The 72,089-nt window shown below is 41.4% G+C and overlaps 1 protein-coding gene across 1 annotated transcript; it reads left to right on the top strand.

Annotated features, from left to right (window-relative positions):
- The first annotated feature begins 2,462 nt into the window (after positions 1–2,462).
- On the top strand, positions 2,463–54,723 carry LOC108899926 (polypeptide N-acetylgalactosaminyltransferase 10-like). Its single transcript, XM_018700668.2, is given in 15 exon segments — positions 2,463–3,246; positions 17,545–17,644; positions 19,373–19,511; positions 23,182–23,348; positions 39,453–39,638; positions 40,738–40,921; positions 44,094–44,211; positions 48,738–48,845; positions 51,050–51,271; positions 52,326–52,376; positions 52,378–52,443; positions 52,838–52,987; positions 53,660–53,892; positions 54,034–54,196; positions 54,304–54,723. Coding segments are annotated over 13 exon segments (1,815 nt in total). The 5' UTR covers positions 2,463–3,087; the 3' UTR covers positions 53,825–53,892; positions 54,034–54,196; positions 54,304–54,723.
- The last annotated feature ends 17,366 nt before the right edge of the window (positions 54,724–72,089 follow it).

The raw sequence follows: 72,089 nt of genomic DNA on the forward strand, positions 1-72,089 counted from the left end.
TACTTGCTTGAAGTTATATCCTTGTATTAATGATGAAATTTCTCCTTTTAATTGGTTTGGAGTACTATAAAGTGGTCGCCTGGGGCAGAGGGGCCGTGAGAGAATTTCCTGTCTAGATTGTTTGATGGAAATTTCAGGAATGATAGCTGCTTGACAGGTTTTCGCTCTCACACTCCATAAAGTTGTAATTATGCTCTAGGAAGCATGTGTAGGAGGATTGTTTATTACTTTTGCAAACATGTATGTTTTATTCTTATATTTTTCGAGACTATTTTAGCCTCGAAAGGGGGGAAATATGTAGTGTCTGACGTTCCATATATGGTTTTTACTCTTTTGCAATGCCTGAAGCTCCATGTATGTCTTTCTATTCTTTGGGTTCATGTTTAGGTTAGTAGCCATGAACATATACATATAAGGAACAGGGATAGGGTCTTTCCTCCCTTCTCTCTGTCTCTTGGAAAAAGTGAGGTCATTGAGTGAGAGCCCAATGTCTTGCTGTAAATCGTAAAGACGACTAACATATATATATACTGGTGTTCAGAGCTGTTAGGGAGAGAGATCCATATTGGCTCGGATCCTCTCACAGGCTACTGCAGTGCTTGTCCGATGCTGAACTACTTTGTAATAAACTTCTATATACAAGTAAGTCAGTGTCAGCGGAGATCTTCTCTTCATCATCTTCACATCGACATCATCATCTAATATACCACAATGCTTTATTCAGTTCAACACACAAAATACTCAATCTGTTCAACTTTTTCTTTTCAGTTTGCACATACCAGTCCACCAGCTTTCAGGCTGTGCAGATCTAAGCACATACAGCATTACAAACTGTTGTACAGATGCTTGTGTGTAGTTTTTGGTTCAGGTGTTTGAGCACGTAGACGAGGGGAAGCGGTCCACTGAAACCCAGACTGGTTAAAGAACATTTCCCTGCCTCCAACCTGGTTTTCATTTGGAATCATATTTAGCAAAGGCTCTCATTCAGATTCTAGTCAAGCACCAGTTGTGTTAATTAATTGAAAAGAAGTGAGGACCAGTGACAGTGCACTTTATAATGCAGTGACTCTATTGACTGTTTCTGTCTTCAAGTGTAGCCTTGAAAAAAGAGGAGAGGGGCTGAAACTTTAAAGGATGATTCTGGAAAGTTGGGCTTTTGAGGCTCTCTGAGTCCTGATAACGTTACATTTGGGGCAACTTGCTGGTTGACCCACGTTCATTACACTGTCACGCTCTCTTCTTCCATTATAATTTCAGTAGGCCCCCTCAGTGTTTTACGTGTTGTTGCTTCTCTTACCTTATGGACAGCTGAGCAGTTTTCCAGCCGCTCTTCATCTTTTCTTCAGTCAGTTTTGGTGGAGGGGTGAAACAAACGTCTCCAGGAGGACAAGTCAACCTTCACTTCATGTAGATACACTACCGGAACTCCTACAATCCGTGGATCATCATTTCCCTCAGCAGCAGAAGTTTTCCCTCTCAGCTCTGTTTACTCCTGTCCGGATGAATATGATCAACCACCACAGTGACTCCTCCTCATAACAGTCCACGGTGTGATCCACTCTTACACTGAACCTTTTCCTCCTCGTTTTTTTCACAGGACAGTAGCTACAGCTGCAGAGAAAGTTAGCCTCACGCGTATAAACAAACCGGGCACGCGCGGATGAATATCCCGGAACCAGGGCCTGCAAGTTCCCCGGATAACGCATACAGCGTAGCGTCTCTTCCTGGTGGCTACAGCCGGTCACTGTCAGTCAGACTCAGAAACCGACGTGATGATTGATTGTGGTTACATTTTGTCATCGCGTGGTGACTTCTCGGATGGTAATGTACGGAAATGACACCATGCTTTGGTCCACATGTACCGCTGCCTACAACTGTCCAAGCAGAGAGGACCAGTGGAACAGACAGTCAGAAACCAGGAGACTCAAACTGGTAATGTTGGTCTACAACAGTGTAGAGCCTGAATATTTACTGATGTTTACTACTTGTTCGTCCCTTTACTTGATGGATATCTCTACATACCTGAGCTTTCTAACAGGGCGGGGCAGCGGGGCAGCGGGGGCAGTTTTTCAGTTATGTAAGAGCTGAATTCAAACGCGGGATCGTCTCTACTCTCCCGCCAAATCTTCTTTCAAAATGATGAACTGCATCAAGCTGCTGTAGAGACGACCAGAAACCCGCAGGAGGACAGGTGTTCTACCCTTCAAAACAAAAGCAGCAATTCTGTTTGCAAGAAAAGGAGAACATGAAGTGTAAACATGAAGCCAAGGAATCATTATATTAACTGTGGACTGACTCTAGCAAGTGAATACTCACTAATAGTGCAAGGGATTTTCTGGTGTCACAGTTTCAGCCTATACAATGTGACATGCAAACACGTACTAAAACAGACAAGACCGCAGAAGATCATGTCTGAAAAACAGAGCCGAAGAGTGAGAATGGGAGCTTGTTGTGTTGTGTTCACACTGTATAATTTGATGGATTAGCTGAATTCCCATTTAACAGAATGAATTTAGGAACAATTATACTGCAGCTTTGGATTTAAATATATCTTTTACAGGCAGTAGATATTTTCTACATTTTTACACATTGATAATCAGGGACATTTTAGTTCTTTTCACGTCTGAAATATACTACTCTTGTCTTTTATGAATTGATGTTTGGTGGTCAGGACTCTACCTTTTCTGCTTCTCTGAAAAAATGAACATTTGCTCCTGTGATTTCTCATGTCAGTTATATAATAACTGTATGGCCTGATAAACACCTGTGGACTGCGATAACAGCTAACATTTAATTGTGATTCTGGGATGTACAATCTCAAATGAGTTACAGTTACTGGCAATGATGAATTCTCATTCACTGAAAATAGAATGGCGCTTTCTTCCAACTGTACTTGAGAATAATCAAAGCAACTTGTGAGGTGTTTTATTTTGAAGGTCGCGACCGGACGTCGCGTATGTTTGGATATTCCAATCAGCTTTAATGCCGCCCCCACCTCAGAGTGAAAGTTGTCTCCTCCTGGAGAATCAGTGATTCGGGACTCGCCAGTTTCCACCGCCGCTGCTTCGCACGCTTTCTCCCGGAGAGATGAGGCGGAAAGAGAAGAGGCTGCTGCAGTTCGCCGGGCTGCTCATAGCGGCTCTTCTTTTCCTCCCCAACGTCGGGCTGTGGTCTTTGTACAGGGACCGAGTGTTCGACAACTCGCCCGACACGGTGGACGGTCCGGGCGGCATACCCCCGATACAGGTGAGGGAAGCTCAGTTATAAAGCTCCTCGTGTCTTGTCTGTCCAGCTGGGGTCCCGGGACTTTCAGGGAATCCTGAGAAAACATAAGTACTCCGTCTTTGTCCTTACTGTCTCCTAGTTTTTTCTCAACTCTTTGCACAATCTGAAACAAAGAGCATACCTAAGCGACTTCATGAACGACAGTAATCCTCGCAGAAATCAGTGCAGACCGGTAGAGACTGCCTGTCAGGCAGAGTCTTCCACACGCAGACTGGGGTGCAGAGTCAGGACCATGGAGAGTCCTGGTTCAGAACCACGGAGAGCGCAAAGACTGACTTGGTTTTGTAAAACTGCAGAGATGAAGCATGAACATGTGCCGTCGACATAGTTTCATATTTTATGAGGTGACTGTGTGTCTGGTGCATTAGATGTAGAGCAGTAACACATTCTGAAGTTTGGCTTTCAGATCATCTCAGTCATTTGTGGTGGTACTTTTTTGCTGCTGGTTGTATCCAGCAATATCATTTCTGATTCCTCTTTATGATGTAGATGTCATGTAGTGACCCTGCTTTAATTGATGTTACAGCCTTTCAGCATCTGGTTTGTAGCTGCCACTGGTTATTGGCATAAGTGTTTAATGTAAGGATAGACTGAACATTGTAGTCTATGTAATATGCAGGATAATGAGAAGCAGCCACCGCAGGACATCGGCTCATGAAGTGAAGGCAAACTCTGAGGAAGCTGCAACCAGCAAATACTTGTGTAATACTGACTGTGACTAGAAATGATTTTATGATCAACTAGCCAGTCTACAGCAAACGAAGTCGTGAAGTATTCTGTGTCTTTGTCACTGGTATTTACAGCAGCATCTCCCTACAGCAGCAACATTCTTTGAAACCACCTATGGTTAATCAGTTGAAAACTTCAGGATCACTGACATCCCACAGCTGCTGTCAGTGTTTCATTTTTACTGTATGTGTGAGTAGAAAAGCCGCCCTGAGCTCCAAATCTGATTCTCAATCAAAGCATGAAACAACCATTTTCCCACTTTCAATGAGCTCGGAGTGATAAAGATTTCAATTTGTCTGAGGGATTAAATACAGATTCAACAGCCGAAGGTAAAACTACTACTATTAAAGGCAGATGATTTAGTATGAGTTAGGTGGAAGTTCGTGCATTAAATGTATGTGTTGTTATTACACTCAAATGGTGATCCACCGTCACAGACGTGACGGACAGCAGCAGGTTCCCCATCATGACCTTTCTCTGAAAAGATGAGATCAAGTGATTCGAATTGAAGGTCTACGAACTGACTGGCTGAGTTTTCTGACGAGTATTTCTTTTCCTTATGTTCACTGTATAAAACATAGACTCTGTTGGATCCATCCATTTATGTTGTTGTGTGAAAACAGTCCTCACTAATGTGTGAGAATCAGTTACACTTATGATTAGTTTTAATTGATTTTTATTCCATTTTCCAAAGTGAGAGTCCCTAAGAATCTCTTCATGGCACAGTGTTATATTTTGTAGATAATTAAAGTAGGTTGCTGCTGTAAAGCAACTCTCAGGTGTCTTTTTGATTTCATTTAATAAATTGCACTTAATGTCCCTAAAGATTTCAGCAACAACATAAAGGCTAATTGTATAATGTATCTTTATTACTGACTTGGTTTGAAGCTGTGTCTCAGATCATATTTATCCTGGTTCTGTGCTTTCAAGGATCACCACGGTTCGATTAAGAAAGAAAGTGAAAACAACATAAGCCTGAAGTTATATTTGACCTTGGTGAGTTGTTAAATTTGGCTCGTGGTTCTTGTTTTTTTAGACAGATGACTGATGTCTCAGGATCATCCTGGTGAGTTGTCACACATACTTTATGAGCAGGTATTCAAAGGTGTAATAGTGACTGAGCTGATGCTGTTATAGAGGAAGAAGTTGACGTGGACGGGGGAGTAAAGAAAATGTCAGACTTTTACATGAAAGACTGCTGTTCACTCACAGTCAGAGCTGATTTCTTTTAACCACGACTATGGTCATCAGAGATGTCCTCCTAACAGAGACATCAGAGACTTGTTGGAGAGTTGGTTTACACTGGACTTTTTAAAATCAGTCTCATTTCTTGCTGTGTTGCTTTGCCTCTGGACAGCTTCATCTTTTTTATAGCACTGTAATAGTGACTCCTAGAAATTCAGCTTATATGCAACTGGACGGCAACAGCGACTCTGCTTTGTAATCCTTGACTGGATTACACTGAGAGGGAATAAATGAGGTGCAACATTTCTTAACAGCAGCACAGTTGCCAGGAGGTGGCATCCACAGTCCCATCTATGATAATCTGACTTTTATTCATGGAGAAGTTACAATATTTGAGACTTTCCTCTAAGTCCCATTTTGATGGGAGTAAAGGAGGAATTAAGGTAATTTACCCACTGACCTGTTCATCCCAGCATTTTGTTCTTGTTTATATCACAGTCAGTGCTCGTGCAGCAGAAGGTCACGATGGAAAAAATGTCCATATTTATGACTGGCACTCACATCAGAGACAAATCAGAGTTTTATGATTTAGGGTTGATTGTGTGAAAGTTTAAAAAATATTGTATATGATCGTCATACCTATTAATCTATCATCTCATTACCCTGAACAACAGCTTTTGGCTGATGTTCTGTTTGTTTGTGTTGAGTTTTCAGACCCAGAAGGTGTTGTGAAGTAAGAAACTGGTGTTTTACTCCCACATGACATTAACACACCGTTATTATATGAAGGGTCTCTCAGCATGCGTTGGGTGAAAAGCAGTGAAACACACTGAACAGGCTGCCAGGCTGTCATCAGTCAGCATTAACACTTGTCCCATTTCAGTGTCTGATAGAACACAGGACCTGTTTTTAAACTGCCTGTACGCATTCATCTTTTGTTCTGTTTCCTTCTTGTAAACTTTTATTATTGAAAGACAAATGGAACAAAGGACAAATGAGGAAAAGGGAACAATATGTAGTGCTCCCTGTGGGCTGTTATGGCTTCACTGGAGTAGATAAAAATCAATACCCTAATCCTATTCAGCCTTTCCCCACATAAGTCTTGTTAGAGACATTTGTAGCAGATATTTTCTTCCCCTTGTTGGTTTGTGTCTGTTTCACTTGTAGAAGACACAGTGCTTAAACCATCAGAATAAGATTAGGGTGGATTACATACAGACAGTATGAGCTGCAGTCTCATTCATGCTCAGTCTCTCCCACTGATGTTGTTAGATAAAATAGAATATAAATGAATAGCATTCATACATGTTTTTTAAAGAATTTATTTACCCAGGGAGGAAGACTTTCTTCAGCAGCATCCCTGTTTACATTTATTTGACTGCACTTTTTCCACAAATAGATTTCTGCTGTTTGCCCCGGAGCATTTTACTTCCAGGAATTTGCAGTTTGCAGTTCTTTCTACTGAGTACTGATTATAGATCTATTGACTGAACTGTAAGCACTATTCCTTTTACTGTCCCATCAGATCAGACCAGTCACTAAACAAACACTAGATAGACACGTTGAAGGGATGTTAGCCACCGGTGAGTGATACGATTCCTCTCTCCAAGCTTCTTAAAGTCCTTCCTCCAGGCCAAGGATGAGTGGATGAATAATTAGCTGAATAAAAAGCACTCATTGTTGAGCCTGTTGACGTTCAAGCCACGTGATCCTGAACCAGGTGTTTTCTAATGTCTGTGGCCATTAATGGTTGAAGGATTCAGCCCAGACAGATCTGAGCAGCAGCACTTTATGTGTGTTTATTGTGTGACTGAGACCTAAGTCTCCAATTCATTATTAGACTGTAAATGTTTGGTATTTCAGAAATGAAGAAGCAAAAAGCTGGTTTTGCTCCTTTTCTGTTTAAAGATAAATTGGCCTTGGGGGCTGTGTGCACACCAGTGTGGCTAAATGCCTTTCAGCAGCACACTGACAGTTCTTTGTGTTAAACCAATTGATTTGCTCCTCTTAACCATATTGAGAATTGATCGCTGTAGTGGAGGGATGGTGCCACCTGTCTCAACACCACACAGCGTGAGTCAGGCCCAGAAGAGTAAGTCTTTTTTTTTAAAATGGACAGTATGGAGGGGTGCTGGGAGGAGGACTGGGGAGCCAGTGAAAGCCACATCTGTCCTTTAGTGGCCCCATGCTGAACTGTAAGCAGTATTTCTTTTACTGTCCCATCAGATCAGACCAATCACTACACAAACACTCGATAGACACGTTCAGAAGCAACAAGCAGAGACAAGTCAGTGATCTGTGGTCTGAATTCTGCTGACAGAGTCATTCACACAGAGAGAGAAAGAAGACTGCAGGGCTGCTGCTGCTGCTGCTGCTGCTGCCGCCGGTCATGTGACTCCATCTGTAGCTCCAAAACAAAGACAAAGAGATACAGTCTGTAGTTGCCTTCATCACTTTCACAGGGCTCTGCATCTCGACTCAGAGTATCAGCATTTCTCATATGAGTAGTTTCTGATCTTCTGCCTCTGTTGTTGAGTTTTGGTTTGGTTATGGTTAGAAAAAAAAGCATCTGCATCAGGCCTCCTGCTGATCCAGCCATCAGCCACAACCTCCTTTAGAAGTTTGTGCAGTGGTGCAATGTGATGCTACTTCCACCTTTGCTAACTAGATAGATTAGAAAGAGATCATTTGTTGGGAAAACATAAACACAAGTTGATTTAAGCTTATGACAAATGCTGTTGTTTTTGTGGTGAGGACAGGGCCTCATGACTGTAATGATTCTTTTCAACTCTTCACCTCCTTTTAATTGCATCTAATTAACCATAACAGATCCAAACACGACAGAAAAACTTAAATGGCAGTTGTTAATGAGGAAAATCAATCTCTTAATAATTATATAATTGAAAATAGGCAAAACCTTGCAATTAACACATAAATTGACTCAGATGCAGGTCTCCATCTTTTAATGAATATGTGCTTAACGGTTCTTTTGATGTTTGAAACACCTCAGAAGTGAATTTATCATTCACACATCATGGCAAAGCTTTTTTTTTCTCCAGTTGACCGAGTTTGTTCCCTTGATAACAAAAATAAACACAAATGGTCAAAGAAACAGCCTATTTTTATAACTTGTGTAAGATGGATGTTTTTGAGTGCTTAATGTCCGAGTGTAGCAAAGAAAAACAATCATATAAAAGACAACAAATAAAAAAAGTAAATGTGGTGATATGAAGCATGAAGACAGCTGTAATTACATACAATATGTATACCAATGAATGAATGAATTAATAAGAATACTCACATTTCACTTTGTGGCAAACTATGCAAAGAAAGGTACATGAAACAGTCAAATGAATCCCTCTGCTGATGAAGCTCATGTGATGAGCAAAAGCTCCAGAACAGCTTCTAAACAGACCTGGAGGTGACCCTGTGTTCTTAGCATTACATTAATAACAGTATAGGACTACACTTTATACACAGAGTTGAAAATGCTACATTTTTTTGTCACAATGGAGGTAAAATGGCTCCTGATTTTCTCAGCTTCATGTAAAAGCTCAGTGTACCTCTGAAGCCCGGAGCTGGTTTGTGCAGGCTGTTTATTGCAGAGCAGTGAGTCTGGGGCTGATAGCGGCTCCTGTCTGTCAGCTTTGCCTTTAGCCACGATGGGACAGGAAGCTGCTTTTTGTACTGGTGCCACCACAGCTCAGCACTTACTTGCCACCATACAGTATTTCTCTTCTGTTGCTCCCCTGGTTTCCTCTCCCTTAGACATGAAAATAAGGAGCTTATTTGAACAGCTCAGATGGGTTTGGGCTGTGATTGCAGCAGCTCTAACACAGCTGTAAATTACCAGTGAGGCACCCAGCAGGTCCATCACACCACGCTTTGAGCTCTTCCTTTGTTGGCAAGTCAAAATGCTTACAAAAGGTTTTCTTTCTCTCATAGCATTTATTCACCCAGATTACAAAGATGTATAACTTACACCCAGTCATGTCTGTTTTAAGTTCTGTGATGTGGACATTGCTGCACAATCACATTGACTTCTCCTCCTCACATTAAAGAGGAGTGAAGTTTGCCATCGCTGCACCTGAGACACTTGAGAGAACCTTGACCAAAAAAAAAAAGCAAACAAACAAACAAATATCCTGTAGCACTGAGTTTGATCACGGTGTTTCATGGTGATCACAATGGGAAGGAAGGAAGCTTTGAAACATTCGGGTCAGCCTCATTTTTTGTATTTAACAGGCTTTTAAACACAAAGCTAATTCTCTGTTTGCAGTGGCGTCTGCATATGTATCACAGAGTTCAGTAGCAGTAATATGAGTTTAAAATCCGATATCTGCATGTTTCCCAGCTGTATCCGTCAACAGTTTTCATTAATATCCTTTAGCTGTTTGGGAGACTGTAGTCGGCTGTTACTGGGTGATAGCAGGATTGCTTTTAGCTGGAGGTGTGTTTGTGTACAGTTGTGCAGTTTGCCTTCCTTAGTGTGTGTTACTGAGGTCTTTTTATTTTTGTACTTATACAACTGAAAGTGTATCTATCCTGTTAGCGTGTTCCTCGTAGTGTGTGTATGTGCAGATCAGAGCTGCAAACTGAGGAAGTGGTGCAGAGAGAGGGCGAATTTCCACTATGTCATCAAAAATACTGTATGTTGACACACTAGCATTACACCTGAACATGTCATTTGAAAATCACAGGCATTTTTCTGTCTCTCCACAAGATTTTGGAACCTGGCTGCTGACATTTGTTCTTTTTGAGCCACAGCAGCATTAGTGAGCTGAGTCTCTAATGCAGGGTGATAAGGCCTGGCTTACAGTTGGTATTCCAATTCATCCCAAAGGTAGATGGACCTGGCTTTGTGCACAGGGGTAGAGCTCTCCTGAGCTACTAGTGTTGACTGATACATTCTGACAATGTATAAAATGTACAGCATTTCTATGTATAAGACCTCCCTTTATCTATTTCTGAATTGACTTGATAACAGAACTTTGTCCTTGTTCACCTTCTCTTTTTTATGACTGTTTAACAGTTTGTCTACTTATGTGTCACAAATTGAATAGAAAATGTAAATAAGGTCATGGTGTTAAAATGAAATGTTGAATGTTGTAAACACCCTGGTATATGCTTTTCATTGCTCTCAGTGCAGTTAGGGGGAAAAAAAGCAAAAAACAACCACAATGAAAAAAACACCCACACTCTTTGTTTGCCCCTGTCTTCCCTCCTCATCTTTACTTTGGTTTAATGGTTAAAATCAGAAAAGAGCGTGAGCCTTCACCTGAGTTCATCCTCCCCGCCTGTTTCATGAAAACAGCAAGTGGTCTAAACATTTTGTAAGATGTTCATATCGTAGTCCATCAATATCGGGGGCAGAGAGTCTGAGAGCGCAGGAGTTAGAGGATTCCAGGAGTCCTGGCCTCTCTCTGGTCCTCTGGCTGCTCTCTCTGTCTCAGCGGGGGTCTGGATAATGACTCCTTTTGGGAGATAATGGACCGTGCCGTGGCCTCGCTGAGCTCCCCTTTGAGGGGAGTTTGGAGTGCCTCGCTGCAGGGGCCTTCGCCTGGAGGTCGTCTGCCTCAAGCTCATGTCTGACTCGGACAGGATGGAGAGCGGACGCCTAGAGGGATTTGCACCAGAACAGGGCTGCTCAGCCTGAAAGAGAATTTGCACATGCTATTTCACAGCTTCCCTGACACAGAGGAAAGTTGAAACTGGCTCCCTCTCTGTTTTTTGATTGTGTCTCTCACAACTTCAGTGGGATGATAATGCTGCCCTGTGTCTGCTGAATGTGTTTGTAGATTGTTGGCTTCCATGTTAGCTCCTTGAACGTCCTGTCTGCACAGCAATGAAGCTGATACCAGTATTATGACTTTCAAATGGATAATCTTATTCATTTCTTCACACTAAGGCAGGAGTAGGCCAGTTAGTGCACAGCAAAAGTTTTGTGCTCTTAGAAGTGGGAGCAGGGGGTTTGTGAGCCTCCAGCACAGATTGACTCGTCAGTGACATGGCTGAAGGTGGAGGAGGAGGAGGAGCAGGGGGTGAGGTAGAACAGGAAAGGTAATTATGTCTCCGGGGGTCGAGGTAGATCTGTCTGTGATCTGAGAGAACAGGAAGGGGAAGAAAAAAAGAACAGAGGAAAGCTTCCTCCTCTCACTCTGAGCTACTGCCGACTCTCAGCAGGAGGAGAGGAAACAGAAAAGGGAAGTATTGACCCAAGGTGGTCTGATTCATCCTGCTCAGGGAATGAATGGGAAGCTCTGTTCTTGTCAGACTTGCCGCTCTGCCGGTAATACCAACTTTTCTTCCATGCCAAATAATGGCAGTCCAATCTTTGTTCTGCACAGCAGATCTGAGAGCAGTCTGCTCGTTTTGGGAAGACCAGACATGAGCCCGTTACAAGAGTCCACACTGCCAGAGATCAGGGCTGAATCTTGTCTGGACATGAGACATCTTGCTATGAGATGATAAAACACTGACTGAGTTATTGCCTTTATGTGGCTGCTGAAGCTCTGATCTGAGACAAGTAAGTGGAAGTCCTATCAACGTTAGATAACATACTGAGGGTGATTCAAATACTCCAGTGGTATTCATTCAATATTCTTCCAACCAGGGTTCTTTCACAAAGCATTTGGAGGCTGGAAGGCAACAACCACCTTGTGTGATAAAGACCTGACATGACAAACTCTTGGTTTTAACTTTTACTCTGCAAAGTTTTTCACTGTGCTTTAATAGAAAGTTTGGAAGCAACAAGTGAGACCTCAAAGGTCACTGCCATTTTGTTCAGATTTTGCTGTCACTTATTTCTCAGGAGGAAAGTTTTTCCCTCGTTCCATAATACATCCGCTGAAGAATAAAGCCGCTGCTACAAAGCATGATGAGGAAACTCTTTGCAGAAAAGGTGATGCCTCAGAGGTTAGCATGGCATTTCCATTCACTCTGGTCTTTTTTTCATTGTTTTTGTGTGTGTGTGTGTGTGTGTGTGTGTGTGTGTGTGTGTGTGTGTTGGAGACCTTTTCAAGTCTGGTGAGGTGCGACATGTAAGACATTTTCAGAAACCAGAGGGAGATGGCAGAGAATGGTTAGCACGTATTTCAAGAATAAGAAGGAATGTAGAACAATAATGAGTGAAACAGAATGAAGTACAATGCTGTTCAGGGAAGAGAAGAGTGGGAAAAAGGTGCAGCAGGTTAGAGCTTATTATTCCTGGGGTGCAGACGACTGCTGCTAAACTCTGCCTTCCTAAATTACTGTTGCTCTGCCTCTTAAGATTTCCATTCAGTAATGGCACACATCCAGTTTACACTGATAGAAGAAGCAAATTTCTTACTCAAAATTCTTTTTTCACTCTAGGTCTTTCTTTTAGAAATAATTAAAAAAGCCTCTCGTTTCTTTCCAAAAAACTGTCAGTTTTGTCACTGAAATAGCAGCTGTCGCTAGCCAATTTTTATCTGCAAGCTAGCTAGCTAATTAAGCCAGTTAAGCTAATTAACTGATAGTTGCATAAAATGATATAATCTTGAAAAGACTTGAAAAGAAGAAGCCAAAGCTACAGTGCCAGTAAACAGCTGTACGTCAGTCCTCAGGTGGATGTTCAAGTCCTGAAGTGAGTTGTAACCTCACATGATGATGTAGTTAACTGATGATGCTGAAGGAGTCAAAGTTCCTTTTTGTGTTTTGGCAAACTGTCACTTTGTTTTTAACACCCAACGTGCACACACACACAAACACATGCAAATCCATAAAAAGTCTTCAAAGTGGAACTCATAATGTTTATCCACAGCCAGGGACAGATTCTTTGTAAGCAGCAAACATTAGATGAATAGATGAATAGACCATTAAAGGGCTACATGAAAGTTAATTAGTGATCACTCATGCAGGTGAAATCGGCCTCTCTCCCTCTGTCTCTCTGAACGTTTTGCTCAATAAAATATGAATTTCCACTGCAGCCTGTCACTTATCAGACACAGTGCTCTGTAATTAACGATTGAACAGTTGATGGAGATAAAACATGGGCTGCATGGCTGGTGGTGTAGCTCCTATAATGCCCTATTAGCTAGTTCATGCTGCACCTTGAATATTGATTGAGTAGAAAAGTGCCCAGAGCAGAGATTTGTTTGTGGCAGCGTGAAGTCTCGTCCCTGTGATGATGGCCATTAGGAAGGTAGCGGCAGAGCACACAGCAGGGAGGCAGAGCAAACACTACAAAGACTAGAATAAAATGGTCTGTGTTTACTTTCTTTCCTTTCTCCAATGTGAATGCCGCTTACACCAGCTTTTATGAGGTGGGTATTGGAGATGTGTTTGATACTACACAATGCTGCTCCACAGCAGTGTAGATACACTCCTTTATTTGAAATCCTGCACCACCTGCCTTGCCAGTTGAATTGGATCTTTTTCAAGTGTTGGAGTGGATGAGATAGGGTCAGGCAACCCTGTGGGTTTTGTTTAGTGAGGCAGCAGCAGGTGCAGCACTGTGAGACATAAGAGAAATGATAGTTAGGTTCGCTGAAAAGTTTGCTTGTATCCTCTGAGAAATAGCTTGTCTGAATGTGTGATTTTTGCATGTTTGGAATAAAACTCGAGCTATTATATAATTTGAACTGTTGATTACATTGCACTTGTTGTGATGGGTTCATTATCCTGTATTTTATCGTTGTTCATCAGCTCCAGTTCAGATGCTGCTGTAACCTCAACTGAAACGTTTCTCCCTTTAGCTGTGCACTGGTGCGATGCAGAATGACAGTAAATTCAAACTGAACTGAACTGAATTCAGTTGAACTAAATTGAACTGAATGAAAATGAATGTGCATCTATGGTGGGGAGGAAATGGATGTTCCAGTAGAATGCTGGGTTAATGTGGTGTCCAGTTCCATTTCCTGCATATTAGTGCTGAGTGATTACGACAGCTTTTCTGGGAGTTAATTCCCCTGTGTGTGTGTGTGTGTGTGTGTGTGTGTTGGGGGGGTGTTTGTGATGGGGGTGGTTTTCTTGTATATATTTCTGTCTTTTTTTTCTCACTTCTTCCTCATTTTGCTTATCTCCTATTGTCCTGTCTTTTTCTGTATTGATCTGTTTTTCTCAGCCTCCGTTCACACACACATACACGCGCACACAAACAAAAACATACAAGAACAAAGTCACACCAAAACACTCACAGAGACTCAGATTGCAAAAGTTTTTCTTTCTCCTTGTCTTGTTTTTCAAGGTCTTGTTAGAGCAGAAAGCCCCAGAGGAATATGATGGTGACGTGTGCTGAAAATTTAATCAAAGGAAATGGGGCGGCACAGTATCTCTTCCTTTTATTTGGAAACACACAGATGGAATCTCTTTGCATGTCAGGTCATGACATGAGAGGAAATTTGAAACCAAACGAGGACAGAAGACTGAAGTGTTGAGATAATTGTACTGGCATTTTACTGACTGAAACAAAAAAGGATCCATTCATTTCAGCTCGCAGGATGGCACTGGTAGTTGTTAGTGGCTTTCTCATACAAATCATTCATGTTTAACCACAGCACTCACACCATCAACCAGAATAATTAGCCACTAATAATTATGCACTGATTTCTTATGACCAATTGAGGTGATACTGAGCTCTGGTGCATCATCACCATTCATTTCATCCCAAACTCCACTGTAGATTATAGTGTTTTCATTTTTGCGTGCAATTAAAATTTCATTCCATTTTTTTAAAATAAATGAATAAATCATCACATTTTGATTCTTATACTTTTATATTCTGCCTCAGAAAGACGAAGATGGGGATAGTTTGAGTCAAGTTTTTTTCCTAAACACATTTTACTCTGTCATTCAGAATAAAAATCTTATGTTGCTGGACTGTCGCTTTAGGTATTCTACTTCTAATGGACAAAGTTAAATGAAATTAGTAGCTCGGCCTGCAGCATGTGAATAACTCGCCAAATCTCGTAAGTCATTTTGCATCTTTTGCTTTTTGCCTGTCATTTCACACATTGTCATTTTACTACCTACTTACCTCTAAGCCTCCCTCTAAGCCTAACTTAAACGACACACAGAAAGTCTTGATATGCACTGGAGTCCTGGGCACAGGAGACTATTGAGAAAGCACAAGAGAATCAGTTGGCTAAGAGCACAGCTGCCACTGAGTGAGCTGTAAGAATTTGAACTGGAGCTGATGAGTTGATTAAGAGCAGGTGTGGAGTAGAGCTAGGTGCCAGGTGAATGAAGCCACACCCACAACACATACACACACATATACAGACAGACACAGGGGGAGGAGACACAGAAAAACAAAGAGAAACACAGGGGGAACACTGGAGGCATGGCCAAGCCATGACACACCTGTTGTTTCACCAGTCACAGCATCAGGCTCAGACTTCCTTTGGTATGTGACGCATACCAAGATCTTTTGGGATTCAGGTTGCCATGACATTTACCACCACATGACATACAGTACATGTGTGAGGTTCCCATTGGATAGCTAATCCTAAAGATTAAACCACATTTGCCTAAGTCACATTGTATATTCTGTGCAGTACGTGTGTGCTTCTCAGAGACGACTTGTGTGAGACACCTGACCCTGAGGGACATTAGTGTTATGACTGTTTACTCCCTCCACCCCGACGCCCTGTTTACGGTGTCTTTGAGAGTCTGTGCTACAACCTTGGTTACTATGGCAACTGCCAACAGGTACTGTGTCAGCTGGGCTCCTATCAGTGTCTTCACAGCTATGCTATAGAGGCGGACAACAAGTGTCATGAGAGTGACCTAAGGAAACACTAAGTGACACCACCTTAAGAACTAAAAAAGGAAAAATTCCTTCCAGTGTTGATCCATCCAACACTGTAGAACTGTGCGGTGTAATGAACATTACAGCCTCTACTCTGACTCCTGCTGTGTCCCAAATACATACTGCACATTTATCCTGAGCAAGTTCACCAGAAGTGTGTTGTTTATGTACACTGTTTATGTACATGATAAAAATATTAATACTTTTGAATAGGTATAACTACCTGTTAGTATGAAATGATAAAGTATGTTGATTTATAGTGCACTGACTGTTAAGATTAGTATATGGTATGTACTGCTTACAATCAGGGTGTAGTGTGAAATATTGACACAGTGTTTTGGTCTTGTCTACCGCCTCGGACTGATTGGCTTTTCCATCTCTGAAATGTCAGGCAAACAGGAAATTAGAGAACAGCTGTAGGCACTCCCATTGCTCGCCATAGTGGTTTGTTTGACTGTGCTGTGGTATCAGCTAACAGCCTGGTTAATAGTATTCCTTGCAGTCAGACGTGTCGCTTGTATTAACAACGTTTCACTAATTGCATCCTCCCATGGAACTAATTAATTTACATTTCTGCTGTGATCCTATAATATCTTGAGTCACTAAAAGTCATTTCTAAAGCAGAGAGAATTTCATAAATGGCTGCTTATGCATTTTAATGCTGAGTAGAGAATAATAGCTTATGGTGATGAGAGTGTGTATCAGTGTGTGTGTGTGTGTGTGTGTGCTTCTGTCTTTGTAAGGACCAGTTTGAGTTGCAGACCCTATGCAGTGAGGACATTTTGGTTGGTTCCTCACAACTGGTTTTAGGGTTCAGGTCAGGATTTTGGCTGAATGATGCAAAAAAGTAGCACTGCCTTTATTTTGACAGATATCGGGATTGCTTAATTTTCATTTTATTTTACATGAAAAATAATGATGATGTGACTTTTGCTGGGATCTGTGCCAAACAAGCATGTTCCTTTACACATGGAGAATCTGAATTGTTTGGCATCTCTGTAACACCACAATGAGTTTTTAGTTGTGATGGTTGAGGTTAGGGTGAGGGGCTAAGGAATACATTATGTCAGTAACTGTCCTCTCAAAGACAGAAGTACAAGTACGTGTGTTTGTGTGTATGTGTCTATAATGCTGATGAAATTGAATGTGATTTTTTAGAATTTCTATTTTTTTTCTTTGTGTAAACCCAGCTGTCAGCAGCACACTTTAGGAAGCAAAATAAAAACTCCTGCAGGTTTTGGCTGACTGCCACGAGTCAGACTGGAGTGGGTATAACGTCTGAGTTTCTTCTACAGATGTGTTTGTTTGTTGAAAAAGAAGAGCTGTATCTTTTATTCAAGCCTTTTCCAACATCATTTGTATTTGTGAACTGTATATTATTCTTTATGGATCTTTTCTTTCTTTTACTAGCATCTGACACCACTCAGTATTTCAAAAATATCATTTATGTTTTTGAGGAAACATCTTGTAACTAGTTCTTTTGGAACAAACTCTCCACTCAAGTATAACAAGCTGAAAAAACCTGATTATGAAGTATTAATGGTTTGTGTTGTTTTTCCTGTGTGCTCTTGCAGTTGAACCAGATGAGAAAGGTCGCCCAGGTGGGACTCGACGGCGTGCGGCGCACAGATTGGCACGACTACGAAGCGATGAGGAGAGACGCTGCTCGCTTTGGTAGGACCAAACTCTCTGCTGATGCTGCTGTTTTGCTGGGAACATCTGCTCTGTTTCAGCACGAGACCACACATACACACACACACAAACACACACACACTGCAGCACCACAGTTGAACTCTGTCTTTTTTTCTTTTCTTAATTCCCGCCGAGTTGATTTCTCCCTCTCAGAAGCAGTCTAAATCAATGCTGCGAATACAGTTCTGAGTTCATAATTAAACACAGTTAATCTTGTACAATAAGCATTGATTCAGCCTCAGGCCTTGAGTGGGAAACATACCTTTGCCTTTTATTACAAATGTAACAGAATTAACTGGCCTTTATATGCTATTAGGAGATACTTAGGTGGCAAATTAGCTGAATCTGTTAGTACCAAGTAGTTTGAGACTCTAAAATCCACTGTATCAGTAAATACAGTAGATAGAGTAGATTCAAATCAAAGGTTTTTATTATCATGATTTATGATAAAGTATTGTCAGCAGCAACAGCACTCTTAAAAATAAAGCATTGATTAGAGTGTATACTGACTTATTCTGAGTGTAATTCAGTCACTTTTCTAGTGTAAATGCACAATTCATTCACCTGCTGAGGATTATTATGTAGTATGAATATGGGGCACAGCTTGTGTTTGAATGTTTCAGCATCATGGAGAGGGAGAGACAGATACCCAAACCTGAAAAATAATAGCTCAGTGAGATCTTGGCACTTTGTTTTACCTGTTTTAATGATATATTGGAGTCAAAGGTGGCATGGATACAGCATCACATCACTGAGTGTGGGTATGGTCTCTGGTGCCTGGTGGTGTTTTTGAAGAGAATCAATGAAGAAATCTGTGACTGAGGAGGGCTGGAAGATGTAATTTAAGTTATCTACGTATGTAATAAGTTTATTATGTATGCAAAAGTAAGTAGAAGAGTTTATGTCTGAAATGAGGCATTAAAGTGCAGAGTTATTTTCCACAGTTATTACCTTCAGGAATATAGACAGATCATTTCTGCCTAATGGAACAAGGCAACTCACTTTAATTTGATGCCCTCCTCTGACTATAGATCAGCCTCCATGCTTGTGTCTGTGTGTGTTTGTGTGGAGTGCATTGATGAGCGGCTAATGAAACATGCAGCACAGTGTAATTTGATGCACTCTTGAAATGAGCTCAGATTTCATAAAGTTTGTGGATGAGAAAGGTTGTTAGAGAGTGATGAGGTACACACTTGATGTGTGACAGGAGATATAGTACTGTGTAGGTGTTAAATGAATGAAAGTCTTACTGTGTAGAACTGAAACAATTACTTTTAATATTTTGATGAGCAAATTATTATTTAAGCCATTTTTTCCTTGTGGTTTCTCAAATGTGTTTATTTTCTGATTTTTTTATTTTCTGTCTTCTATGATATTAAACTGACTGACGTCGGGTGTTTTGATTCAAAATAATTCATTGCCATATGTAAAAACACCAAACATAAATATACTGAAGAACATGCATAGCATATCCTCCCAAACAAAAATCCAGAATGAAAAGAGAAAGTGAATCTAGTAGAAGTGTAAAATATACAAATTCTACATTAAACATAACTACTTTCAGAAAAACATATTGGCATTAGGGAAGCAAATTTCTGTAAATCCAACATGACCACTACTGCCTGCATGTGTGTGGGGTGCGTACATGCTGCACGAAGAATGCTTTTTCACTGACGTGTATATATGTGTGTGTGTGTGTCACTGATGCAGGTAATGGTGAACAGGGGAAGCCGTTCCCTCTGACTGAAACTGACCAGGTCGACCAGGCGTACAGGGAGAACGGCTTCAACATTTACGTCAGCGACCGGATCTCCCTCAACCGCTCCCTCCCTGACATCCGCCATGAAAAGTGAGTCTTCTGTGTATGTTGGTATAGGTTTGTGTGTGCATGTGTGTTGTTGTGCCTCCAGGAAAATGTATGAAAGCACTTGGAAATGTCAAACACTGAATGTTTTAGCTTGCTCAAAGAAATTCCATCTTCTCAATTCCAATATGGTTTTGACAGTTCACGTTCATCTAATTTTAAATTGGATCTTGAGGGATTAGAAAAAGGAAGTAAGCAGTGGACTGCTGTCAGTGGTTGGTCAACACATTTGCTCTCATAATGTTTTTAGTCGTTTTTCTCAGGTCAGCTCACTAATGAGGTTCATGAAAATGCAAAATCAAGATGACAGAGGTGTGCATGTGAGCATGAATGGCTGTTTGTTTCTACATGTCAGCCCTGTGATAGAGTGGCAACCTTCCACGGCGTACCCCGCCTCTTGCCTAATGTTAGCTGGGGTTGGCTCCATTCCTGCCGAGACCCTCAAAGGATAAGTGGCGCTGCTAATGGATGGATGGATGTGGGTTATAATAAGCTGCTGCCACAGACGAGCTTTGGGGTTGTTTTGTGCAGATGAACGGTCTCTTTAGACCTCATGAACTGGTGCATCAATAGAAGTGCGCTTTATTCACATGGAAGCATTGTGACCTCATTTGGTAAAATGTGGAAGTTTATTTACTCTATGTCCTTTGAATCCACCTGAGCATTTATCTCCATGGGAACAGTAGGTCATGTCCGGTGCAGTGTTAGTCCAGGATTACCACAGGGGCTCTGCTGCATCAGGAAACAGTGAAAAGAAACTTCAAATTCTTTTTTAAAGTTTTAGAATTTCTCTCCAAGAAGCCAAAACCTGTCCAGACTCTGACCTGTGCGCTCCCGTTCAATCCCAGAATGTCTGTGAAAGGCCTTTAATCACAGCTTTGCTTTTGCCTGACAAGAACTTTCCTCTGACACTTGACCCTCCCCTTTCTTTCATGTGGAAAGCAGCTTTGAATGTGTCTTCTCTGCCAGTTTCCCCAGGAGGACTGGTTCTTTTTATCTGTGTTTATAAAAGCAGGCTTTCCTTGACCTTACACATCTCTTGCCATGACCTTTCTGTGCTTTCAGGTACTCAGAATAAATGCAACATACTCTAAACACTCAACGACTGATCGCTGGGTTTTGGTACGGATCTGCAATGCAGAGCCGATGTAGACACACGAAAACTGTGATACCTGGTTTTTGGACAGTCATGGTCGGAGTGGTCAGTGCTTGCACTTTGTATGAAATCTACTCATTCTCTACACCTCAACACTCATACATGCAGATGACAGAGCCGGTCTGAGTCCAGTGTAAATCTCAAGTCAAGTCTCAAGACCTTTTGGGCAAGTCCAAGAAAAGTCTTCATTATTATTATTATTAAAAGTCAAGATACAACATCTCAGATAATGAGATGGCACAATATTGGAGTATTTTCTTTGTTTCAGTTGTGCTTAGTGCTTTTTTTTCACATGACCTAGACCAAGATCTTTCAGTACAGAGGCCTAATAAGTAAATATCAAGCAGTTCAATGCTCTAAGACTTTGATATTACTGATCCTGTGCTGGGCCTTGGAGGACTGAAGCCTATCTGAGGTCTCTAACCTTCTGCTATGAGCAGATATTTTAAAGATGAATAAAATACAAGCTTTACATTTAGTGGTGTTGTACTGGACTGAATTATATTCAGAGGTGTTTCTAATATTCTACCTCCCTAATGTGCAGTATGCAGTAATAAATGTTTAAATGAATTTACACATTTTCCAACAATGTTACCAAACTAAAATCTAAAACTTTGGTGGTCAGTACAATCTAAATGACCCTGATCTGTTGATCTGCTGCCCCTGTTGATTGGACAACCTCTCTGGTCAGGGTTTTCTAAATTGCATGTGATTGCTCCAAAAATGATTTCCATGACCATTTTACTATGACTGTAAACATCAAGGATCAATCTTGCTTAAATGTAGTTGTAATTGATTTATTAGCATGAAAAATGTGTTAAATGAATGGATGCTGTTGAGGACTGATGTTGCCCCTTGGCAGCCAGACACTCATCACTCTCCTGTGACCAATCAGACGGGCACAGCTGCTCTCGCTATCAACCAGTTGCTTGCCCCCACCCAACCCCAGCCTCCCCACCTCATCTGCCCTGTGGGCAGCGTCTGCCTCTTGGTGACTGGCACATCATCTGTGCCTCCGAGGCAGCCAGTCCCAGACCTGCGACTGACACATTCGATTTCTGCACGCCGACAAGATTTAATTGAAGCACACACTCGCTCGCGCACACGTACACACACCTCCATCCCCTGTGGAATTGGACAGGGTTTGTTAAGATTCACCGGTCGGCTGCCTGTCGATCACTCTGCCTGCCTATCTCCCTGCGTTCATATTTGAATGAGTAACACGCAGGCTGATGTTCAACACCGACATTGATCGACTGACACAGTTCACTACACACTTTCTCTCCATCTGCGAGGGAACATACAGTAACTCTCCTCCCATGATTAGCTCCTCTGCAGGGGTCCTGCTACATGCTGTGATGAGCGTGTACAAGGTGATCGGTGTAGTCCGTCATCGGAGCGCATGTTGGTGGCTGATAACAGCTGTATGTGCTTCAAATAATAAAATTAGAACAGTCTCTAATGCAGGGGGAACATGTCACTAGAATCACTGCAGAGCCTGCGGCACTGAGCTCTATTCAGAGGCCTGTCTGAAGCTCTTTGCATTGCAGAAGAGATGATTTGTGTGATTTGTTGTCAAAAGAAAACACATCCAGTGAATCACCCCTTCACCTTCGCCTTTCATAGACAGAGATCTCAGTTTTAACATCAGAATCAGAAAAGCTTTATTGATTGTCTCAAGGCAATGGAAATGTATCTATTGAATTTGGCTCACACAGGCAAAGAGTTAAGAAAAGCTTGGCCGTAAAGTTTAAATAAGTCAACATCATTATTTTTTATTGTGCTAAAACATGTGGAAAAAAACATGTGAAGCACAAAGCTCTGTCTACCTCATTGTGTTTGAAAACACAGAGAACAAATGAAGCTGAAGCAACAAAGTCTGTCTTCAAGAGAAAAATGGCAGCATCAGTTGTTTATTCAGAAGCCTAAAAATACATGGATTTATGTACAGGTCACCTTTCCCCACTCTCAGATACGAGGCTTTGAGACGTCTCTTTTTTGACTGGTGCAATTCTGTATGTTACCATTTACCATTAGCTCTAGCCAAGTCCTTACATACAGAATAGAATTTTTCAGCTGATCATCTGTTGCAGGTTTTTGTTTGTTTGTTAGAATTATTATATATTTTATCCATCAACAGGCCAGGAAACTATAATGGAAAAGGGAAAGGAGTTCTTGAAATCGTGAAGAAGCAAGCAGATACGATTCTCTCTGAAACAGCAAATGATAGCACCTGGATTGGAACAGCTGTCTGCCATCCTGCTCAAACACATCGTTTGAGCACCGAATCCATTTGTCATCTCAGTGACCTGAGATCTGCTGAGGCGGCGAGTGTGCAACCAAAAGAAAGGTTGCTGGATGAGGGATGTGAATGAGACGCTTCAGCAAAGTGGAAAAAGAAAACAATGACAGAATTGTAAAATGGCCACCAACCAACTAATAACTGCTATATTTTGTTTTGTATTTGTTTTCTGTGTGTGTGTGTGTGTGTGTGTGCAGCTGTAAACAGAAGCTGTATGCAGAGAAGCTTCCCAACACCAGCATCATCATCCCGTTCCATAACGAGGGCTGGTCGTCACTGCTGAGGACTGTTCACAGCGTGCTCAACCGCTCTCCTCCGCAGCTCATCGCAGAGGTCATCCTGGTCGACGACTTCAGCGACAAAGGTACAGAGGACACACACTCATCACTGATCAGGAAACACACCTGCACAGATAACACACCTCATCGGACATGATCTATTTGCGTATTTTGATGCTGTTAAAAACTGGGTTTCCATCAGGGACTCCTACACACAACATTTTATACTTGAATTATAATGAGATGCTGAAACGTTAAAGCACCAACAGACAGGAAAAAACATTGAGTGAAGAAGAGTGACATCCTTCTGTAAATTCAGTGGACCTCATCCACAAGCTTCCATGTGTACCACCGGCTTGTTTTTATAGTTATGATTCCTGACAGTGCTGACAGGTCGGTATGCTCTCCATCCATCAGGGGGTTCAGTGTTTTTCAAGGGCTCACAAGGAAGAATCTTACTGCCAGTAAAATAAAGTGACTGATCAGTAACTCAGTTTCTGATTACTGAAACTTACTGATCAGTACCAAAGATGCAGTGACTACTTAGGCAAAGCCTGAGAATTCTTGCTTTCAGAACTTTTACCCTCTGAAACTGTACGAGGTCTGTTTCTGAGATGAGATCTTAGCGTGGAAAACAGCCACAAAGATCCGACTGAATCCAGCAGCTGGAAATCGGACTGATCAGTGGCCTACTGGGAAATCTTTAGAGGATGACTTGACATGTTGCCTCTCTGAACTCCCAAAAGTTTGTAAAACCATGCCCCTTTCTGCAAACACATGAACTAAAAACAAACTGAAAACAAATCGAAACCTGTGTCTGTTGAGGCTCCCTGACATAGACACATAATCTCAGCTTCCTCATTCGTGTTAGTAACAGTAACTATTATAATTATACTATTACAATTACTGTTAGTAACAGTAACTTTTGAATGACGGAGGTGAGATGGTGACCGTGCTCTCAGTGCAGACAGTGGTCAGTGAGATCTCTTCAGAGAAATAAAGCTCTGTTTTGACCTGAAACAGTGAGAGTTTGGTTTAGTAACATGTCTCTTGGTTGTTGAGAGCTGCGGTAATTGGTCATTTAATGATGGCTTTCCATTTTCCACAAGAATGATGACAGTATAATCATATTTTACAAAACACAACATCTCCACTGCAGTGTGTACCAGTCTGCTCCAGTCTGTACAGCATGTGTTGGTATGGTTTGTTTGTGTGTCTCTGCTGGTGCTCTTCAGCAGTTCTTTGCAGCAAACATCTCTTTTCCATTGTTGCATAGTTTTGTGTGTGGTGTGTGTGTGTGTGTGCGTGCACGTGTCTGTGTGTTATTTTCCCCTTTCACTCTCCCTTCACCAGCTCTCTTAAGAAATTGTTTAATTCCGTGTTAATTAGTGCTCTTTGTCACAGACCCTCAATGAACGATGTGTTTACTTCTCGTCTCCACGGTAATGAGATGTTTCTCTGCCTGAGACTCATTTAGAGGTTAACACCCATCAGAGCTCAGAGGCAAAACTCTCCCACTGCTGCTGCCTTGTGGAGTGGAAACAGTACTGTGTAGTACATAAAGCATTTGAAATAACAAAAGATGTGTCAGTATTTCTGGAAAATCTGAGACTGGTTTTAATTTAAAAGAAAAATCAAGATGTCCGTGTAAATAATGGAAACCTTTACTTCCAGTGCAGAATGGTAACATCTTGGAGGAGAATAGAAGGTAGGAGTTTGTATACCATACCTCAAATCAACACTGATGTTCTCCTAATTTTAAAAATACTACAGTCTTACCTTGAAGGCCTTTCACACCCACACAGGTACTTTCAGTTACTGGCTAATTAGACCTCTGTTCAGGTTAAGGTTGGACAGACCTATATACAGTCAGAAGGTAAAACAAACATCATGAACCAGTGAGGTGTCCACTCTTTCACCTTTACAAGTGTAATACAGCTAACAACAGGATGTTGAGTCTGTACATGCCCACACCACCTTCGTACAAAGTCTAATCAGCAAAGTGAAAACACCTGTGTGAGTGGACCATGGCTGTAGAGTCTCGAGGCAGTTTAAGTGTTTCAGTTGCTGAACCTTGACTACTATGTATTAACCCTTACTGGTGTTTCCCTAACCTTTATGAAATACTATTAGCTTAGCATAGCAACATAATTATATATAGCTTTATGAGGAGTAGATGTAGAAAAATCCAATTCAGTTTTTTAATGTATTTTTTAATTCAATGTAGTGAACCTTTTCCAGGAGTATTAATTAATCATGATTAAAAATCATAATCCAGCAACATTATATTTCCTCCACATTGTGTTTAGCTAATATAAAACAACTGTATGAATGTACTGGAAGTCTGCTGACATTTAATCACATAGCATAGCATAAACATATAAAGCTGGAAGCATAAATATCCAATATAGTAAACTTTTACATGAGGAAACCTCCTTTTCCTACATCGTCACTGCCCCCTCACAGATCCCTGTGGGTGGGAAGCAAAGAACAACTCAGTTATGTGAAAATAGCCTGGAACCTGGGATGGGTCCAGGCCCTCTGTCGTCAGGATGGATGGGAGAACATTACACAGCTGCAGGGAGGGGATTTAACCTCTGCAGGCCATCTGCTCGAACATTCCCTCACACTGTCACTGTCCTTTGATAAGAAATGAGCTGGACTGTAATTAAGGCTTCAGAGACACAAGGACAAAGTGAACTTCAATCAGTTCTGGTCTCTGGTTGAGTAGCTGGTGTTGCCGTGTTGGAGAGAATAATCCCAGACAGTTTCTGTGCAGAATGCCACAAATCAATGCTAAGCTTTGAACCCTTGCATAATAAATTGGTGAGCAAGTGCATGATAGTGGGGAGAAAAAGTGATTTATTATAAAGTGTGGTTCAGACTTACAGTGGAGCTTAATTTTTGGTTCACGCATTAATTTACTGAGATGAGAACTAATTTTCTGTAAAAATGTAGATAAAGGCAGAAAGACTGACGATGCGCCTATACTAGACTGTCAGAGTGAATAAGTTCTGCCTGTGTGTTTGCATTTGTGTGTGTTGCTGTAGCTATGGTTCTGGGGGGTTAGAGCCCTTCTCCAGCATAGTTTTTTCCTCCTTGAAACTGAGCAGAAATCTAATCATCCAAAATTGCTGACACATGTTTGGGTGAGCACAGTCTTTAAGGCAAACAACAAGGAACCACCTGGGCAATCGCTCCAACACAACATATCCACAGAGAGTAACCTGCACCTTCTAGCTAGCTAAAGAATGCTACAAATCCTCTTGAGATAACTACCTGGGCCAGTCCACACTACTGGTCTAATTAAAATAAACATGTGGAGTGTACATGTTTGGAAGGAAGAGCCTGTCACATCAATGAACAGCACAGATCCAAAGATTACTAACTAATTTATACTTAGGCAATTTATTGAGTGGGAGCTGAGAGCTTGACCTCATTCCCACATGGACAAAGTGGAGGAGTAAATAGAGTTTAACCATGTCCAGTCCACAGTTTAACAGATTAATGGAAGTATGCATTAAAATGAATGGATCTCCACAGTCCAGGCAGTCAGATAGCATCTAGCTAGCTAGCAGTAGTAGTAACAGTCCTGGTAAATTTGTTCTGGCTGCTAATTTAGACACCACAACAAAGCCAATGTTTGCAACAAATAGAAATGCACTCATGATCTAGTTGTCCTTCAAATAACTGAATCTGTGTGGGTCATTAGTGAGTCAGCCCACCCTGACAAAGGCTCCTTTCCTAACACAACAGATGGTAAGAAACCCTCCCAGTCAGTTCTGCTGACGCTGAGTTACCTCACTCTGTTTAACAGCAGCCATAGAGCCTGAAGTCATACTAATGCCGTGTTATATTTATAACACTTCATTATTCACCAGAACTACTGTAACAGTTATCCTGAGGCCAAATGACTCATGAGGAGACAGTTTTTCAACAATGTGAAGTTTGCCTGTGAGGTGAGAAAGATTACACATGTTGTAATTATAAAAATGATCTCCTGTTTTATAAATGTCGTCATTAAAGGATCCCTACAGTGTTGGTGAAAGTTTTCTCTCTCTCCCTTATCAACCTGCTGTTTATACTGTAATCAGTATGCAGATTGTCAAAGTCTTCCAGTCACCACATCTCTAAAAAAAATAAAACCAAACGTCCACACAGCTCCCAGGAGACATGTACTGACTCCAAGTTTAGCTGCCATCTGTGCCACAACAAGTTGCAGATGACAAAAGCTATTTGTCAGGTGGCAGCGATGTTGCAGAGGTATCATAGCAACAAGAGCCCCAGAGGTACAGTGGGAAAACCTCTTGTCCTTTCATTCAGTGAGCCATCCATTTATCTAGTCACACCCATGGCTCCTGTTTTTTGGTCTGAAAAACAGTGGAAGTTCCATTTGTCACATTCTTGTGTTTGATTTATTCATACAGTAGGAAACCAGGTGGAGATTACCATGTTCACAGGAAGAGTCCATGTAAAAAGATCCACTCTGGGTATTTACGGTTTTACTTTAAACTTGTTTCTTGTGATGCTGACATGCAAGTGAAAGACCTTCGTCATCTACTAAAGAGAATGATGAGGGCTCTGTCTCTGTTGCCAGCTATTAGCTTTGTTTGTTTATTTTCTGTGGTAATTGGTTAGTGAACTGATCACCCTAGAACCTGCTGGACTTAAAAAGACACATCCTTATGTCTTATTTATCAATGTTGTTACTATATGATGGTTTGAATAATTACTCACTAATTAAATTTGTGGCCTTAGCTGTCTTCTGTACTTCTCATTTACCTTGAACTGATTCATGAAAGTGTATTTGCTGATCTTAATTACTGTTCAAGCTTTGTGTGAGAGAAAACCTTTTTCCATATTTATTTCCAGGTTACATGATAGTGACGCTGTTGGATTTAGAAGTTAGAGGAGCTACATTGATGACAACCAAAAAGTGAGATTAAAAAATTAGGAATTTAAGGAAATGAACAACATCCACTGATCAAACAGACTGTACAGACAATCAAGTTCCATATTTATTGTTTTGCTCACTTCATTTTCCAGCCCAATGCCATTTTCTGAAACCATTTTCAGGACTGGAGATGGTCTCATTGTGCTTATTTGGGGCTATCAGAATTGAAATGATGCTGCTCTTGCCTTTTCAAATTTCCAAAACTTAAATGTTCCCCACTAAAAGGAAGTTGTCCATGAAATTACCTCCCTGCTGTCAAAATAACAGTGGAAACATCAGGAGGCAGAGTCTTCATTTTCTTTTTCTTCTCTTAATTTCCATCCTGTGGCAGATGGAGAATTTTCTGCTAAAGCGTCTTGTCCTCCTCCTCCTACACGTCATGCCCCTTCCGTCTGCCTCTGCAGGTTTTTATGCCATCTTCATATTTTGTAAAAATTACCAGTTGCAGTTGAGGGCAGTTCACCACGTCAGGAGAGAGGGACCTCCACCTTTCGGTCACTGCCTCTCTGTTTATCTCTCGCTCTGCCTCTCTCACCCTCATCTGACCAGCAGGCAGATTTACAGCCAGCACTCAAGCATGACACAAAGCTACAGAGTGAGCAAGTGTTGCTATCGGAGCTGACAACAGCTCTTTTATATCACGTTTTGACTTTGTTTACCCGCATCTCTTCACGTCTGCGCTGTACACAATATGAGCCCTGAATATACTATTATACTATTATATATATATATATACACACACACACACAGAACTATACTGCACAGCTGTCACGCCAGAGATTGGAGTTCACTTCCACAATCTCAGGTCTTTTTCTGCATTAAACCAGACCACAGTCTTTTCCTAACTAATCAACTTAATAAGGTTTAATGATTCTCAAATTTGCGAGTTAACAACACACCTTTATTGTGTTACTAGAAAACATAATCCAGCAACATTACATTTCCTACTTCAAATTATTTGTATATAAACAAAATGTCTAGCAGACTGGCAGTCCAGGAGAGGAGGGCCTGACCTCTCATGCAAACTGGTTTCAGAAAGACACCCTCACCACTGTCTTCATTACTGTTTTTACTCTGGATCTGCCCAGTGGTTTGCAGGTCCATACAAACCAGCAGCAGAGACTGTTAGAGACTGCTGGGAATATGTTACCTAGATTTCTGCACTCTTCTGACTGAAACCGTCTTTACAGTACTCCTGGAACTTATTACACAGCTAATTTAACAGCTTTTTGCTTAGACACACAGATGGAGGCCACCTCCCGCAGCCCTTCTTCTTCTTCTAGAAAGTGTTGGCCGTCTAAATGGGTTAACCCTTACACTTACCGTAACCCTAATATCATCACATTATCAGTAGAGGTACAATAGTGATTGTACCTGATCGTGATCATGTCAGCGCTGCCTACCTCTTCCACAGTCATTATAACAGTAGACTGATTCCCACAGCTGCTCTTCTGCTGTGTGAAGATGGTCACACTGGGTAAATGCATATGTGTCTGGCAGCTTAGCATCTGTGGTTGAGTGTGAGCGATGAATACTGCTGGTGGAGCCCGAGTCATTTCACGGATTTATGGCCAGACGGGGCAGAGAAAGTAGCTGTAACTTGTCACTTTCAGACGCAGAAAAGAACAGAGAGCGGCCTCTGTCTTCTCCACATCAGGGGGGAGAAGAGTGTTTATTAGAGATGAGGAGCGGGAAGGTTTTATGTATGAGTCTGTGTGTTACAGTATGTGTCTTCTGGAGCCTCATATGTTCCACCATATCAGCTTTTCTTTGGATCGGATCAACAAAGCTCCATGTCTGAATCTCACAGATGCATCATGTTTAGCTGCTTATATTTCCAAGCCTCACCTCTGCTCCTAATCCCACTGCTGTTGACTTTGAATAGTTCACCCTGAGATGTAAAGGAATCCTCTGCCAAAAAAGTGTCAAATAACTCATCTCCTGTAGCCTTGAAATGCGGCTCTGAAATGTTTTACTGTAGCTTGTTGCCTCGTGGTGAACAGCAGCTGCTGTCAGCCTGGATTCACAGAGGTTTCAGTGGATTCCAGTTGAATGGCATTTTCCAGGGAATGGCCAAAACATCCAAAGAAACTGAAATCCACTACACTACACCACTACATCAGCTTTGAAGCTGCAGGTGATAAAGGAACACATAAGTAGTCTGTTAAGCTTTATGGACAAATACACAGCTTCCATGTGTCGCCATAGTTGAGTTCAGTGTGTACGTTTGTTGTTTGCTACCAACTGTACAAAGGTAAACATAGCTGTGTGTAGGTAAACAGCTAACTGTGCTTGTGACAAAGTGTTGACAGTGTATAGTCATTTTCCTTTTTTGTCTACAGTGAAACTGGGCCACTCTGTTTTTGATCCACATGACATGGAGATATATATATATATATATACTTAATATATCTGTCAATCTGCAAAATATTTCTACAATATTCTCTCCTGGCAACATGCTATGAAATGTTAACTTCAACCTGGGTGAATTCACCTTCTTGTGATCACTGCTTTGAATTTCTGTTTTCTCAAAACAGATTTGGCAAAGCATAGCAGTGTTTTATACAGCAAATATATTTTCTGGAGGATACTGGGTTCTGTTATTGCATCTTTAATTTGTTGTTTTCTCAGAAACATCACCACCACATTATCACATCTAGGATTTTGACACCACACAAAAACTCTCTCAGCAATTTCCAGGTTTATTAGTGGAAACAAGTCGACAATTGTTTTCAGCCATAGCTGAGGGGGAGAGTAGTGCACATTCACACCTTCACACCTGGGAACCAGCCACTAAGACCACACAGGCACATTAACAGTACCAGTACTCTGACAGGCGCTGATGGAAAAGATAAAAGAAAGGTGTTATTCATTCATTTCCTTTGGTCATGTCACAGTGGAGTTTCATAGGAGTGAACTGAGTTTCCAACCAGCTGGTTTGATTACTGTGTATACTGTGTTTAGAATTTATTATAGTTGGACTCCATTTGACTAATTTAAAAAAGTTACTAATTACTTTATTTTCTCTAATTCTGCACGTTTGTTGTCATTTACAAGTCCTCCCACTCTATAACCTTGTTATGTCCTTGTAACATTGTAACTTGGCAGCTGTTTTCAGTGAACTGATATTTACTTTTTGAATCAGTCAAAGAGGAATCGTGAAAAATGAACATTAATATACAATACTCTGATCAACAAGATGCTTAGGGTAAACAGTAACAACAGTAAAACCAGAAACTGCCAAATGCTCAGTGCAGATTCCATGCAGTCCGCTCGACTCTTTATCCTGTTATGTTGTTCAGTTTTGGAGCATTTGTCAATAACATTGATATTTATTTAAAATGAAACACGCTTGTGTCATGTTATCTCAGCCTGTAACAGAGCCTGTATTTATTCAGTGGGACCACAGTGGCACAGTGCACTCATCAGCTACTCTGTGATGGAAAGCTGCCATTGGCAGGTTGATCATCCAATTACTTTCCCCCTTTCTGCTCCCTGATGGGATCAGTTGAGCAAATGGCTTCAGTACTTCATTTCAAATAAGGAGTGGCCTGTACACTGCTCTTATGCAGAGTGTCTTTTGATGTATTTCCAGTTAGATGTAGAGACGGTTTGGCGGTCAGACAGCATGGCTCCCAACAGGCGTCAGCACAGCCTCCAACCTGGAGCCACCACAGAGCTGACTGTAAGAGGTCTGCCGCTAATTGTGCAGAAATATGTCTCACATTTTGGTGGAAGACATATTTTCATTGTGTTCAGGAGGAAAACAGTTCTAACCTTTGCCAGTGTGGGTGCACAACGCCGCCAGGCACAGCTGCTTGTGGAATGAAGCCACAAACATTTTTGCACCTGCTCTTCCTAAGCGATGAAAACAGAATGAAATATTGAAAATGAAAAGTTAACCAATGCTTTCTGTCAGGATTACCACTACATCAAAAAGACAGAAGCTATTCATGCTGTTTTTAACACCACACTGTGAACCCAACATAGGAGGAGAATGACACTAATGAAGTCTGAGTGTTGAGATGTGTTTGTCAGACAATTTTCCCTGTGAGTGTTTTTATGTTTGTTTTAATATATGAGAGGCTTCAAAAAGTGTTTTCCTGTCTTGTGTCCATGTGGGTTTAGTATAAAAAATGCTCTTTTATAAGCTCCTTCCTTACATGCAGTGTGTCTACTCATTGTATTAATTGCATTACTATCACCAGCTATTAAACAACATGCAGAAAAGCAAACAGCAGTTCTTTCTGTGAGCCTTAGTTTGGCTGATATTGTCAGATTTCTAAGGGTGGTGTTAAGGAAAATCCAGGTAATCCAATGGGGAGCATGGGTGTCCTCAGTGAATCCCAGGGCAGTCTCAGCTGGTACATTGTGAGATTTGTCACAGTTTGAGTTGGGTGCTGGATGGAAGCTCATAGAATGAGCAAGAAATGTAAAAGGTTCATCCTCTGGGGAGCACAATGATATTATGTACCATTAGAAACTTTGGCTTGATGGTGGCCCTGGTACTTAATGAACTGATTAAGTTTTTGGACAGTTTTATCAATGATTTAGTTGCTTTGGCTGCCTGAGAAAGCTGCTGTCAGCACTGTGGAGCTTCTTTGAACAGTCTTATCAACACCAGCAGCCTCACCATCTGCATGATGGAGAGGTGAGGAGAGGAAGCAGTGGTGATGAGGAGATAGGAGACGATTTGTGGGCCAGGCAGGGATGGAGGCGAGTGTGAAGAGAGAGAGAGAGAGAGAGAGAGACTGCAGAAAGACTCAACAAAGTTCAACATGTTTATTCATTTTTGTCAGTGTGTGTGTGTGTGTGTCTGTTTGTGTATGTGACTGAGGGTGTGGGGAGATAATGGGGTAATGGTGCTCAGTGAAGTGTGACGGAGAGACGAGGGAGAGAGTGATATGAAGAGGGAGGCTGAGAGGGAGACAGACGACAGAGGACAAAAGGAGCTAATTGAGTGTTGCCATTTAGAGACGTAGAGCCATCAGTGGGAGCTGATCGATTCAGACGTCTTTCTGAAGAGGAGAGGGCCAGATGAGTCACGATTACTGTGTGAGGACAAAGTAAATGGCATCTGCTGTAGCTTTGGTGATGTATAATTGGTCTCAGCATTAAGTTATAACCTAGAGAAGTAGTGTGGAGATTAATTTACAAGCCACTTAGCACATTCACTTCTCTCTGATCTGGCCTTGAAGGTCTCACAACCACCATAATCCCTACCTCAGCGGTTGTGTTATGTTTACTTGTAAATGTATATTCCAAAAACCCCCCCCAAAAAAAGTAGTAATCAATACTGGAGGAGTGTGTTTCTCACTGACTCTTTATATGGTCAACACACACACAGAGGTGGAGTGGACAGACCGAGGGGCTGGAATGGCGTGGAGCTATGGTGATAACAGCTTGTCCTGTGGAAAGAAATCATTTTCATTCACTATAAAATGTAACTATGGGTTGTAATCGGCTGCCTGCACAGATGACCTATGAGGTTGTTGTTTTTTTTAGAGGAGGACAGTCTCCGTTCCACCAGGCTTCATCGAGCTATAACCTCCACTGGGGTATTCTGTAGCCAAGTGTGAAGCTGGATTTATGCTTAGTGCAAGGAGTTAGCAGTCCTCTCATATACAGCTTGTTTGCTTGAATTACGATGTCGAGTGTGAGACTGGCAGGCTGATCATTGCAACATGGGCAGAAATGCAGTGTTACTATTTGGCTGTTAATATGCAAGCGTGCTAAAGCATGACATCATTGGTTTGCCTTTCCTGTCCCTAACACTGCAACAAATACTGACCTACAACATGTCCAGTCCCTCGCTTGACAATCAGATTTTAACAAAGCAACAAAAATTCAAGATGCCAGTGGAGGAAAATTGACAGAATGTGATGGAGTTCACAAGGGAACTGGAATATTTTGCTGAGGGAATAAGTGAACAGCTCCAGTCTTTGGTGGTGTGGAGCATGTGGGGATTAACCCACCTCTCTGGAAACAAAGCTCAGTGGGCCATGTTGGATCCACTGTGTCTCAAAGATAATTGAATTTATAAAACAAATGCATCAGGGAGGATGTTGCTGGTGGTATTAGGTGCAGAAACGTGTGCATGTGTACGTATGTGACTGTGTGTGAGTTTGTATTCATCTAATGGAGGAAACACACTTATAATCCTCAAGAGCTCATATCAAATTGACATCAATTAATATGGTTTTGCATTTGTTTTACTCCTGTGTTTACATAGGTAGGGGTAAAAGAAGTTTATTGATCTTTTTAAAAGAATTTCATCATTTCAGAAAATTCACTTTGACAACTTTCAAAAACTTGAATGCTAGATTTTTGAGTTTGAATTATTTTAGTTTACAGATTAAGGTTACAAAGCTGATTTATATTTTTTCTGTCATTCAATTTGTGAGTGATAACAGAATGATCGATGACAGACTATGGCTGTATTCCAACACATTACATTTCCCTCACAAAGACTTCCTCTGTGGTGCGAACAGAAACCACAGGGAAAGGACTCAAAAGCACGACTCTAAAAGCAGATACTGGTTCAAAAATCAAGGTTCAGTGCACAGGCAGGCAAACAAAACCAAAAGGGGCACGGCTGAGGCAAAGTCAAAAAACAGAGAAACAGGTTGCACACGCTAGGGATCTAAACACAGGGGAAAATGCTGGAATGCTTGCTTCAGAGAGCAAAGACAAACTGGCACAGAGGTAAGGGAGCTCACAGACTAAATACACTGGGAGAGGGGAAAACAGAGAGACACAGGTGCAACACATTAGGGCGGGGCCAACAATCACCAATCACAGTGTGGGAACAAACAAGGATCTGGAACCACAGGAGAAGGTTGAATGACGACCAAATAAAACAGGATATACAAGAACTAAAAAGCAGAGCTGGCCGTGACATTGTGTTTGATAATCTTTCTCTGATTTTAACCAAATAATTCTAGTTGGATAAACCTAACAGACCCTTAAATGTAAGGGTGGCAGATCACAGGAGACTATGAGCAGTTTCTGGGACAGTCATACAGTTCAATTTGGAAGATAAATAACTTATTTTGTTGTTTCTTTCCAAAAGGGTTTGTAGTGCATTATGTGAATTCTGGACTCTTCCCCTCAATGATGTCTTCACTGAGCTCAACCATTTGCTTTAAATAAGATGTATCACAAGTAAATACGAGTATAACTGACTTACTGAAAAGGAAATTTCACAGGTTAAGATGTTGTTAAACCTGAAGTGAATTGAACTACCTCTCTAAACACTCCAGTCTGCGGGTGTGGCTTAGTCATTGAACTGAGACAAGCATAACGCATGTATATTTTATCAATGACATTTTAAATCCACACAGACACTTTGACAAGAGCCTGAGGCCAACTGCTGTGCCTTTCATCTGCTAACAGCTAATTCATGTTTGAGTATGGTCCCATGTGAGCAGATGAAAGAAGTCCGGGCAGCTCCGGCACCGTCCACAGGAGAAATTAGACAGACTGCAGTGAGGCAGACAAACAGAAAGGTCTGGGTGGCTAATGGGAGTCCAGGTGGAGGTCTAGTCTGTGCTGAATAAATGGCCTGGATTTCTATCACCATCTTGGTGTGTGATGAGTAATTCATCCCTCTGCTCCACGCTGTGAAATGACCCCGACATCCACGACACCTCAGCCCTCCAATCTCCTCCGCTTCACGTTCTAATAAAGACTAATGTGTTTGCCGACATCAGCTCGCTCTCATTAGTGTGATTAATTGCCTCCTTGCTTTCGGTAAACAGTATGAGCTGTATTCCAATTTATTCAGGGAAAATTAACCAATCATAATTAAATACACTGATCTTTCTCTCCCATTACCTCTCCTCATACAAGTTCTCTTCACACATGGGGCAAATGTTCGTTGATTAATTTCACCTCGCTTCCTGTCGTTAGCGGGATGATGTAACTGTCGCTTTGTGTAGAGTGAGCCTTCATAAAGAGCCAGAGTCAGCCTCGTAATGGTCAGTTTTTAATGGGTTGATTTATTGCAGCGGCATGCGGGGAGGACAGCTCGCCTTTTCCTCACAGTCTGACGCCGACCTCGCAGAGCCCTTCCGCCCTTGTAGCAATGTCACACTTTACAGCGTGTAGGTCAGCTGCTATGCAACACAATAAACGCAGCAATGGAAAATAAATATGGCTGACCTTCGCTGGAGTCAGAGAAGACTCTGGAATCAAGAGACAAAAAGTGCAGACTGAAAAGCAGGGATGGATGTAGGAATCAGATGGGGGGATTAGTTTTTGATGGAGTGATACAGAGAGAGACAGCGAGAGATAAAAAGAGAGTCGTGGCTGTGAACTACTTCACAAACAACTAGCTTCAAGGGATTAGGCTGAGGAGAGAGTTTGGCAATTTGAATGTCTTCTTAATGTCTCATTCTTAATGTGCTTCTCTGCCTCTGTAAAGCACTTTGAATTGCCCTGTGTCCTGGTTTATCCTGAAATCAACAGGACAGTATATTGTGGAACGTTAAGACGTAAAACGCCATAAGCTTGAAAATAAAGGAAGAGAAAACCCAACAAAAGCAGCAGCATGTTAAACGGAACTGGACACAGTGGGTAACAAGATGGTGCAGAGGTTATCTCCATCACCTCCCACCAAGATGGTTTCTTACTGCCCATCAGGCAGGTTTCCTCCAGCATCAGTTTTCTCCCACAGTGTAAAGACATGCAGGTCAGGTGAATGGTTCTCGTCTCATATGGTCCTGTGTTATGTGTCAGCTCTGACACAGAGGCCTCTAATTTCCTGCACACATACTAAGTGGGTGCAGAGGATGAATAGATGTAAAGATTGTTGCAGAATAACTGTAAAGCTTAAAGAATGGCTTCAAGGACAGGCTGACCAGAGAGGAGAAAATACAAATGGACAACTGAGAGAAAGTGTCCATAAATGACAGGAGAAAGTCTTACATATCGTTACTCATAAACAGTAGTGATAACAGAGAGAAATATTGAGGTCAGAATGAATGATTCCTGCCATATTCTCCCTCATGCTCGTGTATGTGTGATTCCTCTTTGCTCCTTTTTGTTTCTCTGTAAGAAAAAGCCTAGTTTTATTCCTAATGTGTTGAGACAGACAGAAGAAACAGAAAGAACAGATGGCAGTGAGGATAGGATGGATGGAGGGATGGAAACAAGAGGGCCAGTCTCACTTCTTCACTTTTTGTTCCTCCCTATAATTTTTAACGTCGCTCAGCCGTTCTGTCTACCCTCCCTCCCTCTCTCCCAATATCATAAAAGAGTCATATTTCCTCCTGCTGCATGTATTTCTATTTATCTTTCAGTCAACTTCAGTGCAGTTAGATCTGCGATTGGCATGAAAGTAAATAATTTCCAAAGGATGAAGTTAAAAGGTCAGCGTTTCAGCTTCTCTTAGTCTCTCTCTCGCTGCTCGTCGACAGGCGGTATTGTGGCTTTTTGTAAAGAAGCTGTCAAAGTCATATTTCATGTTTTGACTGCCTCTGGAGTGATTTCTATTCAAACTACTGAAAGCAGTCAGGGCTTAGGATATTAGTGTAAAAAAAATCTTCAATCAATTTTCATATGCCCTCCCAAAAACACAAAGGGAGTCTGCAACATCCTTCCCTAACCCAGATGAGGTAGGTTAGTGTGTATCGACTTCAGATACACAACTCTTTCTTCAAACATCTCTTTTAAAGATACCATCCTTTTCTCCAAATCTTTGGTGTCATGGCAATATATTGTGTGTCCAGCCTGCTTTGGCTTTTAAAATAATTGGTCCATTTGTACCAAAGCAATCACATTTGTCACAAGAACTTTTTACTTAAACCTTTCACCTGCAAAATGTAGAACGAAATCTGCCACAAAAAGCTCCTTTCCTAAGATATATCTCAATTATTTTATAATTATCCAAATGAATGTCAACAGAGATGAAGGATGCTTGAATTATAGCCAGTAAATCATTATTTTAAGCAAGAGTACTAAATGTGAAATGGAATTCACATAACAAAAAAAAACCTTTTCAGGGAGACCATTAAACCAACCTGCCTCTATGACTAACGGTAGCTGGACTTTGCACAGAGATATTTGACTTGATTGCAGTGATGGATGGGATTTGATTACAGTGGCAGTCACAGGGCCCATGGTTGTCCTACAAAATAAAATCCATCCACCTGGCAGTGCTGATAGATCTGACAATCCTTGGGGTTATAATGTGCTCAAGCTTTTGTTTACTTGTTACATTTTGGCTACAGGGGGGCCTGCAGCATTCGTTGGGGATGATGGGTTCACTGTGATAATTTTAGACTGTTTTGGAATTATTCTGTGCAAGTACAAGCTAACATCCTCTTGGCAAAAAGTTCACATAGTGAGACCATGTATAATCAGCTGGTTATGAGTGCCTTAACAATGAGATTCAAGTTTGTTGATGCACCTTGTTTCTTTCTCTTTTCTCCTCAGAGACAGTGTTGGTCATTTTCTACTCTTAGTTATTAACTCGATACATGACCACTCAGCAACACAGAGCTGTGGGCTGTTCAGACTATGTACTGATGCGAGATATGTTTGATTCATTCTTTCATTTGAAGACATTTGTCCCGCATCAGTAAAGTAATCCTTGCTCACAGGCTGTCAGTCTGATTCTTTGCCTGTGTGGCTTCACAGGCTGTCTCTAATGTCTGCACTGAGAATGTGAAAATCCCACAGGCAGAAAACTGAGGGAAAGTTTCTTCTTTGTCAGTATGAACGAGGTTTGTGATGTAGCAGCATTGGGGGAACTGTACAACTTTTGTTGTTTAAAAAGTCCTCCATCCTGAATCTGTCCTTCACTTCTACTGCAGCAACCATCCATCCACTTTCTAAACCACTTATCTTGTGTGGGGTTGGAGCCTGTCCCAGTTGCCAGCATGCACCGGGCAAGAGGCAAGGTACACCCTGGACTGTGCCAGTCTCTCACAGGGTACTGCAGCAACCCCTGCAATGTAACCTCTATGCTGTAAATGCAAAAGACTTATTTAAAGGAAACGTTCACAGAGTTGATTCCATCAAAGTAGAACAAGCAAAGATTCCCAAAATCCCCATTAACAGAAAAAAACAAAAAGCAATGTAGACAAATATCATGTATATGTATAAGTGTTTGTGAAAATCTAAGCTTGGTTGTACTTTATGTTCATATATGGTTGGCAGTTTCTTCCCAGGATGACAGAAACAGGAAACATGGGACTGATGATCTTCTCCTCTCACCCCCTCCTCTGTGCAGAGCACCTAAAGGTGGCACTAGAGGAGTACATGAAGCGGATGCCGAAGGTTCGCATCCTGAGGACCAAGAAGAGGGAGGGGCTGATCAGGACTCGCTTGCTGGGAGCCGCAGCTGCTAAAGGAGAAGTCATCACCTTCCTGGACTCTCACTGTGAGGCTAACGTCAACTGGCTGCCTCCACTGCTGGGTGAGAAACACACACATAGACATGTTTTTATGTCTATATTTGTGAAGCTTCTTGCTAACATCATACCTTACGCTGGGCCCTAGCCCTAACATAACCCAAAGTCATCATATAGCAATATGAAGTGTAGTGTGTGTACATTTTCAGAAATGTCCTCACTTTCCAAAATGTCACTTAATTTCCTCACTTTTAGAAACATCTGCATTTTCCAAACATCTCCTCACTTTTCCAAAAAAACTTTTTCCAAAATATCCTGTCGTAAAAAACAGGTCCTTGATTTCCAAAAAGACACTTTGTGAAAATGTCCTCACCTTCAAGGACTTCTCAAAGACTGAGGTAGAGCAGAGGACACAGATGCACAAAGTCTACCGTTGTCAGATTGCTTTCTCAAACACAGAGCCAATCACTGTCACACACACACACACACACACACACCGCACCTACTGTGAGGCTGAGTGCCTCGCTCACCATCCTCACTTTCTCAATTACCCTTTTTCCATTAAGGACTCATGTTGAGCTCTGTTTCCCAGCGTGGTGCCATCCCACATGGAACTATTTCACAGCAAACCTCAGGACCCATATTACCTTACGGTCGAGCTGTTTACACAGCACATGTGAACAGGGGTGCAAACGAAGGCTCTGTGTTCTTGTGTGTTATTAAGAGTTTTGTTTGTTTTTGCTGTTGTAATCCATTGTTAAACCTATGTGTGCATACGTGAGATGTTTTTGATGATGAGCAGTGGAGATGACAGCAGGAGCTGCTACATCAGTTGTTTATACCTCATCAGCCATTTTCGCTGAGTGACCCACATCAACAGACCAGCAACCTTTTCTTGGTGATGGTCGATCTGCGTCTGACGTGCCTCAAAGATCAGTGGAAAAGGGCAAAGCACACAAATAAATTCACGTATTTGGAAACCTGCTGACTTCCTCCTTCACCACCGCAGACGGAGGACACACTGATGCAGTATACAAACACAAATATAGCCTGGAACAATAAAATCTTGTTTGTGTTTGCTGTGATCTTTCACTGAAAACTGGTGGACTGGTTTTTTTGAATTGAACGAGACACCAAGCATCTGCCTTCCTCTCTGTCTCTCAGACCGAATCGCCCAGAACAGGAAGACCATTGTGTGCCCAATGATTGACGTGATCGACCATGACAACTTTGGCTATGACACGCAGGCGGGGGACGCCATGCGAGGAGCGTTTGACTGGGAGATGTATTACAAACGAATTCCCATTCCCCCGGAGCTGCAGAGGGACGACCCCAGTCAACCATTTGAGTGAGTGACAGTACTTCACTTAAGTTGCATCAAATCTAAACACAGATGAAATCTACACTTTGTACAGTTGACAGACATGAAGTCAGTATTATCATTAATGCTGCTTCTTTACAGTATTAAATTAAAATTTTGTAGACTTTACACAAACTGACAGTTGAGCGACTTATCGTCATAATATGAATGTTTTTGTTTTGGATCAAAGCAAATGGCCGTTATCAAAGCCCAGTTTAATGATAGTGTTTTTGTTTTCCTACTCCTCCAGCAGACTTTAATTTAGCATCATCTCCCCTTCAGCCCAGCTGATCTGTTAAAAGCTTCTGTCTGACTTTTCCCTGATGTTTTCATGTTATTTTTCTTGTCAGAATGAACTTCATCACGTGATTTTACTCAGAATAAGAGAAGGCTCAGCTCCTCTGTCAGACACACCAGTCTGTGTCGTACACTGCAGTGCTCTCCTAACTGTAGAGACTATGTCAACACATGAATTAAACATTGTGCTCAGTGGTTCTCAGTGGTGCCACACTGTTGGACCACAGCACTTTACATGTAGAACACAGGTGCCAATTGCCCACTTGTGATTCTACGTCTTTATCAGTATGTATAATATGCATACTCCAGGCTTGGGCCAGTTCAGTAGCTACAACACAGCATTTTTAAAATGAAGCAAACAGGAAATGTCCCCAGTGTGTGGCCTGTACTGCCTCTCATTGCCACCTGTCCAGTGTGGCAATGTGGGAGGAGAGGAAAGCAAATCTGTGTATCTTCTGCTTTCTCCAGGAAAAAAATATCCAAGTTAAAGTGTGGAATTTGATTTTTTCCATGCACAATGGACAATAATATAATTTCTGAGGCTAATTAAGGCGGTACAAAGAGTATATTTTTGTTACTGCAATATGAGCTTTCTTAATTAACACAGCACAAAGCTGAAATTTATAAAGCTGGTAGCTCCATCTACTCCTTTGCTTCACTTTGTCTCAGTGGTAATTAAGTCTATTCCCCCACAATGTTTCAAACTCTCTGTGCTCAACTTCATACTAATGTAAATTTAGACCAGTGTTTTTGCAGCAATGCAATGTTATTCCAGGCAAAGTCAAACACTTTTGCAGTTATTGACTATACAGTATATTGGACTTTCTCAGCTCCCAAACGCACAGCAACACTAACACTAAAGGATCCAGTGTAAACAGTGACATAAGACTCCAGCTGTTGTTGTTATGCAGGGAAAACAAGCACAGCATGAAACATGGAGACAACACTGGGGGAAATTGTTGGCTGCTGTGAAATTCTAACTTGTTGCCTAATAAATGTTTGTGTAAATAACGTTTGTACATAATGGCCACAAGTATGCATTCATGTGATCAAAAGTCAACAATAGTCTTGACAACACTTTGACCCCAGATTTGCAGAAATAGTTTGGAGAGGAATCTGTCCTGTTCCAACATGGGCCCTGATCTCAACCCCATCCAGAACCACAGGGAGCCACTGGAATACTGAGTGTGGACCAAGGTTTATTGCCAAACACTGACTAACCCAGCTAATGCTCTTGTGGCTGAATGGGAGCACATCCCTTCCCAGAGGAGTGGAGATTAATGCCCATGGTTTTGGAAAGACAAGTTAAACAGCCAGGTCCAGATGTAATGTTCAGATGTTCACAGGTTCTGGTGAAAACAAAGTCATAGAGCTTTGTTTAAAAAATATTAAACAAAAATGAGCGCTTGAGAGAAGAACAGAGATTTTTTGTAATCGCTGCTAGTTTCATTTCATCCTCTTCACCCTTGGAGGAGGGAAACTGCAGTAACGTAGCTCTTATCACCACAGGACTGGTATCTGTGCTCACTGTTGACGAGGCACGGGAAGCCCTGGAGTGTTTCTCAGTGCTGACAGTACAGTAGCTGCCCTGTTTCCCCTTAATTGATCCTCTTTAATGGACGACTTTGGTGAGAGCGGACTACCTGCTGGCTGCCTGTTTCCAACTTCTACCTGATGAAAAGCTTGTAACTATGACAACGGGTGTACCTGCAAGTGTGTGCGTTGTGATATTTCTGCACTGAGGAGGACTGCATTTCTTTGGGGGATGAAAAGATGAGAAAGATCCATTTGAGTTTTGATTGAGCGTTAAGATTAGTATTACATTAATTGGGTTAAAGTAGGGCATGTTGAGTTGGGGTAAAGGATGGGATATAGTTGATAAAACATAAATGTGTGTGTGTGTTTGCACCTGCTGCCCCAATTTCTCTGCTTCAGGTGTATAGCAGCAACACAACAGCTAACAAGCCCTGCACTCAGCAGCACAGGGCTTGTCACAGCAGACAGTGCTCTGTAGTGGGTTAATTGGTTCTGCATTGTTCAGAGCATATTCATTGTCTAGAGGGAAATAGCAACATTACAAATGATGTTTTATAAGACGACAACTGTAGGTAGCAGCTGCAATGGAGGCCCAGAATTTCAGACGTACATAGAAACCTGTCAAACCACTCAGCAGCATAACAGTCGTTACTTTGCCACTATATTGCTAAATATTCTCCTCCTAGCGGATCTAAGGAGCATTTAGCTACACTTATACAATTTATATGTTGTGACATTTTCGGTGTCAAAGCCAAAACATGATCATTTTCTGGTTCCCCATGGTCACACACCGGATACATTTAACTTTCCCAAAGCAGATTGCTGACCTGCTCTAATATGAAGAGCAATAATTGAGCATAAATAAAATATCCTTTCTTTTTTTCATTAATTATTAAAGATGGTGAAAAAAAGTCGTAGTTCTAATCTTATATCCCTGTTTTAAATGTTCCTCTTGATATATGCCAAATATAGTTATTAAATATCATCAGCTTGGGGCTGTATATATGTATGAACAACTAGCTAACCCTGTCCTTTGCACAAACTCACTGTAGGTTGTGGGTGACAGTAGCTAGAAGAATGCTATTATAGCAAAAGGCGACATGCTGTGTGGGTGCGAGTGGTGTGGATTAAGTCTGTCAGTCCTCTACATTTCTACATCTCCCCATGTTTATACATTATGAAAGCTAAAGATGTCAAAATAGCTGTTGAACTATCATATAAGTGTTGAGCTTTACATTTTAAATCTCTTTTGCTCACGTCGTGCAGCTACTGTATATGGATGATCTGCAGAAGCAATGAATGTGTGCTCAATATGTGTGTCCTGAAGGTCACCAGTGATGGCAGGGGGACTGTTTGCTGTGGACAGGAAGTGGTTCTGGGAGCTGGGAGGATATGACACGGGTCTGGAGATCTGGGGAGGAGAGCAGTATGAGATCTCCTTCAAGGTAAAACATATGTCAACTGTATTTACTCGCCATCCTGTACCCAACCATTCTGTCACCTTATTAGCCCTTTGCTATTGCATCAGGGTCATACGCATAATAAAAGATGTTCTCTTAGAAATTACAAGGCAATGACATAATCCTCTTCTCTTTTGGCTTCAGGCACAGCTAAAGTTTTATGTATCTGCTCTCTCAGGACTTTATTTGTTTAAAAAGAACAAGGACATTTGCTTTTGTTTTTGTCTTTGAGCACGCTGCTTTATTTCTAATGCTTCTTATTAGAACGTCCCTCTGACTGCTCTTCATGCTCATCACAAGTAGCCCAGACCGCATTGAAAAACACAGGCAATGGTTATTTAGGCACTTATGTACAGGTTCAGTGTGAGGGCTGCTGACAGAGGGGGCAGGGCAGTTTGGAGGAAATGGAAGCAGGATCTTCATGGATCTTCTCATTTTCTCCTCTGTTCTTATTCAGCAAAACACTTCTGTGCTAAATATGTTCAGGCTAAAAATCAATTACACACTTTCTTCATAAAATTCACCTTGTGCACTTTGAGTTGCAAAGCTTCAATTTGGATTCATGTATGGATGCAGGTAATTTGCACTGGTGAGTGTGATGATGCTTATAGGGTATCGCTCTGAGGGAGTGTAGGAGGCTGGTCCCAGTGGATAGACCCACTACAATAAACTACATTACACCACTGAGGGCAATGACAAGCAGCATACTTTACTATGTTCCAACCTCAGTTCAACACATCATCCTTACAGTACAAAATGACAGTGCTACACAGCCTGATAATGTCTGACAGACAGAGGCACCCATGACTGGACCACCATACACTGATGCAGAAGTGTAATTCCACCTTATCCTTGAAGCCTAAAGGATAACTGTGGACAAGTGTTTTTTAAGCCATGAGCAAAAGGTGAGGATTTCTCACATACAAAGCTGTCAGTGTGAAATGAATGATAGGCCGTGACTAACACCAGCCATGACCCCAGGGCTCAGCCTGGTTTTAATACTGTTTTGAAGCTTTTCATCTTATTTAAGTAATTACTGAGATAATATCCCAAACCAAGGTTATTATTTTGGCCAAGATTATCATACTATTAAATTTTGCTATCAGCACATGCCTAGCGGTGCCTCTTAAGTCTACTTTATGGCCTCAGATATTCAATTTGGTTTCCTTTTTATTAAGATCCCCATTAGCTGATACAGCGCAGACAGCCAGTCTCCTGAGGTGAGAAGATTAACAGGCTCTCATACTAATCCTTACAACCAAACTGCTGATCCCACAGACAGCCAGGCTCCGCTCGTATGTGAAACACAATCACTTCATTCAGTGGTACAGTTAATCTAAAGCTCCATCCTGGTGACACTGGTGTGAGAACACTGAGCGTTTCCAGCTCACACAGTGAGATAATGTCAGAACCTATAGCCTCACGGAGCATAGAGGAAATATGACCTCACATGCAGAGTGAGATGAAGTGCGTGGCATAAAAATGATGGTGGATTCTTTATTTTGTTCAGGCAGATTGGAGTCTCAGTTATGCAAACATTTCTCAGACACAGAGCTGCTCTGCAGGCAGAAACAATTAAACCTCCATGGATGGAGCCAAAAAAACTAGTTGGCAAACAGCTGGCAGGAATAAAAACTTTCTAAACACATTCAGATTTTCTTGGTTGGGATACTGACAAAATAATGTTGTTGCCACCATGACAATGCTCTGTCTTTTGAATGCTTGTTTCCATGACAACATCATCAAACAGTCTATTCTGCAGAATTTCTTGTATTGTGCTTATTACCAGCTTTCAGTACTGGCCTCAGATCCAGGAGTCAAATCTACATATTGGCCATCGGTTGTTTCAAAGCCACAAGGTCTGGTGGGGGGGGCGGTGCCAGCCCTGAAGCGTTAAAGTCCAGTATCCTGACTTTTTGGTTAGATCATATTTATTCATGTAGTGGAAGCAAACACACGACCGGAGCCACTGAAATACACCATATACATAAGTGTGTACATCCATCCAGTAGCTTAGCCAGAGCCAATCTCAGCTGACATTGGGCGAGAGTCGAGGTACACGCTGGACAGGTCACCAGTTGGTCGTCAGTCAACCTAACACGTCTTTGGACTGTGGGAGAAAACCAGAGTACCTGAAGGAAACACACACACCTGCCAGTCACAAACCTAATGTTTTATTTATTCTTAGACACCAATAGAGACAACTCAAGTTTTTGTTGCACTTTAGGTCAATTCTGGATTTCGTCTTGCAGCAATATGTTTTATTCATCAGTTGGAGTGAATTCTGTTGTTCTGTAGTTGCTCATATTAGCTGAGTTGTGTACCCTCATGTGATCTGAGTTGGTTCGCTGGTGGTGAAGGTTTTTCATCTGCAATAGACCAGAGAGACTGTGGCTGTGCTGCAGTGACAATGATGTCAACACAGAGTGAGGACTTGCTGGTTATGGCTGGATGGTTTAATAGCCCAGTGTTAGCTGGTGCCTGAAATTATTCTCATGTGGCAAGTTGCTTTCCAAGAGAGTGAGAAAGGTTCAAATGAAAGGGAAACAAGGAATACAAACTGGATTGGTTATTGTCAGCTCACATGTTTTAATGAGTTTATGTGTGGTTCTCTGTACAGGTATCTCTGTAATCTTGGAAGCAGGTGTGAAATCAAGTCAAAATGTAGACTTCTTGTATGGAATGAGGGCTTTTCAAGCGTTTAATTGTTCATTATATTCCAGTACCTCTAACAGGTAAATCTTTGCAGTGTTAAAAATGCAACCAAACCTTGAACCAGGGATGTCAGAGATGTTAAGTTTTGATTTGAGTGCTGACAGTTCTCCCCTGACCTTGGAAACAGCAGTTGAGAAAACAATCTCAGCTAATGGAATAAACATTTCAGTGTTTAATCCTCATTACAGGAATTAGCAATCGAGCGTCCTTGCCTCGTGCTGCAAGGTTCACGCTAATTGGCTTTCGAATATTGAAATATTTACTTTTTTATGTCCAACAGATTATGAGTGTAATGTTTTTAATACAAGAACACATAATGATTAAAAAATGCATATTTACAGTAACTAAAGTGGAATCATTTGTGTCTCAGAGACGTGGTTAACACGTGGTTAAAAACACCAAATGGGTTCATCCCTTTGTGAGCATGAATGTGCTCCATGAATTTATGGTGTGGTTTTACTTTGAGATATCCTCTGTGCAGCGTTGATAGTTCGGCCTGAAGCTACAGGAAAGCTTGTGGAGTGTGGAGCATTTTAAGGCAATATATTATGATGGCCTATATGTCTGGACTTCTTAATGAAGTTACTCACTGTGACATTTACATGCACTGTAAATACAGTGGGTATGATAATATGTTCACACCTCTGCTCTGCAGTCAACCTTACGTCAGGTCATGGCAGGTGGACAGGAGGTTGACCGCTGCCTTCACGCCCTGTTTAACTGTGTGTCATACACTATGAAGTCATATGTAAAATATGCATATTTCATGTTCCATTATTTCTGTTCATGTTCTTGAACACCCCACAGCTTCAACCTGCCTCTAACCTTCAAACAGCACACATCCTATTTACATATTAAAGGCCTCTACTCTGCAGAAACAATTTGGAAGCACTGCGTCTCTCTCTCTCACCGTACTTTCCTTATTTGTTGTCATGTTTAAATCCAGTTTTTCATTTCCCCACATTTCATTTTGCTATTGTCTTGAAAACAAAACCCCTTTTCCTTTTGTCTGCTGTCTCTAAGTCTTTCTTTCTTCTTCATCCCTTTCATCGTCTCCCTTTCTTTCTCAAGGTTTATTTTCAACATTGCCAGCCAAGAAAAAGAATCATCACTGTTGTGTTCATTATAGTTGGAGGATTAAATTGGGCAGCCACTCCAGGATGTCTCTGTTATGTTAGATAGACAAGAAAAAGGAGAAGAAATGAGGAAAATTGCTGTAAAGGAAGGTTCATTTTTACTTAAGACAAGCATATTTAGGGTGCTTAAAACATATTAAGACCTCAGCGCATAATTTCAAAAAAATTCAAAAGACTCATGCATCATTTTCCTGAAAAGCTCCTGCAGTTGGCAGACTTTGTGGTTGCCATTGTGCTTATGTTTCTCCAATACCAACAAAGTTCAAACAGTCAAAAGATACCGTTCCACTGACTCAACTCGCCAGCTCAGTCTTTCTCTTATCTGACCCTGCTGCTCAGGAGCAGTCAGGGCACCATCATATCATAATTTGGTTTTGGAAGTCTCCTCTTCTTCCTCCACTACCCTGCCATCTCATCTTTATTGCCTCTACCTCTGCATTCACTCCTCTCTCCTTTTAGTCTCCCAGGATTTATAAGCCTGTTAGAACCACTGTACTTCATGCCTCTTTCTTCTGAGCCATCTGTCTCCTGCTCATCTCCTTGATCATCCCCTTCTTTCACCTTCCCTCACCTTTCCACTCTTCTGTCTTTGGAAGCTTCTAAATACAACAGAGATCCAGCTGATGAAAGTGCTTTCTCTCTTTCACTCGGTCTCTGAAGGTGTGGATGTGTGGTGGTCGGATGGAGGACATCCCTTGCTCCAGGGTAGGACACATCTATAGGAAGTACGTCCCCTACAAGGTCCCCGGTGGGATCAGCTTGGCAAAGGTAATTCATCACACTGTGTGCCTCCACGGTTCATGACGAAGTACAATACACCAGATCAGTGACAGATTTTTTGTATACTGTAACAATGTGGTTCAGTGTCAGTGTAGTGCTGTTGCATCATCTCTGTTAAGTCCGAGTCACAATGGATTACTGTAATTAATGTAACATACTGTAAGTAGAGCTAATCTGTAAGACTGATAGCAGTGCTAATCAAAGAGTATTGGATCTCTATTTCCTATCTAAAGGCTGATCCATTGCTGCCTTTTATATCTATGTACCCAAAGAGATTCATTAACAGTAACAGTCATTAGTAAACCACCTGTCCAACATCCCCTTGAACTTATTATTTACTCTCAACTGTTTTCCCAGGCTTAGTAATAGTAATGATGACTATGACTGTCATTACTATTACACTTACAGTGTGTACACCATGCAAATGAATCATGTGAATCACTTTGGACCCAGTATCAGAAGATATACATTGTTAAATAAAATAAACTCCTCAGGGACATCCCTTATTGTCTCTTACCATGTATTTATGTGAAATACAGTTCTTTTAAACTAAAGGGCATGTTCATCTTAATATTTTTTTATCATGTCTAAATGTCCATTGTCAGGTGTTGTGGAGCTTTTAAATGGAACTGACTGCAAAGCTCTTTGACAACAACAATGCAGTATCTTGCTTTGCTTATTATCGCTCATTTATATTTGTAGTTCTTCTTACATTTATTGCATATCTTTTGGAAAAGTTCTTATCAGGTTTCTTGATTAAAGAAACAATAAACGAAACAAAATCCAATTATACCCTTGCAAACTGATTTGAACTGATTTGAACTGTCTCCAGTATTCGCACACACACACAAGACTCGTCAGCATTTAAATTACAGTTACATTTAAAAAACTAAACATTTGGCTTTGTGCTGTACTGAAACATGGTTTTATGTGAAACCAAATATATTTCAGCTCAGGAAATACTCAGGAGTGGGGAGAGAAAAGTCATTTAATTTTTTCATGCATACACACACACACACACACACAGCACAAACACTGTAAAAACAACATCTGTGAACTTCACTAAACAGTAAGACTGAACTAAAGCAGGTGTAACTGAATATATCAGCCAACAGACACATAAACATATTTGCGCACTACACTCATGCAAACATATATACTACACACATAAACACACTTAGCCCTAGTGTGAGCTCGTCTTTTGCTGGTGCAGTGTAACAAATGGCAGCGTTTTTGTTTCCCACATCTTTTACTAAGTACTCTCCTCTTTCTCCTCCATGTACCGGAGCACTTTACAGTCAGCTCAGCACCCACTAACAAAAGACCACCAGATGAGAAGCAGCCGTACGCAGTGTGTCTACTATCTACAACTTATAGCCTCTGCAGGTGCAACTGTGAAGAATGAGCTTAAGTTTCTTTGTTCCTTGTCTTCTTCAAAGTACCCTACACAGAAAGGGAAATTATCTAAAAGTGCTAAATCATCTGGGGTGTAGCTGAACCCTATTCATTATGCATGCCTCTGCCGCAGCCTGAAACTTGGCTCGGTTTGGCTCAGTATGCAACTGAAAGGCACTGGCCTTTGTTTTGGCTTTTTTATTCTGACCAACAGTCTTTAGACTGGACCTCAGTGGAATCCTGATAGCTCTGAATCAGCCTAAACTTGCAGATGAAGGAGAACATTTACATAACATTTTCTAAGAATTAATTCACTCTTCGTTCTCTGCACCAATTTGAAACCACTGTTTCATTATCCAAGGTTACACATCTTCATTTTCTGTCATTTAAAAGTTAAAAGTTTTTGTTTTTTTTAATTGAAATGCTACAGTACTCCGACTAAAACTGCAGACCAACAGACATGGTCAGTTTGAATACAGCTGGCTCTAAGTTTTCACTGATGCAACAAAATAGCAAAACACTGCAGTCATGTTGGGTTATTCCATGGCAAAGCTAAGAAATGGGCAAACTCCCTGAGGCCAATCTACAGTGGAGCCAGCAGACTATGTAAACACTTATGTTAACAAAGCAGTCCAGTGTGGTTCCACAAGATCATCCTCACTGCATGGGACTGAGGGATTTTGTGTTTATTTGTGGGCGGCTCATAGACATTCTGTGAGATTTGGGATGCCTGCTAGGAAAAGTAGGCTGTTTAGTGAATGAATCCATCCACCTGACTCTCTTTGATTTGATTTCAGAACCTAAAGCGTGTGGCAGAGGTGTGGATGGATGAATATGCCGAGTATGTCTACCAGCGTCGGCCCGAGTACCGCCACCTGTCAGCGGGAGACATGACGGCGCAGAAGGAGCTGAGGAACCGGCTCAACTGCAAGAGCTTCAAGTGGTTCATGAGCGAGGTGGCCTGGGATCTGCCCAAACACTACCCACCGGTGGAGCCTCCTGCTGCTGCGTGGGGAGAGGTAACAGCTAGGATTTATCCTGAGAAGTTGTACATCTGTGACAACATCAATCAAAATCTGCTCAGCAAATTCCATCATTTCAGAGATGCACTGCATATGCTCTAATACACACCTGACTGACAGGTGCATGGGGGAATGCAGTCAGCTGATAATAAGGTAATGAGCTCCCAACCCCTGTCAGTTCTAATACTTTGAGTTTGTTCATGACTAATGGAGGTCCCCTACCATCTTAGTATTTCAGACAAAAAGACAAACATCAGAGACAATAGAGGAAAACAATTTCAAAGGCAGAGGAAATGAGAATAGAAATGTATAAAGTCTGTTCCTTAGCTAAAAGCAAAGTTTTTTATTTTTGTCTTTGTTTGAAAATGTCAGTGATTTCTACAGCAACTTATACTTTTTATGCCTAAAAGGAGCCATGTCCCTGAAGCTGGACACACACAGGGGAACAGTATTTCCACTGCTGATACCACCAGCAGAGTTAACATTTATTGCTGTGTATGAGGATTGGCTTTGGCTGTGGACTGATGTATGGGCACCACAAACAGTGCATGATGCTATAAAGTTCACTGGATACAAAGGTGACCATCACAAGGCACATGCCATGTTCAATTCAACAAAGGATTTTTGACTTATAAAAGATGAATTACTTGTGGGAATTCTCCAAGGTGAATGCAGAAGGGTGAATCATGCTGGAGATAGTGATATCAGAATTCCCAGTGGTGTGTAACAATAACAGTGATGAAACATGTTCGCAATAACACACAATTTTTTTCCTTCTCCTCCCATAATCCACAAACGGTGTGGACCGAACAGGCCTCTGGGCCCTTGAAAGGAAAGTGCACAAAAAAGGAAGTAACAGCAAACTGAACAACACAGAGCCCTCCACAAAGTACACATACATCTGTGTATGAAAGACAGAGCTGTGATTGATGTATTGATTGACATGTGTCCAACTAAGAGTGGATATGTAATGGTTTACCTTGTGCAGAGCAGAGCGCTCTCTGTCCTCTGTCCTCTTGACTCCATATGTTTCTGTGTGCATGTTTTTTAGATAAGGAACGTGGGTAGCGACATGTGTATGGAAATCAAACACTTTGTGTCTAGGGAGCCCCATTCGCCTGGAGAGCTGTGTGAAAGGCCGGGGTGAGGTGGGCTGGAGTCACGGACAGGTGAGTGTCATTCGTTATATTTTCTCTAGTAAAACGTCTAATGGACTGTACAGATATACAACATTCTCTTCCTGTTGCATGGCTGCAGTACTGCACAGAAAATACCATATCTGAAAGGAGCATAACCCAAGCATGAAGCAACGATTGTTATAAACTGATCACTGGGACGCCAAAGTAGTTCACTTTGTCCAGTAGTTCCATTCTAGTTGCCATGAAATTTGATACTGGTATATGTGGCACCAAGAGGATCACGTCTAAAGCTAACGACCAAACTCTCATCAGCTTCAGATGTACTTTGATAGTATTGTGAAATGACGTACTTGCTAATGTTTTCAAGCAGACATTTGATGCCCAATGTCCAGTGTTGGTTACAGCGCAGATATATTCTCTGCAGGTGCTGACATTTGGTTGGAGGGAGGATATCCGGGTGGGAGACCCCATGCACACAAGGAAGGTTTGCTTTGATGCAGTCTCCCACAACAGCCCCGTCACCCTGTACGACTGTCACGGCATGAAGGGGAACCAGCTGTGGCGCTACAGGAAGGTGAGGGAGGGGAAAGTGGAGACTTGTTGAAAACAGAGGCATTTGTTCTCTTCAGCTGCTGTTGTGGTTTTGTTTTGGTCAGCTAAGCATCATTTAAGCCAGTTAATGAGTCATTTCAACATTACTGTGGCTATCTGTTAACTAATTACATAAATGTGTGAGAACTTTAGGCCTTGCATAAACAGCAGACACAAGTTGCACTTCCCCAGTTTCTCTTCCGTTTCTTTGAAACCACAATGACATTTTTTGAGGGCCTAACCACTTCTATCACTGGACAATGGAGAGGTGTTTTTTGTTTGTTTGTTTGTAGTCAAAGGCATCTGCAAGGTTGGACTATGCACCATTATAAACAACGTAGAAAACCATTTCAAGGTCAAGGCTGAAAAACAGAAAACCTGAACTGACTGAACTTTTTTGTTTGATGTTGCACTGTCCAAGCAGAGTGAAGCTTCACCATTATACTGAATAGATCCAAGGCCTGTTGCAAGGACACATGTCCCTCACAATATCTAGGTCAATATCCAGAACCCCTCTAATACCATGAAGGATGTTTACCATGGTGAACCTTTCTTAGAGAGGTCATCATTGAAACCACATCACCAAGGAAAAAGGCGATGTGAAAAGGTTTACTTATTACAGATGAATAAGGCTTTATTACTGTGTTTCCTCCAGGATAAGAGTCTGTATCACCCCGTCAGTAACAGCTGCATCGACAGCAGCCCCAACGAGCGGCGAGTCTTCATGAACACGTGCGACCCCTCCTCCCCCAGCCAGCAGTGGCTGTTTGAGAGAACCAACGCCACCGTGCTGGAGCACTTCAACCAGGGCGCCAACTGAGGGCTCTGGACAGTGAGATGAGACGTCTTCCAAAGAAAAATCATGGAACAATGATCACATTTGATCAGGTTAGTGAAAGAATATTAGGTTTTTGTTTTACTCTGCTTTATAAGGAGCAATGCTGCACTTTGTATTTTCAGTTGTTGTTTCTGCATGCAGTTTGAGCTGCTGCAAGAAGATAACTTTGCCTCATTTTTGCTGTTGTGCAGATGAGAGTGGAAACTACAAATGAACAACATGCTGCTTTAGAAACATTCCCCGTGGTGAAGCAGTGATCCAGTGCAGTGGCTGAGAGCTCAGAGTACTGGTCAGACCACTCACAAGAACATCCACAATCCAATCCTACAGCTTGAACTTGTGATGAGGAAGGAGGTAAAATAAGACACGCTTGCCTGAGCACTAATGCTGCCAACAGTCAATCTATATAAACTGCAAAGCACTTCAATTCTATTGACTGCTTGTATTCTGTTCCTCCACAGGGTGGGAGAACAATGGTGAAACCTGATTGTCCAGTGGAAACCTCTAGAATTTACAAGAGAAAAACATCTGCACAGATGCTCCTTTCTTTCATTGCTGGTTTGATCTGTCAAACACAGACTGGATTTAATGGATGATCTTTTCTTTTGCCTCTTTTAACCTTGCCTTTTTCTATTGTTGCCTTAAGAATTTCCAACAACGGACTGAGTCTGCTCTTTGTTTTCATTTGTGGTACCAAAACACTTTTTAAAAAGATCTTAATCAACATGAACTGTGAAAAAGCATCAAACATATTTTGAACAGTTATTCCAGCGCAGTGTGCCGATGCACTGTGAGAATTTGTGTTTTTTCAGAGGAACATCTTGTACAGACTCATCTTGAAAATGCAAATATTTTTCTACTGCATAATAAAGCAACAAAATGACAAAGTAAGTCCTTTTCTGTCTAATGTCTGTCTATTAACAAGTGTTACGCTAAAATCTATTATCTACAGACGTGCTAATGTTGTGGCTGTATGAGTGTCACTCAGTCTGTTGGTTGGTTGGCAGAACAACTCCTGGGTGTATTACTGTGATATTTCATACAGACGTTCAGAGCCCTGGGTGATGCCCTCTCAGACAACATGGTGGAATTTCTTTCTCTGATATAAAGACAAGACTGAGCAAAGACTAAAGTACCAACACTATATTCATATTTTTATAAGAGGAAGAATGGTTTGAAGCTTGTTAAAGGCATGTTTGCCATGTCATGGAAAATAACTTTTTAAAAAGTGGAACTGAGCTTGGGTCATCAGAGCTGAAGACAGATGTCACCCACAGCTAATACATAACAATGAAACAAACTTTGTATAAATGATCATACAGTATCTGCTACACCCACAGTGTGCCCACTCCAGCATTGTGCATTTGACCACTCAGGTCCTTGACTCAGCACCTGTATATGAGCACAGACATCTTATTGGAAATCTGATAAAACTGAGGTCACACAAACTCATCATCTCGGCTCGGTCTGGAGATGAAACCTGCACAGCGAGCTAACATTTCCCCACAAAGGACAGCAGCTGCTGAGGCCCAAAGTTCATTCACCACTTCCACTTTTTTATTGACAGAGTGAGTCATCAACCTGAGTGGCAAATCCAATTCCCAAGTATGAGTCTGGGGATCTTATTGGATGTCTAATGCCACCAAGGTCAAACAAACAAACAGTGGAAGCCACTGCATAAATTGCCCTGACCTGGGTTTTTTGTTCGTGATAAGGGTAGAAAAATATTGTTTACAATAAAACTCCAGTCATCAAGCTTTTCATATTAGTGTGAATGCTGAACCATGTGTTTACATTAAACACCCCGCACTGAATACATAATACACATAGGCACAAATGATATTCCAGAAATCTACTTCAGAGCCAAGATGTACATGAGCCAAAACATTGCAACCACCCCGTCTTAACACGCTGTTGTTCCTTCATGTGCTGCCAAAAGAGCTTCAGCAGCCGAGGCATGGACTCTACACGACCCTTGAAGGTGCCCTGTGGTATCTGGCGCCAAGATGTTAGCAGCAGATCCTTTCAGTCCTGTAAATTGCGAGGGGCAGCTGCCGGGGGTATGTTGTTTTTTTCCAGCATATCTCTTGCCATTGGATCATAGTTTCTCCCTCCTTGGATCATTGGCAGTAGGTACTAATCACAGCTGCTGACCGGGACAACACACAAGCCTTGTCGTTTCAGAGATGCTTTGACCCAGGTGTCCGGCCGTAACAATGTGACCAATTGTCAGAGTGCTACACACAACCATTTCTCCAGCATCCAACACACGGACTCTGAAAACTGACTGTTCACTCCCATAAATAAACAAGCTCTATAAATCAGAAGATTTAATGATCTCTGAAATCTACAGCAGTGGGCTTTTCCACACAAGTCAGTCAAGTTTAAGAAATAATGGTGGACATAATCATTGGTTTCATTGCTCTGAAGTGAAATTAGGTTGAAGTGACGGGCTGGCTCATGTTTTAATTAAATGAGTATTTGTATTTTTATTCATTTCTGCTCTTCATTGTAGCATTTGAAAAGATATGTTTGATATTTTGACCACGCTAAACAGATGCAGAGACAATCAGAAGTGAATGGCAGGTAATCTTCACAATTACTGACTCTGGAGCTGTAAGTGTAATGCACTGTGTCGAGTCGGTTTTACAAAGGAAGAGAGACGCACGTCATTTAAATTCCATTTCTAACACATCCAGCTCCACATTCGCCTCCATCATATTATGACCCTGCAAATTGCACCCACTCTTTTTGATGATGTGTGATATGAACATCAGACAGCATGAAATGGAAAGATAGATGCGAGCTGGAGACAAAAACTGAAACAAGAAATGCTAATTGAATCCTGCCCTGACTGAAAAATAAAATAATTTTCCTCCTTCAGTGTCAACTTTTATCTTTTGTATCTGGAAAATATGTTTGCAGAAATAGGTCAGAATGAAAAGCACCTTATTAGCAAGTGTGTTAACCAGGGTAATAGAAGTATTAGTCGCATGTTGGAGATACGACTGAAAGAGTCCTCGAATGAAACATGACTCTTGCTGAAAATGAAAGTTTCCCTCTCTCTGGGGAGACGCTGGCTGCCAGCGTGACTAATCTCCAAACGCTCCTCCTGGCTTCTGATTGGCTCAGTCCAGGAATCCAGGAGAGGTGTGACAGGCCTGCTCTGCTCATAACCTATCAGCTGAGTAATTACAGCTAACCTGCTTCTCCACAGGGCTTCGCTGCTATAAACGGCCCTGCTGTCACACACTAATGGAAAATCACGGCAGTACTAGTGTCGCAGCGGCAGGCTCGGGTCACAGGGGACCTGGGTGGACGTATTGGGGTCAAATCCTTTAACACGCCTTGCTGTTTTAAAAGGCAGGTTGGAGTTGTTCTACACAGTTGCTTTTGATGATGTGACACATCCTCTGGCAACCATTTAAAGTAAAATTAAATCAGATTGTTTGTAAATTACATGGCCTGTGCTCTCCTTTAAGAAAAAATGAGAATGAAAAGGTAGAGATAAAGAGGTGAAGATATTTATATTTGATGGTTTTTTTTTACCAATTCAAGTCGGGATGTCATGACTTTTCCATTTGCCAGCAGTGGATTTGGGTATGGATGACATGCAGCTGCCCATCTTGTGGCATCTTGCTGGAGGCAACACAGAGCACTGCCAGGTGTCTCTTGCCCAGTGTCAGCTGGGATTGGCTCCAACCTCCCCCACAACCCTTAAACAGTAAGCGGTATAGCTAATGGATGAATGGATTAAACATTAGCTCTCATGCTAATGCATTCTTCTCATATGTATACAACTTGCACCTTGGTTTCTAAACAAGCAACAAAACATTGCTGACAAACACAAACACCAGCCGACCAGGTTTGGAGGCTAAAGGAGAGATGTTTCTTCAGAGACTTCTTTTCTATCACTAATTTTAAAAAATACCAACTCTAAATTTGAAAGCCACTTTGATGCAAATGATGTGCTTAATTCTAAAGGCACTTGAAAGCTAAAGATTCATGAGAGGCAAGAGATAATCTGCCACTTTTTAATCTGTATACATGAAGCTACAACAGATTTATACTGATCCCTGATCCCTCCTATCCTTTTGAAGTCTGATTTTGACATGCAATTGTTAAATTCTTGCTCCAAGTTAAATGTTTAATGTTTTCACCTCATCCTTTCTGTTGTCACTTCTTCAATATAACAGCTTGTCCCTCATTCTGCATATTTTTTTTATCATCATCCTTCCGGCTGTGAAGCAAATGATTTTTTCCACTCTGCAGTTTGTCAGAGGCTCTGTCACTCAGTTAAATACCTGGTGTTATATTTACATAAACCCATTCAGCCTGGGTGAGTAAATCGCAGTCTGGAGCTGCAGAAAAACAACAGAGTTTTGACAGAGACGTGCAGAAACTGCCGCTCATTGTATTGCAGTCAGTTACTCGCTGGTTTTTGGCGACACACACATGCTGCTGTCACTTCTGTCTTTGAACAGATTTATACAGCATGCTATATATTCTGTTCAGGTCGCCTGCACCAGGCACATGTCCAAAAGCAGCTTATGTACAGGAGCCAGGAGCTCTTCTCTGACTCTTCAGATGAGAGAAAGCCATAAAAAATGTCAGCTGGCAATTAGAGTTTACATTACATAACAAGGTCCTTACTGGTGTTTTTGCTTTTTTTAAATTTATTTGACTTATTATTGGGTGATGTTGTGAGGCACTTTTCCTGGGTTACTGCAGTTATAATGACTGATTCTTTCCATTACATCACTGATTTGACATTTTACCAACTCCATCCACTGAGACCCCGCTATATGTAGCCAAAGACAACAAATCAGAAATTACCAATGCTGCTATGCCAGAGATAATGATATGAAAGTGTCTGCCAGATAGTGGATACTCAGAGCCTGCTCCTATTTCCAGTTCCTCTGCAGAGTGGCACAATATGCACAAAGACAGAACAAAGAGAGAGCGAATGACGTCCCAGCTGTGCCAGCAAATGGCCTTTAGGATTCTTAATGACACATGGAAGGAGAGGGGGTAGAAGGAGGAGGTAAGAGTCCTACATTCACAAAAAAACAAGAGTTTTTTGTGAGATATTTTGAGACTCTTGCTGTTGTTATGATTCATCAGAAAACACACATCTATCAAGTCTTGAGGATGGCAGTGTCAGTCGGCCTGGCTTGTCTGTCTGTCCAAACTCAGCTACTATTGATATCTTGCCCTTAAAATTGACATGGATATTCAAGATCCCCAGAGGAAAAGTCAGGGCATCCCACTGTCATTAAGAAATATCACCACCATCGCGTCAACATTCACTAGCTGGAGGGGTGACAATGTCACTCTTTAGTTTTATCAACTAAACACTTTGATTTAAAGATGAATGTATTGATGTTCGTGGTCCCCAGAGGATGATTCCTGATGTTTACTCTGGTATTACCTTAATAGCAGTGTTTTCTACATGCAAACAACAATCAAACTGGGAGTTTGCCATGACATTTAGTGAGCATAAAATCTGGAGGGAATGAACACTTTGAGCAGAGCAGAAGTTGTCCTCTAGCATCATCACTAGGTTAGAGTGCCTCTCTCTGTATATGTACCATGATCAGACAGTCCATTTTTCACTTTCATGGTCCCCAGTGAATGAGTTGTTTTGATTTTAATGACCAAATTGTGTGTCCTATAGTGCCAACCTCAGGACAAATTTTCACTGGTAAAGCTCTTTCTACTCTGAGAGCCTTACCACGGGCAGGTTTCTTATAATAGAGAAGTAGCTGTTATGTTACTCTTTGGGGTGTAATGTACATTACAGCCTCTAGGTGCTGCTAGTGAATTTTTAGGCCTTTAGTGTGGTTTTGCCCACAGATATTAGCATTTAGTTCACTTAATCTTGTGTTATTCTCCTAAATATAATGCAGGGGACATTAAACTCTTCAAAAGGATAAATCATATGCATGAAGGAGAGATTGAGACTCTTACTCTTGATTGGGGACTCTGAATGGTCTCAGCACACTGTGGAGTGATATCTGCTAAATTAGGCCAATCTGCAGAAAAAGCAGCGCTATTCTTCACCAAACTGACAGATTTGTACAGGGAGGTGGAGCTGAGATGGATGTGAAGTCTCGGCTTCTAAGATCACACAGAAGTGCTCACTTGAAAGTCAGAAAGCTGAAAAGGAAACACTTTTCTTTCTGCACCCCTGAGATGGCCTATCATTTTAATTCCATTTCATCTTGTTTAAAGTCACATCTCATGGCACGCGGTGTTCTCAATCCTAAATTTGCGTCATTTATCTGAATGCTCCAGGGGTTTCTGTGATGGAATGATGACAACTGAAGAAAAAATCTGCTGTCTCACCTGGTTATATATCATCACTTTGTGATGTTCACTGCACTCCAGGAGGTATTTTTGTGATCAAGTGGTGTAATTTACGCTCTGCATAACCATTTACACTCAAGCCTGCCTCATCTACTTATACTTCAGTTGGTAATTTCCTACATTTCCCAGAGTGTCTTTCAATAATCCTCACACATTTGGCATGATAATGCCTTCAGCAACACATATAGCCAAATAAATCACTGACTGGAAGCTTGTAGCTGATGATCCTGTAGCTGGACCTACGGCACCATCAGAGGTAGAACAAGCAGAAATGCTTTGCGTGTGTTCTGTCTGATAGTGCAACTACTCATTGATCTACCAAACCCCCAAAGTGATATTTATTTCATTGTGTAACCCAGGCAACCCATGCTGATTCTGATCAATCTACACATTGATTTTCTCAAACCACAGTCACCCTTGCACATGTTCCTCTCTGCCTCTACAAACACTGACGTTCATGCTCGGCCCAGGTCCTCATTTCCATCCACTCATCCATCCAGTGAAGGTAATTACTCATTTCATATCAAGTCCTCAAAGCACAGAGGTACTCATTCCTCCAACAATCGAATCAATCACAGGTGGGAAAAAAGAGAGAATACAGTTAAATATACTATTTCATTCTTTCAGAAAAGGCCATCGCAGGCAGTCTATAATGAAAGGGTCAGAGAGATCCCTTACATACAACAGAATAAAAGCATAGTGTCCTCATTTTCATTTCATTTCAGTGGACAGGGCACTGAAAGCCAATGTTTAGACAATCAGAGCTTTGGACATGCCATCAGGAAACTAGGTAGAGACAAAACTAAAGACTAAAACCCAACATGTCAAGCAGAACAAGCATACTTAAGATTCTGTTATTTGTAGAGCCACTCTAAAAGTCTCAAGAACAACTGAGAATATGAACAGACCTCAGCTTTTCTTGGAGTTGCAGAGAAACTGAACACTTCCCATACATTATTTTGACTGTGGGAACAGTTAAATGCTCCAGACTACCTGAAATGTCTTTATTATTGTTTATTATGCAGAAGCAGATCAGCAGTCAATTTTGAGCCTAAAGCATTCAGTGCTTTATAAAGCAACAAGAGGCCAATACAGAGATGTGAGAACTGCAGCCATAACAAGAAACAAGTATTCAAAATAGACATGCACACAGGTATTTCCATTAGAGTTTTATATTAAAAAAAATAAGAATAATATTTTCCCTATGCATAACCAAAGCAGAGTGTGTGGAAATCTGTCCATTACAAGGTCAAGAGGTCACCAAAATCATTCAGATGCATCTTTCCTGGGACTGCAGATATCCATTCTAACAAAACACATCCACATGCATCTAGATAAAAGCTATAACAATATCAGATGAAAAAAAGCAGCCAAGCCCACACAGAAACATTATTCTTGTGCAGAGTGGATGGTGGATATTGTATATGAATGCCCCATAGCACCAGTTACTGCTGAGCGAGAAGAATTGGGAGAAGAAACAATCACACCCTGCAATTTCAAATGGATTTTGGCAAGGATGAACTGACCATTTCATCTGCCATAACGGCTTTGTTATATTGTTTTCTCCCTAAATTAAACACAGCTGCAGGAAAAAATACATTTACTACGTTGGTTTATTCTGAAACCCATTCATAGCAGACGCCTATGAGCAGAGGGTTGTCAGAAAACTCATCGTCTGGGCTTTTATCCAAGGGAAATCTCCACAAGGGAAAACCAGTGTCTGTAAATAAAATCTTCCCTCTAACACACACACACACACACACCTCTCTGAATGCCCTTTCTGGAATTATCTCACAAAGTCCTTCAACATACAGCAAGAGAGCAAACACACACAAACATATTAGGTTAGAAAATGATGACCGATGTTGATGTCTGATGATATTTTTCTTAATGTTATATATTATATATTATGTCTGTCTAAATCCTTACAGCTCCCTTTTTCTCAAATAGATAAAAATGAAAATGGATTATTTTAACATAATATTTGATCAGGTGTTTATAGATACATTTTAAATCAGAGGTTCCCCCTCAGTGAAAATATCCTGCATATATGATGAAATATTATTGATTACTCTGTGCACTACTGGGGCAGTGGAAATTAAAGCTGCATGAACTGACACAGCTTTAGCCAACAGACACAGAGCAACATTTCATGCATTTGGAGTCATGTTTGTATTGAGCGAATGAATCTAAGTCCAGCATTCACTCTTTTTTTAGCTCTGCCTCAGTCTGCTGGGGGAAATATCTGGCTCTTTACCTGCTAAATGCTCCACTTCTTTCATTATCTAGTCACTGATTTTGTCAGTCTGCCGTCTGGTGGCAGGCAGGTCGTGTAAAGAGCTTGTTTGCTGGGAAAAGGGGCCTCTTGCGATTGAGGTTGATGACAATGTTGAGACTCATCCATATTGCAAATATATGTAAAACTATGAGCTAAAATAGACTAAAAAGCTCAGTGAAGCGGCAGAAGTAGGTCATAATTTTTATGTTGCCCAAGCTGAGCCAAAGTCATTACCAACACATGTGGAGCCCACTTGGAAATGGCTGACTGTGTGTTTCAATCTTTATACTGTAAACATGACCTACTTAGTTAGGATTCATCCAGCCCATAAAATTCATTAATCCTTCATAGAGCAATTTTCATGGCAAATTGTAAATCAAGCACTAAAAACCACACAAACCCATACACACACACACAGAGTAACCTTCAGAAACCTTGTCCACATTGAGTAGCATGAATCTGTCACATAAGGAAGCGTGAAGAGTGAGGAGCTCCTCTAATATGCCTGCCTCGCCTCCATTTAGTGTCCCAAAAACCATCTAACTTGTCAGAGTAATTTTCTTCACTTGAAATTAGCTGCTTCTAATAAAATTTTAATTCAGTTATTACAAGCACAGTAACGCCTCAAGTGCTGCCCCTAAGCCCTGTCTGGTTTATGGAAATGTATCCGCCAGATGCACTTAAGCCTCATGCAGATGAATTTTAATTTGGTGGAAATTGGTTCTGTTCATTAACGCGACATTACCCCAGCTAGAAATGGATTCTGACCATTTGTCTTCACATACTGGCATCAGTTCAATTTGGCTGAAGCAGCATTCTGCAGAACGTCACTCCCTCTTGACAATACTCATGGGGTTCTGTGGAGTCAGAAACTGCATTTACACCAAATGACTTTCTGCAAAAACTTGCTGCAGTTTCCCCTGTTCCAGCTGCTCCAGTAATGGTCTGAAATCATTTTCAGAAAGGAGGGAAACTATGACCGATGAAAGTCAAATTTCCCAGGGGAAAACACAACAACATGTGAAAAGAACGTGTTTCAGGATGCATCAAATGCATTGTCATAGAGACAACAGTGCACTTTGGAGTGTTTGGTGATCCTCTGAGTGCTGAAAAAATGCATATATAGATCCAAGTACATGTATCTCATGACAGTCTGACAGCTTTTTAATAATCTGTCACACCAAGGCTTCTCTTTCCATAAACTATGAGTGTTTACAAATATACAAACAGCTCACAGCACAAGCTGTCTTCTGTTTTTACGCTCTGAAATATTAAATATTAGCAGTAGTCCTCATGAATTTAAGATGGATTCTCACATCAGTGTTGCTCCACCAGAAGCTGTCAGCATGTTAAGAGAGTGAGAGACTCAGCAGCCCAGCGAGAGATCATTACAGTAACCTGATTCAGTCGATGTGTGTGTCCTGTTCAAGAGCACTTGAGCAAGGCACTAACCCCACGACATTATTCATTGTTAAGTCACTATGGAAATCAGAGAATAGCAGGGTGTTTTCAACGAACTCTAAAACCTCATCTCTGTGATACCTCTCAGAATGGCTGCTAGAAGTCTTATTTATTTATTTTTATAAGTCTTATTAATTTATGTTTAGTCAAAACATAAAAGTAGATTCTCGTCTCAGGAGTGTAAATTAAGTGTTAGGTATGAAGAGTCCTATGCGAGTAGATTTTCTACACACAGGAAAAGTGACAACATTTTGACAGTCAGTTGTAAAATAGAATTAATGATGTCTACTAAATTTCTCAGGATTTTGTCTGTTGACTTTAGAATATCCCAGACTACATTAAGATGTGTCATGTATCACAGTATTGGAAGGCATCACTGATTCAAGTCTAAGGTACATGACGTTCCTGTTTGCAGTGATGTTTGGTTTTCCAAACCTGATCAGAGCGACTGAAAGCACACGTGTTGCAGTAAAGGCACCTCAGAAAGATGAATATGTGTATTTATGCTCGAAACATCTTCATTTGCTTAATGGTGTTGACAAATGCAGTCCCTAAATGTCTGTGCTCAACCCATAATTCATTAGTCAAGGCTGTGTAGGGAGAAAACTACAAGCTGCAACTGTACCTGATGGATACTTCCTTAGTAAAATATCTGTGCCATGAGAAGTTTAAATACACGGACATGAACTTTTTTTGTAGCTGTTGACTGCCTCTATGAATCTGCAGACCAAGTAAAATGCAGCTATAATATACACGCTTGGCCTAATGTGAAGCACAGCATCTGGGCCTGGAACTATTGAGACAGATTATTCTCTCAACCTGTGCTGATGTACCATGTACCATCTTATCTGAAGACCTGAATACCGACATGTCCTCCTTTAACACAAGAAGAAAACGAACCATCTTCCATTCCCTTGTAGTTGCACAGTTTCTTTTCCATCTGAATCTTTGGCTCTGAAATGAACAGATTCTGTAATATCAAGGCATTAAATTCTGTGGTGAAACCTGAGCTGCTAAGTTCTTTTTCACCAGTTCTCTTCTTCACCAATAAGCATTTCAGTTTCACATTCTGTAAAATCGACCTTCTTTGCCATTCTTATTGTTGCCATGTCTTCAGACTGACAGAACAAACAGGAACACTTTGACAAATAACTGAGAAAAGAATGTTTACATCCATTTATGAGTAGAAACCAGGCTCATGCATGTGCACAAAATTTCACAGTCACTGAAATTTCTAAATTCAAGCCTCAGGATCTCCAGTGAAGTCCGACACACAAAGACACTGGAAAATAAGGGTCAGTTGTCTGACACCACAGCTCATAGTGTTAAACGACTGCTGGGAAGATTCGAGGATGTTTGATCCTTTTTGAAGCTCAGTGAATTTTGTGAACTCCAAAATGTCCACCACTGGTGACTGTAATGACAGGGAGGTCCACTGTTTACACACACACACACACACACACACACACACAATAATGCACATAAACCAAAGAGTGAGATATGTTTTTAGACCTCAACCATACACATTCAGACACACAAACCTCAGTGCAGTATGTGCATACTGTATTGTGTTGACACTACCCACTCACTCACAGTGATGATAATCTGACATGAATAATAGACTGGAGCTGAACATAAACACAGACCTCCACTTTTGCTAAACTTGAAAAGAAGCTGCAACTGAGGACAGAGTGAATAAATAATAAATGAGAGAATGCTTCTTGTTTTTCAGCTTGGGTTATGTGGATGCTTCACATTCCTGTGAACCCAGAAATATACTTGATGATACTTGAGCAAAGAAAGACATGAAGCACTGTATCACACAGGCAAACACCATGGAGAGAAATATCACACATGTTGATTCTGCGTCTTTCTTTCTCCAAAACAATGTGTCACTTTCAAACACATGTTGAAATAAAACTGTGATTGATTTAATCTTCAAAACACACACACACACAATTTTAGCATCCTAACACTGAAAGAAAAGACTCCCAGCAGTTTTTGCTAATGCTAAATACTTGCATATGAATATAATTTACACAGGGGTCATTATCATTGACCGGGAGTCAACCAGGATAGAGAAAGACACAGCAGCATCCAAAGTGTGTTTTATGAAGAATGTAACTTTTTTAAATGGTCACACTCTCCCCTTTATGACTCTCAGGCCCTACAGGTTATTCTGCTATATATTGTGTATGTTGTAAATGTTTTATGTGACTCTGTGTAATCTGCTTTACACTGTCATTAATGTGGCCAAGCCTCTTGTAAAAGAGATGATGAATGTTAAGAGTCTTCTTGATTAAACAGATTAAATAAATACAACCCTTGAACATAATGTTACCTGTTATTTGCTAAAAGATTTTTCATATTTACAGGTAAATGTGAAAATAAACTCATGCTGGGCTTTTTCTCTTTAACGCATGAGATTCAAGGTTTGGCTCCTGAAGGTCACCAGGTGACCTGTTGCAGACAGAGATGAATGCAAGATTCCTCCACATGGCTTCTCTTCTGTCACTTCTTTTCTGGCTCATTACACTAACTCAGCTCTCCACACACACACACAACATCCCAGCTCACAGGCTGTCTGACAGATGGTCACCGTGTTGACTCCATTAGAGCTGGACAACAGTGAGAATCCCGACATAAGGTCACTGAGCAATGGGAGGGAAGAAAGTTGGTGTCCTTCTGCTGTTCACAGAGTTCATACAGGCATGTGTGACAGAGTGACAGCTTGTCACCCTCCTGACTACACACTCAAGGAAATCAAACTTCTCTGGTTGAGTCCAAACAGTCAACACATTTCACACATATCCTATAAATGACCCAGATATTTTCCCTGTGAGGAGAAATAATGAGGAACATGATGAAATGCTGCTTCCTTTTTGGCATGAGAGGCAGCGTGTCACTGTATTTCACCTGTTCCACTGGCCTGCCTCATTTCACATGCATTGATTGAGTGGACTGGAAACAAAACCAGTCCCATCCCCAACATCTATTTGCTCTCATTCAAAAACTAGGTGACTTTTACGACCATTTCCCCAGGTGCACTGATAATTTTTAATAAAATTCAATCAATTAACTTTGCTTAATTAAAAGAAAAAAAATGGATGGATGGGAAAATGTAATTGGGCAGGCATCTATCTACACACACACACACACACACACACACACACCTGACTAAATTATGATGTACTAAACGCGCCAGACACACATTTGAGTGCTTCAAATGTTCTACTCAGCAGCGGCTGCAGAATTAGACTTATCAGTCACAAAGCAGCTGGAATCAACATTTAATTAATCAAACTGTCAGTTCAGTATTAAGACAGAAGCTCCTCTGCTGATTGATTTAGTCCGTCACTCCCCTTCGAAGCTGCTGGGGCTCACTAAAATGGCACAAAGCTGACAACTCACAACAGACTTTTAATAAAGTCATAAAGCAGCTTTTGTTTTATGTGACAGAAATGGACGAGGGGAGACACAGTGGTCATGGGCAAGTGCATGAGCAATTTCTGTGCCACTCCCATTCAGGCATCTGCAGTGGCAGGGTCACACTCAACAAAAACACTATGGTAAGACTAAAGTAGAGATGTGATCTCTGCAACTGGACAGAAAAACAGGCCATTACATCCTCTTTTATGTTTTCTAGAAAGCTGACAACAAGGTGAAAACTTGAGATAAATAACATGAATCCATGGTCCATCTCTTTCGTCCTCCCACTGCTGTTAACTCTGAAAATATCTGGACAATGACACACTATAGTATTCCAGCACTTTGGATTGCCTCACAGTTGTGGACCATCAATTTGTAAATGCGACTTGATGTGACTCAACTTTCATTGAGGGTAAAATTGCTCTTCAAATAGTTTTTTTTTGTGACCTCCTCTTGTATACTCCTGTGGAGAGCTGAGAGTCTGCAGGGTTGCATTCAAACCAATCACCACACAGGTGATTTCACTGATTAGTCCTCCCTCTGTGATTGAAGGTGTGCTTATCAGTGGAATCACAGGCTGAGGGCTTTTCTCCGTTAGCTTCTGCTCTGCAGGCTGGCAGTGTTTCACAGCAGAGATGCAGCCGGCTATACTGACTCTCCTAAATGTCCCCCATCTTAATCAAACGTTACATGTGACAGACCTGCTCCTTCTCTCTCTGCAGGTTTAAGAAAGCTTTAGCAGATTTACATATTTTCTTGATCTAGTTCCACGATTCCTCTAAAGACCTTCCTTTCTGACCGGGATTCTTGGTATTTTATTTGGTGTCAGCATGTTCAGTCAGTGTGCACATCTAACATCACAGTGAGGAAAATATGATCGTAGTGACTTCGACCATGGCATGACTGATGGTGCCTGAAGGGCTGGTCTGAATTTCTGAAACAGATTATCTCTGTGGATCTTTAGAAAACTATGATGGCACAGTGGATAACATGGGAGAGGGTGGGTGGAAAGTGACTGGTATATACACTAAGAAGTAATTGGGGAATGAGGCACAGGTGAGTAAGTGGGCGGGGAGGAGTCAGGTGGTTGAAAAGCAGGAGGGGCTGGGGTTTCCTGCAGAGCAGGTGGGAACAGAAGGGTCTGAAATGGCAAGAGAGTTACAGATCTTGCAAGGCAAGCTCATTTAATAAAGCAGTGTGCAGACCACAAGGGAACAGAGACACTCCAAAACAAACTCAGCTCACGTTTGGTTTATAAAGTTATCATGGTAATGAAGTTGCACATCAAACAAACAGAGCAACATTATTCTCCCACTGCAGTCATGTTTGTCATTCACTCTTCTTTTAGCTCTTGTTTATTCTCCACCAGCTCTCGATGAAGATTTCTGGCTCTTAAGTAGCTAAATGTCCCACCTCCCTCAGCCAGCAGCTCTCCTCTGCACGCTCAGACATGTCACCTGTTCAGTCTGTGCCACAAGCAAAACACCAGCACAAGCTGTTTTGTCTTCGCTGATTCAGCATAATGAGTGACTATCACATTATACACCCACTTGATTATGTAAAATATCAGTTAATGTGGGTTTTGTATGCATTCAGTAACATAAAAGATAAACAAGGATAACCTTACGTCTTTCATTACTTTCATCATATTTGTAGAAGAGCAGAGCTTGCAAAACTTGATCTGTAATCCATTCAATTTTCTCAAGATGCAGCGAGCAATCCATCATTAAAACAATGGGCCCTGTAAAAACTGCATTCATTCATTGTGCTGTAGGAATAACATTACAGTGGAAATCTGATTATCTCATCAGAATCCTTGGTGAATGCCCACTCTAAAAAGGAGGGCCACATTAATCAACCTCAGAACCCAAATGAGACGTACGAAGCCCTCCGCCCTCGGCGCCCCTCATCTCGCCACACCAGTCCTCCTCATTCAGCCTCCCTTTCACCATGACTCTTATTAAGGATGTTTTAAAGAGTGTGAAACTCCAAATGACCAGTTCAACAGTACATGAAAAAATCTATTCATGTATCACTTTATCCATTTAAATATGAGGCTCCTGCAGTGGCAGCAGAGCAGACACTAACATGTTGATTACTTCAGCAGTGTATTCCCTCAGCTCCTCCTGGTGGATCTCTGGATGCTCCCAGGCCTGCTGGGAAATCTAACTGAAACTGATCCTCTGTGGTTGGATCTATTTCTGGGTCCTGCCTTTCAGCTGCGGCACCCTCTGAGCTTTCAGTCTGAGCCTAATTGGACCTCATCCAAAGTGGGCTCTAGTTGGTCTTAATTTCCACAGTGATAAAGTTGTGTTTCATATGCACCAGCGGGACACCCAAAGCTCCTCAGCTGGTTTCCAAGTTACATCTGAGGTATGACTTACACCTCTCCCTCTCGAGAAGAAAGAGGTCTGAACTCATTTTTCTTTATTTTCCTTATCGCTATATAAGATTTATTTTCCTCAGTAAAGTGAGTGTGAATGTTCAAAGACCGCTGTGTGTGGTGAGAGGTATCATTCTACATTTTGTGATACCAAAACTGTTGTTTTTCAACACCTTACAGTAGTTTGCCAAATAAAAACACATCCCTTCTGTCTTAGGATATGTTATTTGTTTGCTCTGGTGGATGATTACTGTTTTCCAGCACAGGCCTCTCGCACTGTCGTGAAGTTTGCACAGCACTATGAGGTTCAAGTAAATGAGCAGATGGACAGACAGCCGAGCAAACACTTCTCCTCTTGGATTTCTCCTCTGAGTGTGAACGTGGACGGGGCTGACAGGAGGATTATCATCTGACAGTAACTGCTTCAGTCCCAGTTTGTCATTTCCATCACTCAGTGTCTTTCCCTTTCTCTCTCACACACACACACACACACACTCTCGCACTCACCATCACACACTCACTGGCTCCAAGTGTGTAAATCTGTGAGTCCATCTGTCCATCGGGATGGAGAAGAGGAAGAATCACATTAGCGGTACTGATTTAGCAGCAGCAAGAGATCACATGTCAAAGAAGACCACAGAAACATCAACAGAGGAGGCGTTATAAGGCCTGTTACACACACTTACCACCATCACACCAGCATATGACTGGCAGGTTATCTGACCAATGGAAAGGCAGCAGGATCACACCACATGGAATCCAAACTTTCATCCAATAAATGCAAACCAGAATTCAGAATTGGCTGAAGGAAAGTGATTCAGTCACACTTCAACTGTGATATTGCATGGAAATGATTTCTTGTGTATATGATAGGCTATGATTGACCCTCTGTGTTTAAAAAGCACGTCAGCATGCATCTTAAGATGTGGGTTGGAGCTATCTAACACTCTCCATGTACAAAGCTGCTGAATTTTCTCTCAAGAATATTGTGAAGACAGCACAGTTTGAAGCATCATGATGTGAACGAATAAAGTGGCACTTTGACAAAATAAAAGAATAATATTTTCTTACATATTTGACCAATATACACACCATATCTTCCTGTCAAAGCACTGTAATGTAGAGAGGAAGTTTTACTGAATAACAGCACACTATTATTCACTACACTATTGTTAAGTAGCACCCTCCAGTGTCACAGTGGCTTGGTTGTGATGTCGGGGATTGATAGAAGAGAGAACAGCATGCCCAGCAAACTTTCTCTGAATAACTCCTACTTCTCAAGTTGGCTGCAAAACTGGATTTCGTTGTGACATCGAAGCATCGCAGCAGGTAGTCGAGACAGAGACTCAGCATCAGAGAGTCACGCTGATGGTGGTTTGTGTAGAGTGCAGAGCTTTGAGTCCCACCAGCGCTGTTATTTTTCTGGGCAATCAAGGCACATTTTTAATTCAGGTCTGAGCTCCAGCACAAGCTGCTAAAGAAAAGTTTGTAATACTGTGTATGCAAGACATCAAAATGAAGTACGAACAGAACTCTATTTTCACACATTGTAATTGTAGAACTGGGAAACATAGCACCCTTTGTCACGTTCCCATTATGTGCCATATAAATCTGAACAACACTGAACCCTGGCAACAAGAATGACTCATGATGATTCACACTACTTCATTGCTGTTAGGTAATATTAGGTAAAGCATATGAATCAGAAAGCACTGATGAATTAGATAGTTGTTCATATTAGTGGGGGTTAATCATCCTGAGAGGAAGAAGCAGGTCTCATTACCGTGTTTGAACTTTGTGTCCCCATTTGTTTTCATTTTGATCCAATTTCCTTCAACATTCAGCAAAATGATCTGCTGTCCATCTCAGACAGAAGTTGTAGTAACAGTTTCAGCAGAATTTGACAGTGTTTCCTAAACTCTAACAACTCAGCATTAAGAGAAACTCGGTGTCTCCCTGGGCTCTCTAAGTCTAAATCTACTTTCCAGCTCAAAATGATAAATATATGAAAATGCTAATTTGAGGAAACTGCCAACTTCCTTATCTTTTGGGCTTTTTCCACTAATTTTAGGATGTACATTTTATCATTTTTACTGGTGAAAGCAAAACTAAATACTGAAGTGTTTTGATGGAAACACTCCAGTTTTTTTTGTGCTTTACAGTTTAGCCCACAGCAGGAAACAGACAATTGCCCGTCCAGATTCAAAAATCTACTGGCGGCTTGTCCACTGAGGAGCTTTTTGACTACCTCAGAGACCTCTGCCAGAGAAGTGAGTGAAGCTTCTCCCAAGTCTTCAAACTCTGCCTCCTCTTCAGGACATGTTGGC

The sequence above is a fragment of the Lates calcarifer genome, linkage group LG20 (genome assembly GCF_001640805.2).
Source record: "Lates calcarifer isolate ASB-BC8 linkage group LG20, TLL_Latcal_v3, whole genome shotgun sequence".
NCBI classification, from domain to species: domain Eukaryota; kingdom Metazoa; phylum Chordata; class Actinopteri; family Centropomidae; genus Lates; species Lates calcarifer.